Source organism: Dendropsophus ebraccatus, chromosome 3 (genome assembly GCF_027789765.1).
Source record: "Dendropsophus ebraccatus isolate aDenEbr1 chromosome 3, aDenEbr1.pat, whole genome shotgun sequence".
Lineage (NCBI taxonomy): Eukaryota > Metazoa > Chordata > Amphibia > Anura > Hylidae > Dendropsophus > Dendropsophus ebraccatus.
In genome coordinates, this window is record NC_091456.1 from 166227275 (window position 1) to 166282338 (window position 55064).

Here is a 55064-nt window from a genome sequence, read left to right on the forward strand (position 1 = left end):
ACTTGGGGAATATAGATAACATGTCCATGTAACTGCACAATGAATAGCGTAATAATGGCTTTTGTTTTCTCTATATGTTATGGTAATGTGAAGGATGTCATTAGAAAGTTGGGCAGGCATAAAAACAAGCCCTCTTATGGCTCTGTAAAAGAAAATAAATAAAGGGTTATGGCTGTTAAAAGAAGAGGGGAAAAAAAATAAAAACTTATTACAAAAGAGACATTAAGGGGTTAAGCATAGAAAAATCTGAGATTTCAATCAATAAATTACACTTTATATAAGTTTATACAACTTATAAGTTTATACAGTATAACTTTATACAAGTTATACTGAATCTTCCCCCACACAGATATATATCAGCCTACTTAGCTCTTTCTGCTCTATAACATGATGGTGATAGATTAGTATTTTCAAGGTGGCAGGTTCCCTTTAAATGTCATAAAAAAAAAAAGTATGATCAGCTGGAGTCTCACTGCAGAAACCCTGACTGACCAGGTGGGGAGAAGAGCGCGGTAGAGCAGATCACTCCCTTGCTCGCAGCAATCCCCATCCAGGTGGCTCCATTATGAAACTGTTGGGCCGGATCAAGATGATTGACAGCAGGGAAGTGAAGCGTGCTACTGGGCATGTCTTCCTGCTTGTTCCCCCTGATGAGGATGAAATCCCTAGCAATCAAAACTTTTGCTTGTCTCTCAAACACAGGGGTCCCTAAACTGCGGCCCAATGAGGCCACTTATCTCCACACAGCCGAAACCTTCTCTCCACTGCACGGGGCGCACACAGCTAGGGGGCACCTGACAGGGCCCGACCATCCGGATTCACTGTCACATTATTACTATGGGGGCAATGCAAGGGGACATTATTACTATGGGGACACACCACAGAGGGACATTAGGGATACTTTTATCAAGATTTGCCCTGTTGCCAAAAAGACCTAGAAACTGCCCTGTGTGTATGTCTGTGTGTTATTGGAGTGAGTGTGTGTTTGTGTGTGTGCTAATGGAGTGTGTGTGTGTTAGTGCTCATGTGTGGCTGAGGTAGAACTACAACTTTCAGCATGATCCTGTGTGCTTTTGGTAGAACAACTCCCAGCATGATTCTGTGTGGCTGTGGTAGAACTACAGCTCCCAGCATGCTCCTGTGTGGCTGTGAAAAAAACTACAGCTCCGAGCATGCTCCTGTGTGGCTGTGGTAGAACTACAACTCCCAGCATGATCCTGTGTGGTTGTGGTGGAACTACAACTCCCAGCATACTCCTGTGTGGCTGTGGTAAAACTTAAAGTCCACCATCCTAAGCACCCCCCAATGCTCCTCCCCTGGACCAGAGACAGATGAGCAGTATGATCCTCCACCTCCTCCTCATAAGAAGACAGAGTGTCGGCGTGACAGCCATTGGCACCATCCTCCAGCTGCAACAGCCACCCGCCGACCAGATATAGCAGCAGCAGCATATAGTCCGGCCCTCTACCAGTCTAAGGGACAGTGAACTGGAGTTTGGGGACTCCTGCTCTAACATATTAAAAGTTGTTTTTTTAATGAAACATCATAACTGGTGTGAACTTTCCTACCACTGGTGAGAAGAGAACAGCTTACACCCACACAGTTATCAGGTTCACCACAAAAGCTCATCGTGCCATAGAAAATATTCACACCTTGTAAACCTGCTACTGGCATTTTGGTACAGAGGCCCACACTACATCTACATTAGACTGTATAATAACTTCAATGAGATGGGTGAACCAGAAGTAAACCTATCTGTGCATATTAGGGGATAGAGGGATCTGCATATACAGCAATTATCAGTTATATTTCTATGGTCATGTTCATCAAGCTCATAAGTTCACATGTCGGCATTAGGCCACAACGCAAAATCTGTAACAATACCCCCATCTGCTATTTATTTAAAGGGGAACTATCAGCAGGTTACACCTAAAGTGCATGGGGCACTGAGGAGGAATGTCTCTTACCTTCCTCCTCTGCGCCGTTCCCCTGTAGTTAGTAGTTGAATCCACAGCCCGGAGCGCCATTAGGAGCACTGATCCACCCCCATCGTGCCGTTCCTGCCCATCCGCTCCATGGATTATTATTAGAAAGAGCAGGCCGGTTCAGCACAATGGGGCAGTGCTTCTAACGGTGCTCCTGGCCGTGGATTCAACTACTAACTGCACAGAAACAGCACCAAGGAGGAAGGTAAAAGACATACCTTCCTCCTCTGCGCCCCATGCGCATTTGGGGGATATCAGCAGGTTAGATTAGTCTAACCTGCTGATGGTTCCCTCTTAAAATATTGGTGTCTTCTTATGTCTTTGCTACACCTCTTTCTTCTTCTACACACATCAAGGAGATTGTCTCGTGCTTTAAAGGGGTTATCCTGGATTAGAGGAACATGGCTGATTTCTAGCCATTACAAGTTCACTCTATTCGCGTTAATGAAACTGACTTGCAATGCCACACACAAACAGAGGACAAGAGTGGCGCTGTTTCTGGTATAAATCAGATTTTTTACTAATCCTGGTACCTCTTTTTAAATTTCATGTAAATAATTAGTCTTCTATTCTTAGGAAGTGAAGGAGTACATCTTATTCCCCCAAAGATCAGGATATGGCCCGGGAGATGTATATAGGGCCCTACCTGTATGCTACTACAGGAAATTTCAGCCTTTAGTATACTCAAGTGGTCAGTGTGAAAAAGGCAGACTTTGGTATTCTATGTGGATAGTCACATACAAAAAATACATATGTATATAATAAAACATGCTTTTCATGTACACACAAGTCACATGAAATGACACATACGCCTTAAAATTTACCCTCTTGCTTATTTATGGAATTTATGGAAAAAGTTAATAACATTTCCCCCCTCCCCATCTATGTAGAGACAAGACGACGACTGTTGATCTGGGGGTGCACTCTATCAAGAATACTAAAGACAAGCAAAGGCAGCAATTCAGAGTTACAAAAGCAATCCCTCATGAGAAATTTAATAAGAACCTAAGAATTAATAACCTCCAGCTCTTGAAGGTCAGTGTTCTGTATAACGTCTATAAATTACCATATACCTTCTCAGCAGGATAACCATCTTTGTCTGAATCCAGTTGTCAGGTAAAGTGAATAAAACTAAAGCTGTCGACATTGTTCGCTTTCCTGAGAAATTTGATGTCATGAAGCCTGGCAGCGTCTGTACCGTCACCGGATGGGGCTGGACAGACACCAGAAAACACAACACTGCCGACAAGCTGATGGAAGCGAGAGTGACCGTCATAGACCGGAAGTCATGCGCCTCCCAGTGGAAACCAGCCGTGAAGATCACCAGGGACATGATGTGCACCAGTGAGAAGGATGCTGTCAGGGGCTTCTGTAATGTAAGTTCTCGATTTAAGTCATAGTAAATAAATCTTGTTACCCCTTTAACAGTGACCTGTAATTGATCATATCCAAAGAGCCACCAGAACCTATTCCGAAAAACAGAATACAGAGGTTTGCATACCTAGATAGGTGCGTTTAATACATCTGAATTTTTACATTATAGGGCGATACCGGAGGACCATTAATTTGCGGAGGTTTCTTAAAAGGTGTAATTTCTTTTGGACCCATGTTGTGTGGAACTTCAAGTGGTGCGGATGTCTACACCCGTCTTACCAAAGACTACATGAAATGGATTAGCAAAAAAACCAAAGAAATGCTATAACTGTTGTTTTTTTGTTGTTGTCTTTTGTTATTGGCTACAAACCATATACTAATACTCTTTTTTAGAGATGAATGCAACAGGAGCATGCAGTATGATTGTCTGTTATTTACATACTGGTGGCTGTATCCATGTTTTCCCGGACTCCCTAGGGCAGCATCCAACCTCTTCAGCCACCGGTATTCACAAACCGAGCGATCGGACTCGAGCATGCTCCAGTTCTGCTCATCTCTATTCTTTTTCTAATGTTATTTACCTTAGATTACTCTACTGAGATCTAGCTTTGGGCTATCTTTTTGGACGGCTGATATTTTAATTCCGAATTATGCCTTCCAGCATTAAAATGACGGCCCTCCGAAAAGATGGCCACAAAATAAATATTGTGTAAACATACCCTCAAACTTCTGTGCAATTTTTACACAATGCTAGAAGGATGATGCCTTTGCTTTGTAGTTACAATAAAATAAATGATTAAATGTGTTAAATTCTGAAATAATTTCGAAGGCTGGGTATGATGGGAAACAGACTGACCAGGTACTGGGTATGACTGAAATAGGCCAGTGCCAAAGAGGTAGTGGAAAGTATGTATTTCCATAGATAACACATTTTGAAAGGCTAGAGCATGTTTTCTTCATCAGGTCATGGCCTAACCTGATGAAGAGGGCATTTCCCAACCTTCGAAACACATTGTCTTTGTAAGAGTATGTTCACACTAAGAAAAGCAGTGTGTCCATGAGAAGCCTGTCAATGTCAATTCTTTGAAAGGAGAGCGGCAAAGAGTGGCGGGGAGTGGAGGCATGCAAGGCTTCCCATGGACACACTGGAAACGGAGGGTTGGACTTAGGTTTGCAGAAATTGGTTCTAACCTGGAACGAGGTTAAACTCCTTCCCCAAAGTGCACTGCAGGTCCAAGCCATCTGTGGGAAGGTCATGTGACCAAACTTCTTATATGCTTTGACATAACTACTGGTGTGGCAAACAAACAGCAGTGTTTACCCTTGCACTACCCTGATAATACAGTAAATACATTTCTAGCAAGTTTATCAGTGCGACACCCACAATAGGTGTACATACAAATAAACTTACAATACCCACTTAGCACTTAGCAAGTGATTCCTCAGCCACACAACAACTTTAGACTTTGTAGTTTGGATACAAGTACCAGGACAATGCATTGTAATGTGTAAACACGAGAAATCTCTTGATATAAAAAATTACTTTACATCACTGCCTACCCTTACTATCTGTCCATACATCACAGTAATACTTTAGACTTCCAGGCTTTAAAAAGTATTTGCTTTGACTATATGATCAGAGAGACGCTCATGCTGATTTATTCACTGCAATGCTTTATCTGGCCTACAACAGGATATGCATGTCTGATCGGAGAAATGTTAATACTGTCCAGAGTACATACCCTAATACTATATGGGTCCCTAATACTATAACCGTCCCTGTGTTCAGTAATGTTTATTTTACTACTTCTAACAACTCCTCCTCCTCTTGGACCATTCACCGTGCCGAGGTCTAATGGAATAAGCAACACCCCTACTCCTGGCATCTTGCACCAGAAAAATCTGATATTACTGTGTCCTGCAAAGTGTAGTCACACTTATTATTTTGTTACTTCTGGATTCTAAAGTGTGAAAATATACAGAAAGCAAAAGTAACACTAATACCAACCATCTGCTAGGATTTGTGTACGCCTCGGCCATTACTGAGTAGTAAATGAGCAATATGTTTGCACTATGACACGTGGATTTTTCACAGTAAATCATGTGGTTCACTTCTAAGGAAGGAGTGCAGATCTTTTTTTCATGATCATGATCTTACTGACCACAAAAGCTAATGCCACGCTTTTAGAGTTGATCCCCTGGGGCACACTCTGGTGGGGTACTGTTTGGATGATAATAGTTGGGGTACCCTTAAAGATGTGGGTGCCGTAAAACCTGACAGTGAGTATTGAGAATTGGGATGTTACTAAGCTAATTAATCATCCAAATGCATTGAGGTACAATGTCTTAAAGGGGTACGGAGTAATTCTTCTTTTTTTTTTTAAATAAACTGGTGTCTACTGCCATGCCACCTTGCAAACAAATCCTAGAGACGTCCATCTGACGGACATATGTAAGTCATGAGGTAATGGTATAATGGTATGGGACTAATGGTATGGGTTAAGTAGGTATAAAGCTGCTGACACAGTAGTACCTTTAGTTTTCCAGTCCATGGTTACAATCTGCTAAACATCGCTATTTATGGTTACTGCAAAGTGTCAAAGAGGCGTAGCAAAGGCATATTGCCTTAAAGGAGTACTCCGGCAATTTTTTTTTTAGCTTAATTAACACACATTACAAAGTTATATAACTTTGTAATATGTTTTAAAAAGCTATCTGTCCCCGTTCATGCCTCTGAAGTCCACCCCCGGAAGTTAAATAAAGTATATACCAAATAACTGTCAACCCCGTCCTCTTCTCCCGGGCGCCATCTTGGGTGGATGTCGTCAGAGCAGGGGGCGAGCCTGGTCTCCTTCCTCTGATCCTAACACAGCCATTGGCAGCAGCAGAGGGGCCATGTTGTCGCCCTTTACTGCTGCCATTAAAAAATGTAATCTTTTTATGTATACATGTATCTATCTGTCTATCTATGAGATGATTCGGAGTAGAAGTGAACACCATTGTATTCTTTTTCCAGCATGCAATCTCTTTTTCCATAGAACAGTAACATCATAGAAGCTATACACCCCCTTTAATTTATGACTACTATAATTAAGGCCGAGTTCACATGAGGCAATAGTGATGCAGTTTATGGCGCTGTAAAATATCTTGGTGTTATATAAATAACAGGTAATAAATGATGTATGATGGTTAAAGAAAAGTGAACATAAAAAAGATTACTTTTGGGGAAAGAAACACAGACAATAAAGGAAGAGCCAGACAATAGAGAGAGAGAGACAGTTCCACATAACTAGCGTTATGCAGATACTGAGCCTTCCCTAATGTCTATTGCATATTAGCATTATAAGAGAACTTACAGTCGGGGAAATTGTCTAGTGTCACTAGTGGGGGCAGAGCTATAAACATCACCTATTGTTTCATCTATATACTGGTGTCACCTGTCACTGTATTCCTCCCCTCTGTGATGATAAGGAGGGCAATGCTGACAAGTGATCTGCAACTGCCAGCTTAATATTAGGCTTAGTGGCCAGACTGAAAACTTCAAACTTAATTTTGTAATATTGATAGAAAAATAGAAGGGGGAAAAACAAAACAAAACAAAACACACACACACACACACACACACACACACAGTGGTCCTAAAGTAGTTGCACAGTATGTGTAATAGGATTATGAAGGGGGAGATTTATCAAACATGGTGTAAAGTGAAGCTGGCTCAGTTGCCCCTAGCAACCAATCAGATTCCACTTTTCATTTTCCAAAGAGTCTTTGAGGAATGAAAGGTGGAATCTGATTGGTTGCTAGGGGCAACTGAGCCAGTTTCACTTTATACCATGCTTGATAAATCTCCCCCTTTATAACCCTATCACACATACTGTCCACCTACTTTTGGACCAACCTGTATATATAATTTTAGTAACATTACATGACATCTTCCATCTGTTTATCTCCCTTGAGAATAGATAACATGTGGCTGACGTGATCTGTGGGCAACATTGCTGTGATGTTTATGGGACAATACTGTTTCAGCTAAAACCAAAGAGAAGTATTGCGTGTTGTCTATTTCCTTCTTTATAAATCTAGAGATAGGTTGATCTGTCTGTTTGAACTTATTTAACACACTAAAATAGATGAAACCTTGAAACAGATTATTTGTGCCCATTAGCCAATGTTGTAGCTATAGTAGTCGCAAAGGTCCCAGCTGCAACCAGGCCCATAAATCAGGGGGCACATAAAATCTGAGGCCTCGAGGCTTCTCACCATGTTCCCCAAATCAGTGGCAATTTCCAATTAATCAGGAAGTTTGAGTCTCCATGGATATGATCGCACAATGAGGCTATGTTCAAACTACGTAAGTTCTGTACTAATTGCAACAACGGCCGTGATTGGTACGGAACTTACGTTGTGCTGCAGGCTGAAGGAATCCTGGCTGGAGTGTATATACATAGTATACACTCTGGCCAGGATCCCTAGCGGCGCCGTAGAAAACTGACATGTTTTCTACGGCGTAGAAAACCCTGTCAGTTCACACAATGGAGCGTGCAGCTCTGGCCGCACGCTCCATTGTGTGCAGTAGGGTGTTCTGATGCAGGCGTGCACGGATGCGCCTGCATCAGAACTCAGCGCCGCCAAAGATCATCCGGCCGGTAATGCAATACCGGCCAGGATGATCTTTTCTGAGACCGGCCGTTCCGTGACGATCCTATACTAAGTGTGCAAATAGCCTGAGACTGTAAAGCACGAGCCCCACTGGATAAGAATGCCCCAATTTTGTAATCTCTGTATCTGCCCAAAAAGAAACAAAAAGTGCCTGAAAAAACACCCCATAAAACTAAAAATGATGGTAATTTAAAAGGGGCAAGTCAAAGAAGGGCTAATTTGGGAGCAGTTCTTGCAAGCTTCTTTTACTATTTATGTGTAAATGTTTCATTAACCCCTTAAGGACCGGGATAATTTTCATTTTTGCGTTTTCGTTTTTTCCTCCTTGGGCATATAAGGCCATAGCAGTTGCATTTTTACACCTACGGGCCCACATGAGCCCTTATTTTTTGCGTCACTAATTGTACTTTCCAATGACAGGCTGAATTTTTGCATAAAATATGCTGGGAAACCAGAAAAAAATTATATGCGCAGTGAAATTGAAAAAAAAAACGCAATTCTTTTTCTTTGGGAGGGGCTTTGTTTTTACGCCGTGTGTCCTATGGAAAAAATGACATGTTATATATGTTCCTCAAGTCGGTACAATTAAAACGATATGTAACATGTATAACTTTTATATTAATTGATGGCTCTAAAAAAAAAAAAAAAACCTTTTACAGAAAATAAACGTTCCTTAAAATCGCTCTATTCCCATGCTTATAGAGCTTTTATCCTTTAATCTATGGGCCTGAGTGAGGTGTAATTTTTTGCGCCATGATTGCGCATATGCGACTTTTTGATTGTTTTTTATTACAATTTTTCTGTATTTGATGCGACCAAAAATGCGCAATTTTGCACTTTGGGATTTTTTTGTGCTTACGCCGTTTACCGTGAGGGATCATGAATTAAATAAGTTAATATTCCGGTCGATTACGCGCGCAGCGATACCAAACATGTTTGTTTATTTATTTATTTTTATTAAAAAATAAAATGGGAAAAGGGGGATGATTTGGACTTTTATTAGGGGAGGGGGTTATTTATTAATAAAAACACATTATTCTTTTTTCACATACAGTAATATGAAGCCCCCTGGGGGACTTCTATATACACAGCACTGATCCCCCTGGGGGACTTCTATATACACAGCACTGATCTCCCATTGAGATCAATGCTGTGTATGTAACAGAGCATCGATCCATCAGATCGGTGCTCTATTATAATGGTCTGCTGCAGACCATCTAAATGGATTGCCGAGCCGGGATCAGCGTCATTCCGACGCTGAGCCCCGGCCAGCTCATTACAACGGATCTCCCCTCCGCGATCGCATGGCGGGGGGGAGATCCCCCACTAGACACCAGGGAGAGGGGCCACATACACTATTCAAATGCAGCTGTCAGCTTGCAGCCTTTTAATTTGCTGGACCACAATCAGCCAATCAGAGCTGAGCAAGCTGGAAGCCATGTGATGCACTCCAGCCAATGAAAAGGCTGCTGGTATGCAAGTGTACCAGTAGCCTTTTCCTATCCCATTCACTTTAATAGAAGATGCCGAGGAGGAAGAAGACCAGGCCCGCACCCAGCTCTGACAACATCAACACAAGATGGCCCCCGGGAGAAGAGGATGTGGTCGACAGTTATTGGGTATGTATACTTTATTTCACTTCCGGAGGGGGGAACGGGGCCAGATAGCTTATTAACACACATTACAAAGTTATATGACTTCAGAATGTGTATTAAATTAGCTATAAAAGAAAATCACCAGAGTACTCCTTTAAGATTTTCCCCTAAGAAGAAGCTTAAAAAAAAAAAATATCCAGAAGAAGAGCGGTTTCCAGTTCCTATTGACTTCAATGAGTAGTGTTTAAAAACTGTGCTGAAATGCAGCACTAAAGAAGCTTCAAAGAAGCCCTGTCCCCTCCCCCACTTTGTTATTGGGGAGGAGCCATCATCGAGGTTGTGGCCAGAGCTTGTCAAGGCTGGGCACCCCAAAAGGCAGGGTGAGAAAAAGAGTACATTTAGGGGACAGTGGGCAATACTCCCATACCCACCTCTCTGAGCTTTGATCCTACTACTGATTATTTGCGATGCAATTGTCTTTTGATCATTTTTTAAATATCTTTAATAAACGTTAAGCTTTATTGTACTGCATACAGTTAACACAGGTATTTTTTTCAATTGATTCAAGGGCGGTGAAAGTGTGAGGGTCATATGGTGTGACAACCTTTGCTTTGTAAGGACCCACTTTTGACATGTGTTATTATCTAAGGGTCCTCTAACATGTACAGATAAATCACTTAAAGGGGTTATCCAGCTCTACAAAAACATGGCCACTTTTTTTCAGAGACAGCACCACTCTTGTCTCCAGTTCAGGTGTGGTTTGCAATTAAAGCGACTCTGAACTCACAATCTACCCCCCAAAACCACTTGTACCTTCGGATAGCTGCTTTTTTATCCAAGCTTTCTCCTGGGGTCCGTTCGGCAGGTGATGCAGTTATTGCCCTAAAAAACAACTTTTAAACTTGCAGCCCTGTGTCAAATTGCCATGTCCTAAAGGGTCTGTGTCCTAGGCCTGCAACACCTCTCCATCCCTCCTCCCCGCCCTCTTCATCTTTAGGAATGCCCCTGGCAGGATTTCTCCAGATCATGAATAGGAGAAATCCTGCCTCAAAATCATTGTTTAATCGTTCTTTCTCCATACTGGATACGAACAAATTTTCATTCATCGTGAGATTGTTGCTGTGTTTACACCAGAAGAATATCGCTTAAGGCTAGGTTCACACTGAGTTTTTGTAATTCGTTTTTTTCATCCGTTTTTTTTTTACAAAAAAAACGATGGAATGCATTTGTGTGCATCCGTTTTTTCATTGACTTTATAAAAGACGGATTAAAACGGATCAATTTTTTTTGACGGACACAAAAGTAGTGTAGACACTACTTTTGTGTCCAATGCAGGTAGAATCCGACAGCATCCAGAGTAGAGTTTCAAGGCTTTATTAGCATAACAGGTACATGTAGCGACGTTTCGACCTTGCGGTCTTTATCAAGCATACATACTGTACAAATGACACAACCATGGGGGAATATGTGTGCAAACACAAAAGCAATTAACCAATCAGTGCATTGTACTGCCCTGGGGGGGAGGTGTGTGTGAAACAAATGATGCCCGGGTATTATGCAAAAGATGGATTGTACTAATACTCATATAGAAGCAGAAAGTGTCCAAAAACATGCAAGATCCAGTTACAGTATCTAACCTGTCATAATAACATAGTAGGGGGAACAATGATCCGCTGATCGGATCAGTCATATAATGTAAATATGTAACCCTGTTACCTGGTGGGAGCTGGATCCTCGTCTACAGTTTGGGGCCAGCCAGGGATCATCTAAGAGACAAGCAACCTGGTTTGTGCGCTGGCAATGATCCCGGGAGAGCGCTCACGCTGCGTCACACCGGAAGTGACGTATCGCAGTCAGCCGTGTCGGGCCACAAGTTGGCTCAGCGTGTGTTGTCTGGGTAACCAGTAAACAATAACACTGTGTCGTCATCGTAGTCTGACAGCACAGTGTTATTGTAGAGGAGGCGTAGGAAATCAAAGGCGTAAGGAGAGAGTAGAGTGGACCACACTGTTATGCAATGTTGTACTTAGAGACTATTGCACTGGGGGCACATAGAGTATAGGGAAAGGATCTACCAAACAAGTGTTATGTGACTGGATTGTCACAGGTAGTAGTATGCTTAGACTCATGCCAACAGGGGTTAAGTAATCAAAAGTGTGTCACTGCGGACAACTGGTCGTATCGACCAATGGAGTGTACCATCCATACCATACACCCGGCGATCCACCCAGCCCCACACGTCAGGTAACCCAATCAGAAGCCACCCCCTGTGTGGTTGCCGGGGGCGTAGTGGAGCATCCACTCCAACCAGTTAGGGTAGAGTGTGACCACACGCACGTCGTCAGGTATCAGAACACACACGCCACTCCAAGTGGGTTAGTAGGCACAAAGTTGCCATACATTGCTATGCACAATAGCCCACTACTAACAGGAGTTTTGATCCGTTTTTTTTTTATAATGAAAGTCAATGACAAAACGGATCAAAGCGGATGCACACAAATGCATCCATTATTTTAATCCGTTTTTGCAAAAAACGGATAAAAAAACGGATTGCAAAAACACATTATGAACCTAGCCTAACTTCTAACAATTTAAAGGACAAGTGCCATTAAAAACTTTTTCTTAGTAATTGAAGCACATTACAAAGTTATATAACTCTTTAATGTGCTTCAATCACCTATCTGCCTCCCTTCCTTATCTTTCCCCCCGTCAACCCCAAAGCAGGAAGTGTAAGAAACTCACAGATACCTAATTACTGTCGTCACCAAGCTCTTCTGTCAGCTTCTTCTTGTGACGATGAGTCATCAGCAGGAGGGCTGCTCTAGCTCCTGTTACACCAGCCTCCCCCTCCCCTGGCTTGTCAGGTGACTCTGCTTGCTCAGCTCCGATTGGCTGAACAACTGCAAGCCATCTGAGTCATGTCACTTGCTTATCTTCTCTCCAACTGACTCCCAGCACATAGGCAGCCTCCCCCCTCCCCTCATACTCTCTCCTGCTGCTAAGTGGACTCAGTGAGTGAAGGAGTCATGTCACTAGGGAGGATAAGCAAGTGACATGGACTCAGATGGCTTGCAGTTCAGCCAATCGGAGCTCAGCAAGCTGAGTCACCTGACAAGCCAGGGGAGGGGGAGGCTGGTGTAACAGGAGCTAGAGCAGCCCTCCTGCTGATGACTCATCGTCACAAGAAGAAGCTGAGAGAAGAGCCTGGTGATGACAGTAATTAGGTCTGTGTGAGTTTCTTACACTTCCTGCTGGGGGGTGGAGGGGGGAAAAGACAGGGAAGGGAGGCAGATAGGTGATTGAAGCACATTACAGAGTTATATAACTTTGTAATGTGCTTCACTTACTGGGAAAAAAAATTTCATGGCACTTGTCCTTTAACAATTTTTTGCACAGTAATCGGCCTGTGTAAAAAGTCCTTTAGGATAGATATATGTTTATCCCAGGCAGGTTTACATTTAGTTACTGTAGATTTATCTACTACATCTGCTGGAAGTTTGTTCCAAGCATCTACTACTCTTTCAGTAAAGTAAGATTTTCTTGTGTTGCTTCCCCCCAATAACCTCAGATTGTGCCTCCTTGTTTTTGTTTCCCGGTTCAGTTTCTTTCCTCCTTATATACAGATTTAGATCCTTAAAGGGGTTATTCAGGCAAGTTATTTACAAGAGAGGAGAGATTGGCTTCTGCCATGCATCCATAGTACTATTATTTCTCAGGAAAAATAACAGGATTGCATGGGCTGAAATACACCCTGTCCAGTCTGATATGTGTTTGCCCCTTGATGGACATGTCAGGGTTTATCTGGGTTCTTTTATAAGACTGCCTCATGTCACAGCTCCTCTTTACAGTAGTTCTCACTATTTATCATTTATGGAACAAGAAATTAATTTTAAGGAATAATCTCTATCTGCTCCCTTGCCGCGTGTAGGTTTTTATTTAAGAAAAGCATGTGTCATAGTACTTAAGAAAGAGATAGCCATCTTTGTGGATAAGATGATGTGCAGCATGTTGTGCAGTTTTGCATCTTGCGGTTAGTTTATCTTCCCACAATAAACACATTTACTTATATAGAAATCTAAACATAGAAGATTGTGATCAGAAAAAGGCCACCTGGTTAAATATAGTCTGGCCTCATAATATTTCATTTTCATTTTAGAATATTTATATATGTTTAACCCATTAGTGACACATGCTGTACATGTGCACATGGCTGCCTGGGCTTTGTGGACAGGTGGCAATAATGGGAAACATCCTTTTACTTTACAGGAGCTGAGCTTGCTTCGTTGACGGTGGGTACCAGCTGCTAGTAACACTCACAGTAACTGACCGACATCAGCGATCACACTTATGTCCACAATCACATACGCTCTGCTGCGGATCCTGTATTGTGAAGTCGAATGGATCCCATACACGCAGCGGATCCGCTGCGTATGGGACCCAGTCCCCTTAACCCCGCCGCCGGCCTCCTACAGCCCGGCTCCTTAACGCAGGCCCTTTAACCCCCTGCCAGCCTGCAGCCCCTTTAACCCCTCGGCCACTTGCCCGAGCATACATTACCTGCTCGGCGCCGTGGCTGTGCACGATGTTCCTGGCGAGGGGAGCCGGGAGCGTTGCACACAGCCCGGAGCCGAGCAGGTAATGCATGCTCGGGGCCGGGGCTGCGGGCAGGTGGGCGGCCGGGGAGTTAAAGGGGCTGCGGGCGGCCGGGGGGGGGGGTTAAGGGGGCTGTGGCCAGGCGGCCGGGGGTTAAAGGAGCCGGGGCTGTAGGCTGCAGGCGATCGGCAGTGGGGGGGGGTTAAAGAGGCCGTGTCCCATACACGCAGCGGATTCGACCCATTAAGCTTCACAGTTCAGGATCTGCAGCGGGTCTCGCTGCGAATTTGCAGCGAGAAATCCGCTGCGGATCCAGTACGTGTGAACGTACCCTTGATGAAGCAAACAGCGAAAGGACTCTGCAGATCATAGTCACTTTTGTAATAACTGCCTTCCGAGCTGTACCTCACCAACAACTAGGGGGCGCCTTTAAGAAGAATTAAATGTTTTAAAAAAACAAACAAAAAAACCCTTCCACTAAAAAAAAGTTCAAATCATGCCCCAAAATTTTTCTAAAAAAAAAAAAATATTTGGTTCCTTAGCGTATGGAATTGTCAAACAATTTTTTGTCCCACATACACCAATATGGTATCAATAAAAACTACAGATATAGATGGAAAATTGAAAATGTTATAGGGGTCAGAATATGGCAATTTTAAGAATGTTTATTCTGTAAAATAAACAAAAAAGACTGACCTAGAGAAAAGGTAACATGTAGAGATGAGCGAACCAAGTTCGGGTTCAAGTTGATCCGAACCCAAACGTTTGGTATTTGATTAGCTGGGGCTGCTGAACTTGGATAAAGCTCTAAGGTTGTCTGGAAAACATGGATACAGCCAATGACTATATCCATGATTTCCACATAGCCTTAGGGCTTTATCCAAGTTCAGCAGCCACCGCTAATCAAATGCCGAAAGTTCGGGGTTCAGATCGACTCGAGCATGCTCCAGGTTCGCTCATCTCTAGTAACATGTAATTTCTACCCTAAGGTGCACTGTGCACAAAATAGATTGTGTATCTTTTTTCTTTCTTTCTTTCTTTTTTTTTTTGCTTTTACCCCCAAAATTATATTTTTATGTTTATCTTTTATATTTTTATATATTATAGGTTAAAATTAAAATCATAATTAGGCTATGTTCACACAACATAACTTTTCTATTAATCACGGCCGTTGTTGCCGATTGCAGTAAGAGGGACAGCTAACATAATGGAAAGTGCAGCCCCGGCTTCACTTTGCATTGTGTGCTTTGGTGAGTGAGATGCGGGGTGCATCTGTGTGCACCTGCATCCCAATTCAGCAAAAATGAAGTTTATCCATCCGGTACTACAGTACCGGCCTGGATGAACTTCACTGACAACAGCCGTTCTTTGACACAGCCGGGTCACAGAACAGCTGGTGTCTCACGTAGTATAAACCCGGCCTTACTGAGTATAATTGGTCCTACAAAAAAAAAAAAAAAAACAGCCTCATATGGCTCTAAGAAGACAAGAAGGAAGAAATTAAATTGCAAAAATTAAAATTGGTTGCGTTCACAAAGCCAAAATCCACTGTATCCTTAAGAGGTCTACCTGCCAGAACTGACCCCAGTATTCCAGATCTCTATTGCTGCAGTCTCCTGGTACCCATGTCCAGTGGCGTAGCTATCATGAAGGCAGACCAAGCATCTGCTATGGGGCCCGTGTGGCCAGGGGGGCCCAGGCAAAGTGTGGTCTGCCCCTTTTCCCTCAGGACCACAAAGCCAACAAAGAAATTGAAGTATCTGGCCAGGACACATGAGTATGCTGTGGAAGGTGGGGGTGCCCACACAGGATTCATGGGGCCCATACAGTTTTTTGCTATGGGGCCCCATAAGTTCTAGCTACACCCCTGCCCATATCCCAGTACTATCACTATTAAGTTGTTGTGTGTCTCAAAGTGTCTAACTCAGTGTCTTGGTATCATGAGTTAACTTGTATATTATATATGTGATTGAGTTAATATTGGTTTGTGTTACCTAGTTGGTCCAGGATGTAGGGAACTTGGTCACATGACCATCTGTTGAAGGAGTCTCCAGGATTAACCCTTCCCCATGTTTAAACCAATTACTGCAAACTGTCTAACCCTCCTTCTGGCTGGACCTTTCTAGTCAGTCTGGCCCTGGCCAGAGAGGTGTGCACACCTAGACTAGTAAGTTCTGGCTCCACCAGAGGAGTGAGAACATGTACTCCAGTTTGCTCGGCTCTGTAGGCCTATTTAGACTCAGAAATATTAGATGAAGTTGCACATTTCCTGCCTCTGTTTTAGACTTAATAATATATATATAAAGGGGTTGGCCACTTTATAGTAAAATTGCTATATCTGTACTTTATCCAGTACTCGCAACAGATCACATATTGTCAGATAGTGTCAACTCCACTGCAGAGGCACTGTATAAAGGTTCCATCCAGAAATTTTGAAGTAAGTGGTGGTGTAATAATAATATATTTGGCTGGGCCAACAGTAGGATATAGAAAGCATGTGCAATAAAGGAGAAAATGGCTGGTAACATGAGAGACAAGAGAGGAGCTATACCATCCCTGCTCAGGTATAGGAAGACAGCAGGGTCAAACCAACAAAAGACAAATAAAAATAACATAGATATATATAGCAGTGACTGAAACCAAGTCTACATTCTAGCTATATATATACACCAGCCAGACCACTGCTTTTAGAGCAGAGTGGTGGTCGGTAGCCCAGACAAGAACCTGTCAACAATAGTAGGGAAGGAGCAGCAAATCAGGAGAAGGAGACGTTTGCTAAATTATTGTATTTGCAAAAAAACTTGACGAGACCTACAAATATAACTATATTTGCTGAGATGGGATTAACCCTTTAAATATAACAGTTTCTTCTTCTTTTCACTTTTTCTAATTTGTTTTATACATATGTCCAGATCTATGGAGACCACACAATGCGTTTGCTGGGTCTGTGCTTCACCTAGTAAACAGCCAGGAGGTGTGACATGATGCAAGGGGGCACACCCTCCTCTTGTGTATAATTCTATGGTTTCTTTTCTCATCATTTCTGTTAAATCAGTCAATTTGTGGTAGATTGTCTAGATAAATCCTGTACAGTATTTAAACACCAACAGCCAGAGACATCTACAGAGACTCACCTAAGATTCCTACTGTACCTATCCTTCAGTCATGAAGCTTTTCCATGTTATATTTCTCTCCGCAGCGTGTCTGCTGATCTCTGAAGGTAAGAACTATGCATCCATTGTACCTGACTCCTGTATCCGACAGAAATAACATAACGGCTCTATGCATTGTTTCTAGTGTTACCATTTGGGGACAATACCTCTATAGCACATGCTGTACAAGGGCTATGGCTTCACCATCATGGGGCCAAAATCTGATGTTTGGGATTAAGATTAGAGATGAGAGAAGCCGGCAAAGCAAAATTCAATTAAAATCAGGCTCTTAATCTGCTTTGTTCTGAGAAGCGAGATTCCGCCCACTTGTTAAGGAAATTTGCAAAAAACAAAAACAAAATGGTGTCCGCACATGTTGTCTGGAGCATCATAGAGTGGGAGAAAGGGATTAACCATAATCTCTAGCGCCTGTCCAATCAGCTGCAGCACCTCCCCCTCTATATAAGGCGGTTCCTTTACGGAGGTGGCCGGTCAGCTGTGTGTGGAGGAGAGAGCAGGATGGCAGCAGACAGTTGGAGCAGAGCAGGGAGAGACTAAGGGTGTCTTTACTTAGAGAGATTTATCTGACAGATCTTTTAAACCAAAGCCAGGAAGGGATTTGAAAAGAGGGGAAATCTCAGTCTTTCCTTTATGACCTATTAGTAGGGAGGGTCCGAACCTGCCGAGGTTCGGGTTCGTATGAACCCGAACGCTCGGCAGCAGATTCCCGCTGTCTGCCCGCTCCGTGGAGCGGGCGGATACAGCGGGAGTAACGCCCTTAAAACTGGGATACAGCCTATGGCTATGGCTGTATCCCAGTTTTCCAGGCGGTCCTCCCGCTGGATCCGCCTGCTCCACGGAGCGGGCAGACAGCGGGAATCATTACCGAGGGTTTGGGTTCGTACAAACCCGAACCAAACTCGGTTCGGATCATCCCTACCTATTATATAAATCTCTCTGTGTAAAGGCATCATTACAGAGTGATATAGGAATAGAGAGGAGAGGATAGGAGGGCTGATTATGGGGAATTGTTTTTTGTAACTGTCAACCAAGTGTGCAGTTTACCAGGTAACTGGGTGCCAATAGGAATTCACTGGGACCAGTGAAGACACAGTCCATATTATTCACTCACTGGGCACTGAGCACTGTAAACTCCTATTGAGTTATACCAAGTTACTGGGATCAGTAAATGGAGCGTGCGCCTTACATGATCAGTGCTCGCAGTCCACTCCTACTGTGTTCCAAAAATTGGTTTCATTACTGAACTGAGTGTGCGCCTTACATAATCTGTGCTTTTACCCTACTCCTACTGTGTTCTACAGGTTTGGTTTCATTAGTGAACTGAGCTTGCGCCTTACTCTGCTGTTCCACTGATGTCCACTGCTCTCCTGGGAGAAAGTGTCACTTTACGCTGCTCATTTAGCAATATCCACTGCTTTTCTAGGAGAAAATTGATGTTACACTGCTAGTCCATTGATATCTACTGCTGTCCATGGCGGAAATTGAATAATTAACTGGCTGATTGACATTTTTTTTTTATTGTGATCTTCCAATTTTTGACACTTGTACAAGAACATGCATTAACAAATCCATCCTTCTGTAATAGTCCCAATACTGTAGCTACTATAGTTTGCCTGTTTTATTGAAATTCGTTAAAATTCAATAAGTGAATATTAACAAATTTGGCCCTAAATTCGCAAACGAATTTGCCGGCTGCTTCACTCATCTCTAATAAAGATTATAGGACAAAAGTATTGTTCACTCGCCTTTTTTGGGTGAGAAGTCCACTCTGGAGGAGAAAGGGAGGGGGGTTTTGTGGGTGGTCGTCAGGTTCCTCACCTCCCTGCAGCCCCCACTCTCTGTAATGGGGTGCCCTCTGTACAGTTTGTGCATTTAGTAGCAGAGTGGTCACAAACTGATCGACTTCTCATCTTATATTCTGATTGGACATTATGGAGGTTGTCCACTTTGGACATCCTGTTCTCTGGTCTCTGATGGACCTGCTGGGACCTGACATTAGTGTTCATTTTATTCCCCTTGTCTGTACAATAGTATTGAGGGGGGAAGAGCTGTACAGTATTACGTTGTAGGAGAATTTTAGCATTTTTACAGGACTTTTATAACATACACAACACATCTACCTTAATGCAAACAGGATCAGATTTGAGGATCATAAATGGACATGAAGCCGAAGCTAACTCCAGACCCTACATGGCTTACATAAAAATTCAAAATAGGACTCATGAGACGATATGTGGAGGAACCCTGATCACTGAAGACTGGGTGCTGACTGCAGCTCATTGTACAATGTAAGTACATGGAGATCTCACCATACCTGGCACAAATAGGGACATGCCCAACTTTCTGATATTTGATATCTTACAAAAAGTAGATTTCACTATACATAGGGTCTAATGCACATGGCTGTATTGTATTCTGTGTACAGAGACTAACACAGTCATATGGAATCAGTGACAAAACTTCATGGTTTGTGCATGTAGGACAGTGTGACTGTATGGACAGTGTCACTTTTCTTTATACTTACTCCTTTACAACCTGATCACAACTTTGGTAAAAAAAAAAAAAAAAATCCTTACAGACAAATCATTTAGTGAAATTGAAGGGTTTAAGCTTTATGTTTTTTCTTTTTCTAAAGAAAATTTGATTTGTCTTTATTTTTTTTCTAGGCTAAAGGGAAGAGCAACGGTTATTCTTGGAGCTCATTTAAGTGGTCTATATGCTCGTGAACGTGGAAGACAGATTCTCTCTGTTATGCAATATGTCACCTATCCGAAGTATAACAACAAGACATACAACAATGACATCCAACTCATGAAAGTAATGACCTATCATTGCATCTTTCTCTGAACAATAGATGATATTGTAGATAGATAGATAGATAGATAGATAGATAGATAGGAGATAGATAGATAGATAGATAGATAGATAGATAGATAGGAGATAGATAGATAGATAGATAGATAGATAGATAGGAGATAGATAGATAGATAGGAGATAGATAGATAGATAGATAGATAGATAGATAGATAGATAGATAGATAGGAGATAGATAGATAGATAGATAGATAGGAGATAGATAGATAGATAGATAGATAGATAGATAGATAGATAGAAGATAGATAGATAGATAGATAGATAGATAGATAGGAGATAGATAGATAGATAGATAGATAGGAGATAGATAGATAGATAGATAGATAGATAGATAGATAGATAGGAGATAGATAGATAGATAGATAGATAGATAGATAGGAGATAGATAGAAGATAGATAGATAGATAGATAGATAGATAGATAGATAGATAGGAGATAGATAGGAGATAGATAGATAGTTCAGGCAACATACATAGGCTATGTTCACTTTGTCATCGTTGCTTTGTTATTTATGACCATTGTTAATGACCAGTTTAAAGGGGTTATCCAGCGCTACAAAAACATGGCCACTTTCCCCCTCTCTTGTCTCCAGATTGGGTGAGGTTTGGAACTTAGTTCCATTGAAGTAAATGGAGCTTAATTGCAAACTACACCTGAAGGGGAGACAAGAGAGGGGGGAAAGTGGCCATGTTTTTGTAGCGCTCGATAACCCCTTTAATACCTGCAAGGAACCCAATGGAGTAAAATACAAAAAGATTCACACCTTATTCAGGTTTTCAATCACCCATACACACCCTGTATAAAATTCCAGGTGCTTCCCTGGTAAGGAATCATTCCCAGTTTGTTTTGTTGTTTGCCCCATTACTATCACTTTCTGCTGTGTAGTTTCCTTCCTCCCAGCTCTGCAACTGTATCTGGGTCATGTGACCTCTGATCAGCCACCATCTTGACTTTCTGATTTCAAACCGCATCATCTCCCTTTCAAATCTGCTATCAATTCCATGTACCTCAGCACAGCAATGCATGGGCAGCTAGAGTCAGTACCGTCCCTGTCTTTGGTCTAATAATGGTCATCTGTATATATTGTATATATTCTGTATATGTTAAGAGACTGTTGGTTTACAGTCAGGGAGGCTAACTGCCATAAAATCCATTAGAACTGTGTGACAGGAGCCGTATACACATCATCAGTAACACTAATGGGAGTTTCTGTCTCCCCCTGTGGAGAGCTTGTGTGGAGCAGTCCATGCAGCTTTATTATATAGAAAGTTCTGCTAGTTTAGATGGTAAGCACAGAAGCACATGTAATTTCCAGGGTGTTGGTCATAAGTTCACATGACCCAACTGAAGGAAACAATTTCATATGTTTTCAGATAAAAATGATTACTAAATTAAGTAATAGTAGCTGAATTATATATACTGGCTGACTAACTAAGAAATAGGGCTTCTTTAATTGTATGGCAAAAGACCCTCTTTTATTAGGCATATATACTATATTTATCTAGTATCCTATGATAAGACGAATCAGAGGGATTGGTTGTGTTAAATTGCAATATTCCCAATCCTTTTTCCCCACAAGAGATAAGATACTGCTGGAGGGCTTGGGAAGCAGCTTATGTCCTTAGGGTCTGTTCACACTACGGAATTTGCATGGAATTTCAAGTGGAGTCAGCACCACCCCGCTTGAAGTTCCACCTGTCCCAATGATTGAATCGGATGTCTCACGCGCACTCTGTCATCCTCCCAAATAATTGACATTCTTCAAATTCCGCGCAAATTCCGTAGTGTAAACTGACCCTAAGTGCGATAAACACGCACATTTGTCATTTCTACCTTGTTTATAGGGCAGTTAGGTTAGTGATCCAAGTCATCTGTACAGAACAGGAAGTCTCAGCCTCTTGTTGGGCTTTGTGGCTAGAATTTCTTTATCATATAATGGTAAAATATTCTATTTAAGACATTTATGGCTTCAGTCACCCCCACATCATAACATCCTACAAGTTGAAATGGTTCCTACATAGTTTTACCAACCTCTATTACAGTTGTCACGTACAGCAAAACTAGGACAGAAAGTCAAACGTTTTCCAATACCGACCACATTTGAAGATGTGGATGAAGGAACAGTCTGTGAAACAGCGGGATGGGGAGAGACAGAGAAGAAGGAAGATGCTAAACGGCTTATGGAAATCTATGTCTCCACTATAACCAGAAAAGAATGTCAGATACGTTTCAAAAATGAGCAGACACCAGATTTGGAGATCACAGAAAACCAGATTTGCACTAGTGTGGGACCTGGGGGAGAGGACACCTGTGTAGTAAGTTTGGAGAAATGGTTTATTCAGATATTTAATAGATCAGAAGCTACACCGAGGCAGATTTACTAATGCAAATGTGACAGAATACTGGCGTAATTTGTGCCAAAAAAAGGTGTGGTTTTGAGTGAAGGCGCATGGCTTGTATGAGATATAATTCTGAGGTAACATTTTGGAGTAAAGTAAGCAAAATAACTGGTCAAAACTTAGGGCCCTATTACACAAATCAGGCTGATTCAGCATAATAAAGACAATGCGGCCGACGGCTGATGACTGTGTAAAGTAAATAATTAACTTTATTCTTACCTCTCCCCGCTCCCTGGTATCCTTTTAGCTTCTTACTGCTCATCACAGCCGCCACTGGCATATCTGAAGTCATCTGTGCAGTGATAGGCCGCTCAGCTCATCACTGGCCGCGGCACTGTCCCGTCTAGGCCAGTGAGTGGCTGAGCCGTCCTTCACTTTAGATATAACTTCAGCAGTACCAGAAATGGCAGCTGTGAGAGGGGAGAAGCTACTTTATTAGTTACTATATACAGCAAGGGCTGCACGGACATTGCTAATGATGTCCATTCAGCCCTTTGAGTCTGAATTGAGCCATTGAGCCATCTAATAAGCTCAAAAAGCGAACGCAGAACTAGCAGATTGGCGCTCGCTTACAATAAATGTCGGGCCATGTAATAGGACCCTTATGCTAGACAGTCTGTAGATGCGCCAAATTCAAATTGCGTGGTAAAATTGCAAATTTTTGAATTTTTGCACGGGCTGCACCTGAAACAGCCATGATAAATCTCCCCCAAAGTGTTTGTTTGACCGGCTCATGGACATTTATTGGCACAACTGGTGTGGAGGTCGCATTTTGCTGACAAGTGGGTTGATAAATGTGCTGGGGTAGAGTTGTGCCAAGATGCATAAACACTCTAAGGGTCCTATTACACAGAGCAATTTTTAATGATTAACGACTAATGATAAACGATTGCAAACGAGATTGTTTAACGTTAACCTGAAATCGCTCACCATATAATTGTTTAGAGTTCTGAGTAATTTTGGAAGGTCAGGTAAATATAAATGTTGTTTTAATGCACAGACCCTGTATGGCGGCATCCCTATATGTCCCTATGTATCCATATTACAGATCAGTAGGTACTCTGTGTGCTACCATATGGTCTTCGTGTCTTAATAAAGACTGTGCACACACCCTTATAAGGGACATATATAGTAGAATGTGTGGAAACTAAATTTCTTTTTGTTTAGTTATTTCACTTTCTTAAAGGGTCTTGATAACTTCATCAGCTCTAGAGTTTTTACTGTTCTCAGGCTCTCTTGGCATCCTGAACATCACTTTAGGCTTTGGGTGGGAGATTTAGTTGAAACAATAATAACCCTAAAAATCTGCTCTACAGTATTAAGCAAAGTGATTTATTTTTGTAGAATTTTTTTGAAAATTTAGAAGACATCTAATTATTACAAGCTAGTAAAAAGTGATTATCATTCACATTAATCCCAAGTACAAGCAGTGATAATAGACTTTGTTTTAGATGCTGTACTGTTTCATTCCAGAGTTGGATTCACAGCAACTCTGCTTAATGATGCTCTATAATGTCCTCCATGCTACTTCTACTTCTGAGGATGTACTATAGAGATGTTGAGGAGCAGAATCTCCTCTTCTGTCTGTGTAGTATATGGGCTAGCCCACTCCCGAGCTGAGCTCAGGGAAAACTAAAAACTAGAGATGGAGCCTTCAGAACGGAAACAGAGATAGTATCATTACTAATGTATATGTACTGTATTATGTACATAATGGGATATTCTGAAACTTAATCTGAAACAATAGCAACACTTTAATGCTAAAGCAGAAATAGCAGTGGATATTGTCATTAATAAATTATCTTTCTTTAAACAGGGTGATTCAGGCGGACCCTTAATATGTGATGGCGTCTTCAGAGGAATCCTTTCTTTTGGAATGAATCCTTGTGGGCAGCATAATAGAGCAGCTGCGTATACTCGTCTGACTGAGGAATACGTAGACTGGATCCAAGAAATCATAGCATAATAGCCATTAGGCATCTTATACTTTGCTTTTTCTTATATAGTTTTTTTTATACTCATAGGCCTCTATGCTGTCCATAGACACCTCAGGGCCAATATCTGTGTCTCACTGTGTTGCCCTAATAAGGTGTCTCATAGTTTCGAAACCTGAATGATCTGGAGAAGATGTGTATGTAGGAGCGGGACACAACCCCGCTGCAGTGTCTGCAAACCTGGTCAAGAACTACAGGAAACATCCGACCTCTGTAACCGCAAACAACGTTTTCTGGATCAAATATTTACTTCTGTTTTTCTATTGTATCAAATCCTTATTTCATATAATAAAATGGTAAATAATTATTTATAAATCATACCATGGGGATTTTCTTTTTCTTTTTTTTCACAGGTGAAGTGCACCTACAATAAAAATTACACACCTCTCCATTCTTTACAGGTGGGAAAACGCACAAAATCAGCAGTGTACAAACATAATTTGTTCTGGGACTGTGCTTGTAATCCAAATCCACTCCTACACCAAAGCAAATGTTCCCATAAGAAATCACTGAAATGCAATTGGTTCCACACCCCAAATATCGTGATTTTTTTATTCTGAATAACATGTAGAACAGATGAAACAATCAATGAGAAACAGCTGAATATGTCATATTATCAGTTACTGTACAGTATAGCAATCAGCGTGTGGTGTATAATGTATAGTAAGGGCATAAACCTGAAAAAACAGCAGCAGTTTGTAGATACAGGAAGGAGCTGCAGATCCCCATAATGCAGTAGCGTAGTACAACAGGCTAGAATAGAGAAGCAGGGCTGCTGTCAAAGGTCTGTGTGGACAGTATGACAGGTGTTCAGCATGGACCAATCAGGAAGTGAGAATCACAGAGCTGTGCAGGAGGACAGTGACAAAAACTTTTATATACAGCAGTGTGAATGGCTAAGTGTAAGTGCAGGCACATTATAGCAGGAATGGAGAGGATGGGAAACACAAGGGCTGGCATAGACTGCAGGGAGCATGAAGTAGGAAGGAAGTGGATCTGCCATGATTTGGAGGGCGAGGGAGACTTCCCGGGTCAGAGTACAGAGCTGTAGACAAACTATGCAGACCATGTCGTCCCCCCCCCCCCCCCCCCAGCAAAGGGAGCTCTTAAACCAAAGCCATGCTCTTAAACCAAGTTACAATTTTGAAAAAATGTGAGCTCTTGCAAAATGCTCTTAATCCAAGTTCCTCTTAAACCAAGGCACCACTGTACTTATTTTCCCCATTATATAAGGAAGACATTTATAGACTGGTGTAATTGCTCATAGCAACCAATTACAGCTCAGCTTTTAGCTCTGGTAAAATGAAAGCTAAGCTGTGATTGGTTGCTGTGGGCAGTTTACACCAGTCTATATTTTACACCTTTTTATATATCCGGGCCTAGGTGTTCAGCTTTTTATGAAAAAGAAACTTTTTTATATTTATCTCTTTATTGAGAAAAGCCTTTTCCAATACAAAATTTCAAAATACATATACAATAAATGATTTGCCCAGTACAGTCAATTTAGCATCCAAAAAGATTATTTGCTGACAGCCCTTCAAATGTTATTACACTTATACTCCTTTTTTCATTATGCACAGCATTCTAGATAGTCAGATTGCATCCTAAATGTGGGGACCTTAATTAATTATACCACTAGGAAACACAATTTTAACCCTGGTGAGCCACCCCATCCCCACCCCTCTAACCCAATACACCCCCATATGAAGAAAGGAGCAAGAGAAAGAAAAAAGGTATGGAGAAAGCTGCTGCTGTCTATGGCTGACAGAGTAGCGATTATTAAAATGATATTATCACAGTTGCTTTTCTTCTTTAGCTTTTCTTCTTTCTGTTTGGGTCAGTAATGTATGGATAAGAAAAATTGAAGTCTTGTTAGGGGGCTTAGTTTGGGGAAGAAAACGAGTAAGGTAGAAATACAGAATCTTTTGTGGACCTAAAGGCCCTATTCCACGGAACGATTATCGTCCGTATTCGGCCAATATCGGCTGCTACGAACGATAATCATCCCATGGAATAGAGTGCAACGATCAGCCGACATCGTTCATGTCGGCTGATAGTTACAGTCGCTTGTTTTTCAACATGTTGAAAAACAAGCGACTGATATAGCAGCGATCTGCTGCCGTCGATCCGTTGAATAGGAGCGTTGGCAGCAGACGCTGCTATATCCTATGGGCTGCCCGGACGATCAGCGATCACCGGGGCAGCCCCCCCGCAGCTCCCCGCCGCCCCCTCCCGCACTCACCCACTCGCTGCAGCCGCGTTGAATAGCGGCGGCAGCGAGCGGGGAACGAGGAGCAAACGAGCGCTGAGAGTGCTCGTTTGCTCCTCTGACGATCATGTGCTGTAATGTATTATTAACGCACCTGCAAAAGTTAAAACACACACACACAAATACATACATACTGTACAGAAATAAATGAATACACAAATAAATAATTAAATAAAATAAATAAATTAATTAATAAATTAAATAAATAAATAAATAAATAAATATGCATATCCCCATCCCCCCTTTATAAATGATCCCCTACAAATGAGATACATATATTTGGTATTGCTGCGTCCATAATGACCCCGTCTATTAAACCGTTACATTAATTATACCGCCTGATTAACGCTGCAAAAAAAATTAATAAAAAAATAACCAAAAATTAATTTTTTTTGTTAATCCCACCCCCTTAAAAATATAGATAAAAGCTATCAAAACGTCACATGTACCCAAAAGGTGTACCACTAAAAACGACAGCTTATGCCGCAAATTAGCGGGAAAAAAAAATTACTGCTCTTACAGATTTAGTAGATTTCCCCAATTAAGTTCAGGTCATATTGTTACTGGTATCCACATAGAGTACCGATATATAGTTGACTGTCAAGCAGGCCGATGCTGACAGTCAGGGTGCTCAGTTGAGTAGCTGAGTTGCTGCTGATGAAGAGACCAAGAGGGTCTTGAAAGGTGTCCAGGAATTTATCAGGTTCCTGTGGGCACTTTGTGGACAAACATGGCGGTAACACAGATTTCTTACATGTATGTGCCTAAGAGAGAGTAGGTGTACCCCTTAGAGGTGGGGACAGAAGATGCAGGCTACAAGATAGAGAGGCGTTTTGGGGATTTTCCAAGAGGCAACAGACAAGACCGATAAAAAAAAAATGTTAAAATGTTTTATTGAATTTTCCGGTAGCATACAAACATATTTATCCATGAATGCATAATACAGAAGCAGGCGGTAAATATCCAGTAGATAGCATATCAGATATTGTATTGGTCATTCGCAAATACAGTAAGCAACAAAAATATATCAGCCGTCCGTACCAAAGGGAAAGGAAGGGAAAAAGGGAGGGAAGGTAGGACAAGGGGGAAGGGGAAGGAGGTGGAAGGTAAAGCATGAAAAATTAAGGATGGGGGGAGGGGAGAGGGAGGGAAAAGGATAAAGGGGAAGGTAGGAGAAGATAAGGAAAAGGGATGGAAAAGGAAAAAGGGGGGGGGGGGGGAGTAACAACTCAAGCCGGTAAAGCGGTAGAACATCCTAATAACAATTATAGAATATAGAGTATGAAATATAGAGTGAAAACAATAGAACATAACATATCACTGTCAGTTCAGCGAGAAGTGGCGTAGCTACCATAGAGGCAGGGTAGGCAGTTGTTATGGGGCCTGTGCAGGAGGGGGGGCCCGGGGGAGAAGGTAAGAGCATGTGTCCTTCTGCTTAACCCCTTATGTACTGCAGTGTATAAGTGACCCAATGTTTACTTACATGCTGCAACACAAAAAAAGGGTTAAAAAGCAGAAGACAGAGATCTCTGCTTCACTGCACTGATAACCTCTGACCTCTGTTCTCCAGCTGCACAATCAAGTAGGAAAGGAAAATGTGCAGAGGTCAGGGGTTATCAGTGCACCAGCAGTAAAGCATATATATATATATATATATATATATATATATATATATGCAGTGCTTTGTGTTGTGCTTAGGAGAGGGGGGCCCTTAAATATTTTTGCTATGGGGCCCCGTGAATCCTAGCTACGTCCCTGTCAGCAAGGAAGTATGAGCAAAGATATAGTCCTGCATATCACATGTATTATCTCATGTATTATCACACAAATATGCAAACCTGTGTATATGTATTGTGTTGCGGTACAGGGCTAGTCACATATCTTAGCCTTAAGTAAAGGCAACTATTGGAAAGCAGTGGGGAAGAGAGAGAGATAAAGAGGAATAGTGGAATAGTATCTACTTTCCTTAACCCGGTCCATACTTAATGTTTCAGTCTTTGTTGGTTGTGTACATTTCCTGACTCCCCAAATCCTCTATAGGTCCAATCTAAACTTTTGACACGTCTCTGACATAACCAGAAGAGTTCAACAGCAACCTGAAAAAAATATATAATAAAGATATTTAGAATGGTAAAACTACCATAGAAAATTGTGGAAAGAATTAGTTTCTTAGCAAACCATTTGATCAAATAGTATGTACTATCACATTAAGGTGACCCCAGAGAGATGGTTCCTATACTAGCAATAGCCTTTCCTGGGCTAAAACTAAGCCTACCCACTGGGCATGCAGGAACCATCTAGTCTTTGTTTAAAAAACCCCAAGGAGATGGGTGAAGTACCTGACCAAATGGAGATAACCACTGGAGGTAGCCACATTATTACAGATTATCCCTTCGACCTGCACTTTTGATGTGATGTAAAATGTGCTACCACCATCTTAACAAACTCGTTACAAACTTTTCTAAATGAATCTCTGTTCAGGAAGTTCCGTTCACCCATCTCTACATATTATACATATACTGTATCTCTGACATGTGAACACTGCCTATATCTACTTAGACGATATACATCTCTACTAGCAACACTAAAGTGCTTAAAGTGTCCAAAAGCTTATATAGATACTTTTACTTTTATTAGTAATTAATAAACAACAGGTAAATTATTTTTATACTACAGAACAAATCTTGCCTACCAAACCTCGCTTACAAAGATGTAAAAAAAGATGTAATTGGGCCAATGATCAGCCGACAAACAAGCAGACAATGTGTAATAGGAGATGTGCAGCCGATGGCTGTTGAAACAAGAGGCCACATGAACAATGTAAGGTTGCAGCCCTGGCCACACAATCTTGGAGAGGTGTAGTTGGCTCTGTAAATGAGAAGATTGACACACCTTTAGGCTATGTTCACACTACGTAAAACTACAGCCATAGTTCTCGCCGCAGAACTACGGCCGTAGTTTTGCGGGGTGGAACATAACCTTACTTGCAATGGGATCCCGGCCGGAGCGTACACACATCATATACGCTCCGGCCGGGATCTATGTGGCGGCGCAAATAACTGACAGATCAGTTTTCTGCGGCCGGAATTCAGTGAATTCCAGCCGCAGAAAGGCCTGTCAGTTCACACAGTGAAGCGAGTGGCTCCGGCCGCTTGCTTCACTGTGTGCTATGGGAAGCTCTGATGTGGGCGCGCGCTGAAGCGCCCGCATCAGAGCTCCGCGGCCGGAAAGATCACACGGCCGGTACTTAAGTACCGTCCGGGATGATCCGGGCTAAGACCGGCCGTTCAGTGACCCGGCCGGGGTCAAGGAACTGCAGGATGTTCACGTAATGTGAACATAGCCTTATAGTGAGGATCGGGCTGTGTAATAAGACATTCACCTGTGTCTATCCAGAATACACGCCATGCCACTATTTGGTTCCGTCAAGTTGTTGGTTTTTAGATGGTTATCCTTTTTGTTTGTGTACAAGTTTCCAACATTTTTATTATTGTACTATGGAGGTCAAGGTTGTCTTCTCCTTGTTACTTTCAAAATTCATAACTTTTATAGTTTTTTATGTACAGAATCATATAATGGCTTTTTGTTTTTGTGGGATTGTACTTTGTAATTATACCCTTAATTTTTCCATAAAACATGCAGCAAAACAAAAAATTATTTGTGAGGTAAAATTGAGGTAAAAAAAAAAAGTATTTGGGGAGGTTTCTGTATGGGATTCTTCATGTTTATACAATATTTTATATAACACATTTACATTACAGCTATATACACCTGCCAGATCATCACTTTAAAAAAAAAAAAAAGGGTGGTGGTCGATAACCTAGACAAGCTGTCGACAATAGGAGGAAAAGAGCAGCATATGAGGAGAAGGAGGCAAGTTTGCTAATTGAATTTATTAGCAAAAATATTTCACTTGATGACTCCTACAAGTTTATCGATGTTAGTCAAGATGGGAATACCCCTTATATATGTTCTTTGCACTTTTGCTAAATTGTTTTAGACATATGTCTACATTTGTGAAGGTCAAACAATGGTCTGCGCTGCTCTTGCCAAACAGACGTTAGGTGTCACATGGTGCAAAGAGGGCATGGACTTCCCTTGTGCTGAACTGACTAAAATTTATGATTACTCACCTCTGGTGAATTACTCATTTCTGGTAAATTAATTTGTGGTAGATTGTGTAGATACATCCTGTACAGTATATTAACACCTACAGCCAGAGACATCTACATAGACTCACCTAAGATCCCTACTGAGCATATCGTACAGTCATGAAGCTTCTCCACATTCTGATCCTCTCTGCCGTGTGTCTGCTGATCTCTGAAGGTAAGAACTAGGGATGGTCCGAACTTGCCGAGGTTCGGGTTCGTTCGAACCTGGACTCTCGGCAATGATTCCCACTGTCTTAAACCTCCGTGGAGAAGGTGGATACAGCGGGAGGACCGCCTGGAAAACCGGGATACAGCTACAGCCAGTTCGCTAACAAAATATATATACACAGTGGTACCTTGGTTTAAGAGTAACTTGGTTTAAGAGCGTTTTGGTTTAACCCTTAGGGGACACAGCCAGTTTTCATTTTTGCGCTTTCGTTTTTTCCTCCTCGTGTATATAAGGCCATAGCGCCTGCATTTTTCCACCTAGAGACCCAAGTGAGCCCTTATTTTTTGCGCAACTAATTGTACTTTGCTATGGCAGATGTAATTTTTGCCTAAAATGTGCCAGGAAACCAGAAAAAAATTATATGTGTGGTGACATTGAAAAAAAAATGTTTTTTTTTATTTGGGGGGGTTTGTTTTTACTCCGTTCGCCGTAGGGTAAAACTGACTTGTTATATATGTTCCTTAAGTTGTTACGATTACAACGATGTGATCTTTCTATCGGTACCTTGATTGCGCATATACGACTTTTTGATCGCTTTTTATAACAATTATTCTGGATCTGATGCGACCAAAAATGCGCAATTTAGCACTTTGGGATTTTTTTGCGCTTACGCCGTTTACCGTGTGAGATCAGGAATGTGATTAATTAATAGTTCGGGCGATTACGCACGCGGCAATAGCAAACATGTTTGTATATTTATTTATTTATTTATTTTTATTTATAAAATGGGGAAAGGGGGGTGATTCAGACTTTTATTAGGGGAGGGGATTTTGTGTTCTTAAAAATACATTTTTCTTTTACTTTACACATATACTAGAAGCCCCCCTGGGGTTAGGGTTTTTCCCCCTGGGGTTAGGGTTATTCCCCCTGGGGGACTTCTAGTATATGCACTCTGATCTCTTATAGAGATCCATGCAGTACAGTTATACTGCATGAATCCATGAGATCGGTGTTCTATTGCTTTTGGCTGCTGCAGCCGAAAGCAATAGAATGCCGAGTCGGGAACAGCGCCATTACGGTGCAGACCCCGGCCCGGGATGGATGCGGGGATCGCCTCCCCGCAATCACGCCACGGGGGGCGATCCCCCCACTAGACCACCAGGTATTAAGATGAGCATGTATTTAGAAGCAGCTGTCAACTTTGACAGCTGCTTCTAAGTACTTAATTAGCGGGCACGGCGATCGGACCGTGCCCGCTAATAGACGCGATCCCGGGCTACATGCGGCACCCGGGATCGCGGCAGTTCAGAGGGGGGTCGCCGCGCAACCCCCCTCTGAACTCCCATAGCGGCACGAGGACGTTCAGTAACGTCCTGGTGCAGCTATGGGTTAAGAGCTCACAGTTTTTCAAAATTGTAACTTGGTTTAAGAGCATTGCTTTGGTTTAAGACAGGCATGTCCAAACTTTTTTCGAAGAGTGCCAAATTTGATGAAGTGAACATGTGCGGGGGCCGACCATTTTGCTTGACATTCTTTGGACCATTAAAATGAATGCAAATAAACTTTTTTTTTTACAAAGTTTATTGAAAACGGCACACTTTTTATACTTAAAAAATCCCGGGGCACACCACCAACCAAAATGGCACAAAATGACACTAAAACAGGACATATTATACATATAGTTAATAATATAGATTCTAAATGTATTTATACTCACTCAGTGTGAAACCTGGGCCTGTTTCGATAAACACAAAAGGGATATCCCTGTTTCTCTCCCCCATCCTCATATTTTTCTCCCCCCTGCTTCTCTTCCCTGTTTCTCCCCCATCCCCATGTTTCTCTCCCCCCTGCTTCTCCCCCATCCCCATGTTTCTCTCCCCCCTGCTTCTCCCTCATCCCCATGTTTCTCTCCCCCTGCTTCTCCCCCATCCCCATGTTTCTCTCCCCCCTGCTTCTCCCCCATCCCCATGTTTCTCTCCCCCCTGCTTCTCCCCCATCCCCATGTTTCTCTCCCCCCTGCTTCTCCCCCATCCCCATGTTTCTCTCTCCCCTGCTTCTCCCCCATCCCCATGTTTCTCTCCCCCCTGCTTCTCCCCCATCCCCATGTTTCTCTACCCCCTGCTTCTCTCCCCTGCTTCTCCCCCATCCCCATGTTTCTCTACCCCCTGCTTCTCTCCCCTGCTTCTCCCCCATCCCCATGTTTCTCTACCCCCTGCTTCTCCCCCATCCTCAAGTTTCTCTATCCCCTGCTTCTCTCCCCTGCTTCTCCCCCATCCCCATGTTTCTCTACCCCCTGCTTCTCCCCCATCCCCATGTTTCTCTCCCCCCTGCTTCTCTCCTCTGCTTCTCGCCCATTCCCATGTTTCTCTCCCCCCTGTTTCTCCCCCATCCCCATGTTTCTCTCCCCCCTGCTTCTCCCCCATCCCCATGTTTCTCTCCCCCCTGCTTCTCTCCCCTGTTTCTCCCCCATCCCCATGTTTCTCTCCCCCCCTGCTTCTCCCCCATCCCCATGTTTCTCTCCCCCCTGCTTCTCCCCCATCCCCATGTTTCTCTCCCCCCTGCTTCTCTCCTGTTTCTCCCCCATCCCTGCTCACCTTCCTTGAGATGCTCGCCGCGGGCGCCGTCCCCCTCACCTACTGGCCCGGACTTGCTCCTCCAATCAGGGGAGACCGGGAGCATGGTGCGTGGCGCACCACGCTCCTGGTCTCCCCTGATTGGAGGAGCACGTCCAGGCCAGTAGGTGAGGGGGACGGCACCCGCGGCACACTGGTTGGAAAACACTGCTCTAGTGCACGGGAAAGGAAAGCCGAAATCTCGGACATCGCAAGATTTCGGCTTTCCTTTTCTGTGCACTAGAGTGGCGTGTTGCTGCCGGATACCTGGGGGGCCGTAAAAGTTCGGAACGCGGGCCGCAAATGGCCCGCGGGCCGGACTTTGGACATGCCTGGTTTAAGAGATCGCTGTACTGGGTGGGAGGGGGAGTGGGGGAGGGGCATGGTCTGCATAGCGGGGTCTACAGCCCTGTACTCTGACCCAGGAAGTCTCCCTCATCTTCCAAATCATAGCAGATCTACTTCAGGACAGGGTGGTGGAGGTAATCTCTTCATAGCTGTAACCCCTCTCTAACCGGACTGAGAGTGCTGCTATACTGTGTCCACATCTGCCTTGCTCATTCCTTCATGCTCCCTGCAGTCTCTGTCAGCCCTTGTGTTTCTCATCCTCTCCATTCCTGATATAATGTTCCTGCACTCACACTCAGCTATGCACACTGCTGCTATAATGTGCCTGCACTCACACTGCTGTATAGAAAAGTTTCTGTCACTGTCCTCCTGCACAGCTCTGTGATTCTCACTTCCTGATTGGTCAATACTGAACAGACCCCCCCTTCCCCATTGCTGTCATGTGACCACACAGACCTCTGACAGCAGCCCTGCTTCTCTATTCTAGCCTGTTGTACTATGCTACTGCATTATGGGGATCTCCAGTTCCATTTTGTATCTACAAACTGCTGCTGTTTTTCAGGTTTATGCAGTTACTATACATTATACTCCACATGCTGATTGCTATACTGTACAGTAACTGATAATATGACATTCAGCTGTTTTTAAATGTTTGTTTCTTCCGTTCTACATGTTATTCAGAATTAAAAAAAAATCATTATTTTTGGAATGTGAAAACGAATGTCTGCATATCAGTGATTTCTAATGGGAAAATTTGCTTTGATTTAAAAGTGGATTTGGATTACAAGCACGGTCCCGGAATGAATTACAGATTCCAAGGCACCATTGTATATCCCTTGCTGCACAAACATCAAGCCTTTTAATAGACTCAATTAGCAAGATCTGCTTGATCGGCACCCGCTTACATAGAATATCGGACCATTTAATACAGGGATGGTCATAAGGTTTCCTACAGCCCCCACTCTCTGTAATGGGGCGCCCTCTGTAAGCTTTGTGCATTCACTAGCAGAGTGGTCACAGAGTGATCGACTCCTGATCTTATTATATTATAATTGGACATTATGGAGGTTGTCCACTTTGGACATCCTGTTCTTAGTTTACTGGTCCCTGTTGGGCCTGCTGGGACCTGACATTACTGTCCATTCTCCTTGTCTAAGTTAGACATAGATGTAGTATGTTACGTTCTAAAGTGTATTGGGAGAAAAATGTGACAGTATTTAATAATGCGAGAATTTTTGAATTCTAGCAATATATCCTTTTACCATATACAACACATGTCTACAGGATCAGATTTGAGCATCGTAAATGGACATGAAGCTAAGCCTAACTCCAGACCCTACATGGCTTCTATACGAAATGAAAAGCATCATTCATGTGGAGGAATCCTGATCGCTAAAGACTGGGTGCTGACTGCAGCTCATTGCACAATGTAAGTACATCTCCCCATACCTGGCACAGATAGGGACATGCACAACAAAAGTAAAGAACCTAACACACAGGAACATGGGCAAAATGGGCAATATTATTAAAACAAAAAAAACTTTATTGTCAGAGAGACATATCCAAAGTTTTCCTCAGGGGTCAGGGTCTAAGCATTCAGACTGTGGCGAATCAGGACAATGAGCCGAGAGACGTACATGTGCAGTGCATTCTCTCCCGACTCTGTGTCACGTGACCTAGATAGACTTTCAATGCAAGTCTATGGGGTTGTCTAGGTCTCCTGATTGGTTGCAGTTTGAGCACTCAGACCAAGACCAGATAAAACTTTTGATATGTCTCTCTTTAACCCTTTAAGGACAGAGCCCAAAATGGCCTTAAAGGGGTAGTGCAGCGCTAAACATTTATTCACAAAATAACACACATTACAAGTTATACAATTTTGTAATGTGTGTTATGTAAATGGCCCCCTTCCCCGTGTTCCCCCCCACCCCGGAAATGTGGTCCATTATACCCACCGCATTCGTGCCGACCCCGGCCACTATCTTGGGACAATGACGACATCTTCGGGAGGCCGGCCAAACCGCTCCAGCCGTCCCTCATGCCGGCCACCCTCTGCCGCGTCATCAGATGCTCAGCCGCGATTGGCTGAGCACAGTTATGCTACCCCTTTAAGGACTGGGACAATTTTCAATTTGGCCGTTTCATTTTTTCCTCCTCGCCTTCTAAATGCTATAACTCTTTTATTTTTCCATCTACAGGGCCAAGTGAGGGCTTGTTTTTTTTGGGAACAGGTGTGCTTTGTAATGGCGCCTTTTGATCTACCATACCATATATGGTGGAACCCCCAAAATATTATTTATGGGGTGAAATTGAGAAAGAAATACAATTCTGCTAATTGTTTGTATGTGTGTGTGTGTGTGTGGGGGGGGGTCCGTGTTTACATGTTTTACGTACGGGGTGTATCGGATGTAATTTTTTTGTACCATAATCTCTAGTTTTTATTAATACCATATTTGTGTTGATGAGACATAAATGATCAATTTTTATTCATTTTATTTTAAATAAAATGTAATAAAAACAATCAATCCTGGCCATTCACCGTGCAGGAACAATATTGATTTATTTTATTAGATTGGATGATTACGCACGCTACGGTATATGATATGCTTATTTATTTATTTTTATGTGTTTTATTTAAAAAATGAAAAAGGGGGGATTAAATTTTTTATTGGGGAGGGGCTATGTAATGTTTTTTAAAACTTTTTTATTTTTATTTTTTTTTTTTACACTTTTTATGACCCCTTAGGGGACTTTAACTTTTTTACATTACATTACATACACTGATCAGTGCTATGGGTTTTTCTTTGCAAAATCTTTTTGTATTATTTGTACTTTTCACAAAACTCAAGGTATAACAAAAAAGTATTCAACCGTATTACGTGCTCAAATAGTCCGGATGCTGACGACAAGAGAAGGGAAGTTGGTTTTGCTCAATATTGCGCTGCAGTCATCTCCATTAAGGTGAACGGCATCACGGCTGCAAACGCTGATGATAGCGACTTTTTGAGGAATAATCCTTATTCTCAAGCATCCCTCATTCACGCCGCCACACAAAAGTGCAGCAAATTTGTATTTTATTGGACTTCCTTATGTAGCCGCATTCACCATGCTGAAAGCTTAAAAAATCCACATCAGACTCCATCAGAATTGATGGGAACTTTACCTGCAGATTCACAGCCACTGTTGCAAATCCTGACACCTGTGGAATCGCCCTAATGGGGTGTATTCTAGAGATGAGTTTCGCTGGATTCACAGCAAATTAAGCAAAAGTTTGATTCCTTGATGAAGCTAAATTTTGAAGATTTTTAAATTAGGCTGGGTTCACACTATGTTTTTCCTATCTGTGCAACGTATGTGTTTTTATTTGGTTACTTTTAATGGACAGAAAGTAGTCAACGCTATTTTTGTGTACGTTAAAAAAAAACACATCCATTTCGATCAGTTTTTTTAATAATAGAAGTCAATGGAAAAACAAATCCAAACGGATGGCACACAATTGCATCTTTTTTTTTGCATCTGTTTTTACCATAAAACATATATGTTAATGGATAGGAAAAACACAGTGTGAACCTAGCCTTAGTTGACAAAACAATTATTTGCTAAATTCGTTAACAAAATCCCCCCCCCCCCCCCCCCAAAAAAAAAAAAAAAAAAAAGATTTATTCACCTGTCTGCACTGTTCCCCTATGTCCTCTTCCATGTCTTCAACCTGCTCAGGTTATAACTGAGGGCAAGCACCGCAGCCAGTAATTGGCTGAACGGGCTGTGGCTCCTGTAAGTCAAGAGTGACAGCCTGCTCAGCCAATTGCTGGCCACGGTTCTGTCCCTTAGTCAGTCATTGCCTGAGCAGGCTGAAAACATGGAACACCAGGAGAGTGCACACAGGCAGTAGAAAACCATGAATGTCACAAACCAAATTTTTAAATGATTGGGTCATCTCTAGTGTATTCAATCTGATATTTGGGCAGCACTAGCTGTAAATACAACCCTGCTCATCAGGTAAAATGCACATGGCTGTATTATAATCAGTGTACAGAGACCCAGAGAGTCATAAAGAATCAGTGAGAAAACAATGATGGTGTGTGCATGTAGGATTGTCTCACTTTGAGTTACCGTGGATGGACAGTTTTACACATTTTTCTTTATACTTCCTCTTTTCCAGTCTGATCACAAATTTGGTTAAAGGGGTACTCCGGCCCTGCAGTATAATCTGTGTATGGCCAGGGAGGGGTTGAAATAGAAGGTGGTGACTTACCTTCTCGGTTCCAGTGGCGGCTCCCAGATCAAGCCGTCCCATATCCTCGTCCCGTGGCTGCTTCCTGGTTAGAGCTGCGGCATGAGACGTGACAAGGCAAGGCAGCTCAGCCATTCAGCGGCTGAGGCCGGACTCCGCTACAACCACTGAATGGCAGAGCTGCCTTGAAACGTCACGTCTCAAGCAGCAGCTCTAACCAGGAAGCAGCCACGAGAAGGGGTACGGGGCGGTGTGATCCCAGAGCCGTCGCTGGAACCTGGGAGGTAAGTTCTATTTCAACCCCTCCCCGGAGTACCCCTTTAAAGCAACTCTGTACCCACAATCTGTCCCTCCCAAACCACTTGTACCTTCAGATAGCTGCTTTTATTCCAAGATTTGTCCCGGGGTCCGTTCGGCAGGTGATGCAGTTATTGTCATAAAAACAACTTTTAATCCTGCAGCGCTGTGTCTGATGGCCGGGACTTAGATTTGTATATGCATTAGGCTGGCACCACCTCTCCGTCCTTCCTTCCCACCCTTTCTATCATTAGGAATGATCCAGGAACATTTACTGCTGTTTGAGCTTTGCACAGGTGTATTAACTATCCAGCCCATATGCTGAGCTGCCACAGGTGGGGAATAGGAAGCAATCTGCCTGGAGCATTCCTAATGATGAGGAGGGTGGGGAGGAAGGACAGAGAGGTGGTGCCAGCCTAATGCATATACAAATGTAAGCCCCAGCCGTTAGACACAGCGCTGCCGGATTAAAAGTTGTTTTTATGACAATAACTGCATCCCCTGCCAAACGGACCCCAGGACAGATCTTGGATTAAAAGCAGCTATCTGAAGGTACAAGTGGTTTGGGGGGTCAGATTGTGGGTACAGAGTCGCTTTAAAGCAAGCACACACTGAAAACTAATATTGTAAATTTTGACTTTAAGTGTTATGGTTTTCTTTCTTTCTTTTATTTCTTAAATATGAATTTCTTTTTATATTTTTTGCTTCTAGGCACAAGGGTAAAACAAAGGTTATTCTTGGAGCTCATTCAATTAGTGCAAGTACCAAAGAAAGTGGAAGACAGATTCTCTCTGTTAAGAAAGGCATCCCCCATCCGAATTATAGGACACATGGCAATGACATTCAACTCATGAAAGTAATGACCTACCATTTCATCTTCTTTCCGAACAATAGATAATACTGTAGATAGATAGATAGATAGATAGATAGATAGATAGATAGATAGATAGATGACCATTAATACTGCCAGTTTAATACCCACTACTATTAGGAACCCTGTGGAATAAAATCCAGTGGCAGTGTGAACAGATCCTTAGCATATTTTGAGGTCTGCAAATAATACAAACAGATACCCACCTTCATCAGCTTTTCCAATCCTTCACTCATAGTAGCCTATATTATTCTACATACCATGGAAACAGAATTCAAGATAACTCTCTGGTAAGGAAGCTTTCCCAGTTGGTTATTTGCTTTTTGTCCATACCATGCCCCCTCACCATCACTTGCTGCAGTGTAGTCTTTTTCTTCCCTGCTCTGCAACTGTATCTGGGTCATGTGACCTCTGATCAGCCACCATCTTGACTTTCTGATTTCAAACTGCATCCTCTCTCTTTCAAAGCTGCTATTAATGCCATGATGCCTCAGCACAACAATGCATGGGCAGCTAGAGCCAGTACCATCTCTGTCTCCGTTGTAAAAATGGTCATCTCTATATATCTCTAAATAAGTTTAGAGTCTGTAAGTATACAGTCAGGGAGGATAACTTGCGGGGGGCTAGTGTGGAGCAATCCATGCAGCTTGGTCATATAGACATTTAATAGTTTAGATGTAATTTCCAGGGGGTGGTCATGAGATCACATGCCCAACTGAAGGAAACAATTCCATATGTTCTCATATAGAAATTAACAACTAAATGAGGTAATAGTAGCTGAATTATCTATACTGGTAACTTACTAAGGTAAAAAAAGAGCTTTTAATTGTATGGCAATTTTCCCTCATTCAGGCACTGTGGTCCTCATATTGCAACCAAAACCAGGAGTGGATTAAAAACACAGAAAGGCTCTGTTCACACAATGTTTCAATTGAGTGGATGGCCGCCATATAATGGCAAATATTTGCTGTTATTTTAAAACAACGGCTGTTATATTGAAATAATGGCAGTTATTTACTGTTATATTGTGTGAACAGAGCCTTTCTGTGTATTTAATCCACTCCGGGTTTTGGTTGCAATATGAGGACCGCAATACTGACTGAAATATACGTAGTGTGAACCCAGCCTTATACAGCATGTATAAATATTATACTGTACATAGCTTGTTTATGAGGCAGTTGGGAAAAATAGCTAATGGCTAACAGAACCTTAAAGGGAATGTGTCATCCGAAAATCACTTCTTGTTAACCCTTTATGGATCAAGCCAATTTTTATTTTATTTGACAGAAATGTTCTTAAAATTGTTCTAATTCCATCCCTTTTTTGGCACTTACGCTGTTTACCATGCAAGATCAGAAATGTGATAATTTAAGAGTTCAGGTGATTCTACATGCAGCGATACCAAATATGTTTATTTATTTATTTTTATTTATAAATGGGAAAAGGGGGGTGATTTAAACTTTTACTGGGGGGATTTTTTATTAATGAAAAAACTTTTTTTACACAGTAATTTAAAGTGCTTCTGAAGACTTCTATGACAACTGTACTGATCTCTCATAGAGATCAATGCAGTGTATACATACTGCATTGATCTATAAGATCAGTGCTCCAATACGATGAGCTGGAGCCAAAAAAAAAAAAATCGAGCCCCGAGTCAGGATCAGCGCCATTGCTGTGCTGAGGCCTAGCACAAGCAGAAGCAAACATTGCCCATCTGCAATCGCATTGTGGATTTGGAGGTGATCTGTCAACTAGACCACCAGGGATCAGCTTTTAATAGCATTTGATTGCAGCCGATCGCAGCACCCGCTAATAGCCACGTGCTTCACAATGGAGTCAAGGCATGACCCCTCTCTGACTTCCCCTAAGGGCACAAAGACATGCAGGTACATCATCGGTCCTCACGGGTAGGGATGGTCCGAACCTGCCGATGTTCGGGTTCGTACGAACCCGGACTCTCGTCAATGTTTCCCGCTGTCTTAAACCTCCGTGGAGCGGGTGGATAAAGCGGGAGGACCGCCTGGAAAACTGGGATACAGCCTATGGCTGTGGCTGTATCCCGGTTTTCCAGGCAGTCTTGCCGCTGTATCCACCCTCTCCACGGAGGTTTAAGACAGCGGGAATCATTGCCGAGAGTCCGGGTTCGTACGAACCCGAACCTTGGCAGGTTCGGATCATCCATACTCACAGGGTTAAATAATTTTGTTAAAGAAATTTTTTAAGAATTTTGGTGACTTTTTCTCTATTTTTCCGTTTTTCTATCTATCTTGTAAAATAATCCTGAAACCTTGCATTTTACATTCTCACCACTGGGGTTAAAACTATGCTGGTTCTTCCTGTAAAGTGCTGTAAAGTGATCTGTACAGCATAGCAGCAACATGTGACACCAGTAGATAGAATAGACAATAGCAGCTCCCTGTGGAAAGACCTCCTCACAGGTCACAGCAGAGCCGTCTTTCCCATTAAAAAGGGTTCGCAGCGGCCAAGGGGCCCATGACCCATAGGGGACCCTCTGCACTCTAAACAGGGAGATGCTATGTGCTGCAGGACAAGAACCAAGAGAGCATACAGCGCAGGAAGAAGCTTGCCCTGCCGGGAGGCCGCACCGTGCTAAGGGTGCTACAGGAGAACCAGGGCCTGAAAGCTCTGGGTGGAGGAGGTAAGCAGCAGGCACTGGTATGTGGGGGCTGATGGCGGAGATGGCGGGGCCCGGACAAGTAGTAGTCATATCCCAGGGTCTTTTCTGCGCCCTGATCAATACCTTCCTGCTCCGCTTATAATTGCCCCTCACATGTCATTGCAGGGCATTGTGTCCTCTGCAGATCATTGCCCCTATTAGCTATTCCTTATCTGCCTTGTTGGAGGTTGTGTGGATCGCGTAGTTCGTATGTAGTGCGCCATTTCATAAAACTGAGGAGGAGCTGTGCCTACTCCTGTATCCCATGAACGCTTTAGAACAATGTCGAGCATAAGCCTAGGCTAGTATAGGGTTCTGTGGCTAATAAGGAGACGAGTCACTACAACTCCCAGCATGCACTGACAGCCACATGGCTGCTGGGCCAAAAATTGCAGTAGGGCCCTGGCCTTTCCTGTATGTAGACCACTACACTGTATGGTATACAGATCAGTGAGTGGCTCCTAGTTCAGAGCAGGGTGGTGGGTGTTAGGAGAAGTTTCTGTCCATCAAAGTGAACATCTTACTTCACTGTGCTTCACTAAAAAAATGTTAAGCATCTATAGTGCAGAAAAGAGGGAAATTTCTCCCTCTGCTCACATTAATAATTATAATAATAATTTTTATTTATATAGTGCCAACAGATTCCGCAGCACTTTTCTGCACAATTCTGGGGGGACATACATAGACAGAAAATAGACATTACAGAGATCTATATCATAAAAATAAAAGTCTGTCTGTCTGTCTGTCCCGTATAGACTTCCAAACGCCTGAACCGTTTGACCCCAAATTTGGCTCACAGATACATTGGGTGCCCGGGAAGGTTAGAGCGAAGGTCCCGTCCCCGCCAGATGTACAGGAGGGGAGGGGGAGGGGTAAGAGCATAGAGATGAATGGGAAAATCTCACTGCAAACACAGGTGATATAATTAGTGCTGAAGCTGACCAGCAGAAACAGCAGTTGAAAGCCTTAGCAACCAAAAAGATTACTACTTTCATTTTCAAAGGGAGCTGGAATCTGATTGGTTGCTAGGACAGCTGCCTCACAACAGATCCACAGAAATAAATATAGTAAGGGTGTCTGCACACCTACCGGATCCGCAGCGGATTTAACGCTGCGAATTCACAGTGAAATCCACTGCGGATCCAGTGTCATTCAACCCTATGACACTACATACTCGCAGGGGGGATTGACATCCCACTGCGAGTATGTAAAATAACCCCCTCGTGTCCGGAGCGTAACTTACACTCACAGGGGCACCCATTATCCCGCCCGCACAGACCGCTGTTAGATCGTGCAGCCTCCCCTCCAGTGAGTTCAGCTTTCTCCTCACGGCTCTGGACGCTGCACACACCGCTCCAGCTTGCTTCGGGGGGGACGTCCAGAGCCGTGAGGAGAGAGCCGTGCCCGGCAGCGGCAGCACAGCGCTGAACACAGGCTGCACGATCTAACAGCAGCCTGTGCGGGCGGGATGATGGATGCCTTTGTCAGTGTAAGTTACGCTCCGGGTGCCGAGGGGGTTATTTTACATACTCACAGCGGGATGTCAATCGCACTCCGAGTATGTAGTGTCATAGGGTTGAATGACACTGGATCCGCAGTGGATTTAGCTACGAATTCGCAGCGTGAAATCCGCTCCGAAACCGGTAAGTGTGAAGGCACCTTAACAGTGTACAGTGTATATACAGTGTATACAGTAATGGGCTTACCTGCTGGGTGGTGGTGTTGGGGAATGTATACAGTAAGGGGGTGTTAGGGAATGTATACAGCATGGGGGATACCTGGGGGGGGGGTATACAGCATGGGGGCTACTTGAAGGGGGGAGTGTATACAGCATGGGTGGCTACCTGAAGAGGGGAGTGTATACAGTATGGCTGCTATCTGCAAGTAGGGCAGTGTATACAGTATGGGGAATACCTGCAGGGGGGAGTGTATACAGTACGGGAGCTACCTGCAGGGGGGGAGTGTATACAGTATGGGGGCTACCTGCAGGGAGGGGAGTGTATACAGTATTAGAAACTTTGAAACCTCTTCTGTGTTTTCCTCACCAAGGATGAAAGGTAGTGCCTAAGAGGGCCAGATTATGATGATGCAGGATTGTGTATGCACTTATTATTATAAGCTGCAGGTTTTCTGCACACACACTTTACTTATGGTCTGCAGTCGGTGTGTGTGGGGGGGGGGCGAAACTACACACTACAAGTATGCAGGACCTCCACCAACTATACACTACAGATATACAGGACCTCCACCAACTACATACTACAGGTATACAGGACCTCTACGAACACTGTCAATGTTGTCTATAACCAGGCTCAGCATAACACTACCAATGTTGTATATAACACTGCTGATGTTGTACATAACCAGGCTGTATATAACACTGCCAATGTTGTTTATAACCAGGCCGTATATAACACTGCCAATGTTGCATATTACCAGGCTCAGCATAACACTACCAATGTTGTACATAACCAGGCTGTATATAACATTGCCAATATTGTATATAACCAGGCTGTATATAACACTGCCAATGGTGTATATAACCAGGCTCCAGGCTCAGTATAACACTGTTTATGTTGTATATTAGGCTGTATACTGTATAACACTGCCAATGTTGCATATAACCAGGCTGTCTATTACATGGACAATGTTGCATATAACCAGGCTATATATAACACTGACAATGTTGTATATAACCAGGCTCTGTATATAAAACTGACAATGTTGTATATAACCAGGCTCTGTATACAGTCTGATCACATGATGACATCTCAGTTTGGCTATTAGGTATTTAGGACGTTTAAAGTCTTTAGTTTATTTCTAACCTACAATTTACATAAACAGTGCAGAACTGTCGGGGTATATAGGGCATGTAGGGGTATATAGGGCTCCTGGCGATTTCCCCTTAAACAAAAAAAAACAAGGGCATAGATTTGCCTCCTTGGAACAAATCTAATTAACACACTGACACTTTATACCCGGGCAGCACCGGGTACATTTTCTAGTATACATATAATTATCCATACATGAGGAGTGAGGGCCCTGCTCACATGCATGAGCTTACTTACTATCAGGAGGGGGTTTGAGACAAAATAGCGGAGGGGCAAAGTGAGGCTGTGCAAAGCCCCAATGGTTGCTATGACAATAGGAGGCTTCCTTGAGGCCTCCTGTGTCATAGCTACGGAAGCTGATCCGCCTCAGCCTTAGACTATGTTCACACTTGGTAAGAGACCGGCCGTCCCGTGACCCATGGCTGGATGATCTTTAGCGCTGCTGAGTTCTGATGCGGGCGCGTCCGTGGGCGCCCGCATCAGAACTCCTGCTGCACGCTCCATTGTGTGAACTGACAGGGTTTTCTGCGGACGCTATTCATTGAATAGCTGCCGCAGAAAACTGACATGTCAGTTTCTCGTGGCACTGCTAGGGATCCCGGCCGGAGTGTATACTATGTGTATACATTCCGGCCGGAGTTCCTCTGAAGGCAACACTGCGTGAGTGCCGTGGAAATCACGTAGTGTGAACATAGCCTTAATGGGAATCTGTCAGGTCTGTACCAGGTACAGAGCTGCAGAAATAGGCAGGTAGATGGTAGGGAGATAAAACAAGTGGTGCTTTTGTCTTTGCAAATGGCCATTTGCAAAGTTATAAAACTACATTTTTCCTCATAAGCTGAGGTGCCACATTTATCAGCTTGTAGTATTTTCCTTGGAAGCTAAAGTGCCGCACCTGTCTGCAGCTCCACCTGGTAGGGACCTGAAAGATTCCCTTTAAAGCTATGTTCACACTGCGTATGATTCCGTCCTTAGTTCGTACGCCGCCGTACATGTGCGGCTGAAACTACGGGCATGGGAAAAATCGACATGCGGCCGGATGCGTACGAACCGCGAACATACGCCCGCAGTACAGTTATGCTTCCCTAGCTTGATTTGAAGCGATCTGAAACAGGTCATTTACTTGGAAATCTTCGCCCTGCCCAATAAAACTCACAGAACCTTTTGGATCGAAAAATCAAGTTTAATTTGGCTGAAATAAGTACTTCGTACGGGACCGCATGGAAATCCACGGCCGTGAGTTCGAACATTTCCGTCCTCAAACAATGGTCTTGTTCATTTTTCACGGCGCCGTATACGATACGGCCATAAGCTCGTACGTAGTTTGCATTGTGCGGGCGTATATCGTATACTTTCAAGCGACCGCATCAACCTCAAAACTACGTGCGTATATTCGCGGTTCGCACTATGGACGGAATCATACGCAGTGTGAACATAGCCTAAGGCTGCGCCTGATTAGCTTTGCCTATGACAGGCAGATGATAATGCACTACAGATCTGCATTGTAATGTAATCAGTTTGTCATCAGTAAATCAGATATTGAAGTCTCCATTGTGGGACAGTAAAATAATGTATAAAAGTAAAAAAAAAAAAAAAAAAAACAGATAAAAATTTTTAAATAAATTACAAAACACATATAATGCCCATATCCCCGATGCAGTGGCGTAGCTACCAGAGTCGCAGCGGAGAGAGGGGACCATCTATAAGGGATGGGGGAGAGAGGGGCAATCCATAAGGGATTGGGGAGAAAGGGGGCCATCTATAAGGAGGGGTGAGAAGAGGGGACCATCTATAAGGGATGGGGGAGAGAGGGGTCAATCTATAAGGGATGGGGGAAGAGGGGGCCATCTCTAAGGGATGGGGGAAGAGGGGGCCATCTATAATGGGGGAGAGAGGGGGCCATCTATAATGCGGGAAGAGAGGGGGCCATCTATAAGGGGTGGGGAGAGGGGGCAATCTATAAGGGGTGAGGGGAGAGGGGGCCACCTATAAGGGAGGGGGGCCATCTATAAGGGGTGGAGGGAGAGGGGGCCATCTATAGGGGGGGCAACATGCAGTGGGGGCCATCTATATACTATAAGGGGGGTCACATAGTGTCAGGGCTACCCACTAAATGAGGGTGTAAAGGGGCCAATATAGATGTGCAGTTAGTAGAGAGATGAGGATGGTGCCAGAGTGAGGAGTCTAATATGTCTGTCTGGCAGATTATGTGGATTTGTGGCTCGGAAAAGTTCTCATAATGGCCCAGGGCAGATGGAGAAAAGAAAATGAAAAGGGAAGAACTCTGAGAAGACGTCCCCTGTGAGTTACCTGATATAACTGCACTGTAATGTATATGGTGTATACAACCTGTGTGGAGCTGCGTCCACCTCTATATGACTGGATGAGGTGAAAGTGATCTTTGTACAGTGGATCTTATTCAGTAGCAGCGGTGGTGTTAGTCAGTATGTGGTGGTGTTAGGCAGTAGCAGCAGTAGTGTTAATATGTGGTGTTATTAGTCAGTAGCAGTGGTGATGTTAGTCAGTATGTGGTGGTATTAGTCAGTAGCAGCGGTGGGGTTAGTCAGTATGTGCTGGTATTAGTCATTATGTGGTGGTGTTAGTCAGTATGTGGTGGTAATATTTGTTGCTTGTTATCCGGTACTGTGTTTTATTGGTCTTAGTATACTGGATTTGGTCAGTAACAGTATGGTGGTAATATGTATGGTGATAATATTTTCTCTTCCTATATGCTGGTATTATTGGTAATATCTGTCTTGAGGTATATATATATACACATACATACACCTACCAGTAGCATCACTTGGTCATGAAAGGGGGGGGGGGGGCAAGTTGACCTCTCGCACCAGGGCCCAGGGGACATTAGCTACGCCCCTACCCCGATGAAATAATAAATGTAGGGGGGAAATAAGTGCGTAATGACTCTGGCAATAAAAATATCACATGATTAAACCTACACAGTGGGTAAGACTGAGAAAAATGCTAATTTTGTCTTTTTTATAAAAAAAAAAATCTAAAAAAAAAATTTACCACTATCCTAAAGTACAATATGTCATGAGAAAATAGTCTCAGAATCGATTAGATCAGTTATAGCATCACAGAGCTATAACAGCATAAATTGAGACAGGTCATATTTAAAATATGGACTCTGGTTCATAAGGCCAAAATCAGCCCATTTCCGAGGGGATAGGTTATTTTCTGATGACACATTCCCTTTAAGACATTTATGGGCAGCTCCAGTCACCGCCACATCTGCCAGTCCACTAAAACCTGACACGTTGAACTGATTCTTACATATTTATACTGATCTGTGTTACAGTTGTCATCTAAAGCAAAGCTTGGACGTAAAGTCAAACTTCTTCCATTACCGGAGACATTTGAAGACGTGGATGCAGGAACAGTCTGTGAAACAGCGGGATGGGGAAGGATTGAGGGGGGGAAATCCCCTAAACATCTGATGGAAGTCAATGTCTCCACTATTAGCAGAAAAGAATGCCAGAAACGTTTCAAAGGTGAAATCACTGAAAACATGATTTGCACCAGTGTGGGACCTAAAGGAGAGGACATTTGTAATGTAAGTTTGGAGAGATGGTTTATTCAGATATTTATGCAATTTTGTAACTTTTGGGGGTTCCTGTGTTGATGTAATGCAATTTAAGGTAAAATTGACTTATCTTTATTCTTATAGAAATATAAAAAGAGAAAAATAGGGGGGACACTCACCCATTAAAGTCTTGTCTTTATATCTTCAAAACATAAAAGCCATCAGCTCGGCTTGTGGATGGTGGAAACGCCAAACACCTAGAAGTCACAGACGTATCTTTATTCTATATGCCAGTCCGAACACAATGTTTCCATGTTTCCATAGCTTTTCCAATGTTTTTCAAATTAAATTTTACAGTAAAATTATGATTTTTTTTTTTGCAAATAATTAAAATTGATTAAAATTGCTCCATTTGCGGCTATTATGACGGTTTTATTTTTTCGCCTATGGGGATGTATGGGATGTAATTTTATGCACCAGGATCTCTAGTTTTTATTAGTATCACATTTGTGTATATGGGACATTTTCTCACATTTATTAATTTTATCTATATAATGTAACAAAAAAAAATCAGCAATCCTGGCCTTTTTTTTCTCTTTGCATTTACGCTGTATTTAAAACTTTTATTATTGGGGGGGGGGGGTTTATAAGGTTTTTTTTAATACTTTAATCTTTTTTTTTAATGACAGGCAGCTGCGGGATCCCAGCTGCCTGTCATTCTCTCCCGCCCCAGCCACACTGATTTGTGCGGGGCCACTCGTACTGCAGCAGTCCCACACACATCTAAAGCCCCTGAAGTCAGGAACGTGGCATTAGCAACAGGAACGTACATAAACGTATTGCTGACGTGAAGGGGTTAAAAAGGTTAAGACTAAAGGTTATCCCCTATCCAAGGGAGCAGCTCTACATATCACTACTTTATGGGCTCTCAAAACCTAAGTTTCAGCGTGCAGCAATATTCGGATGTTCCATAGATAATTAATAGAGCAGCAGTCAAGGACAAGTGACCACAATTCTCATCATCTGAGGGGGTCCTAGGGAATGGCCCAGCAACATATTTAATTGAGAGCTGATAACTTTCACATTTGGGATAAAATCTTGGGATAAATAAAATAAATAAATACGTTTTTTCTTCACTGTTGTAATAAAACTAGTTAGTGGTGTCATCGACAATTTTAAGCACAGTGATTTTTAATAGGAATGTTTAGAATATAAAGAATACATCTAATCATTCCAAGCTAGTAGAATTATCAATGACATTATGTCTATAAGTCAAGTACAAGTAGTGATAAGAAACTTTGCACTATATCTTCCTCTACTTACCCGACTTCAACCCTCCCCTACCTCCTGCAGTGATTCTGGTTCTATAATACTGTAAGATTAAAGTGTTACTATCGTTAACATTTTTCTTTTTTGCAGAAATCAATAGTACAGGCGATTTTAAGAAACTTTGTAATTGGGTTTATTAGCCGAAAAAGGATTTTTATCATGAAAAAGCAGTTTGAAGCTCTCCCCCCTGTCTTCATGGTTTTCCTATGGAGAAAGGGAAATGAGGCACCAAAACAGGACAACAAAAAGTTAATTTACAGCAACATAGTGGCTCTCTCCTCTGACAGTCACCACTGACCTCTCTGACCTCTGAATAGCTCCCCCTTGTGTAATCCTTTGTTCTCTGCTCTCTGCTGCCGACTAATCTCGTTTCTTCCTCCTTCCCCCTCCCCTCTCCATACCACAGACAGGATCCTTATCAGTCGAGATTTCCTGATTCTGAGCAGTGGATGACAGAAAGAAGAGGAGGGGGGGGGGACCTGGGAAAAGGCTTTTTAAATGTAGATAATGACATATTTGCCTAATAAACCCAATTACAAAGTTTCTTAAAATCGCCTGGACTATTTGTGCAAAAAATTTTTTTACGACAGGGACTCTTTAAGCTAAAGGGGAGCAGAATCTCCTCTTCTGGCTGTGCAGTATACAGGAGACCTGATGGCAGCTAGTCTACACCCACTGGAGCTGAGCTCAGGGAAAACTGACCACTAGGGATGGAGCCTGCAAAGGGGAAACAGAGACATTGCTAATGTAAATATGTAATGGTTTATTCTGAAAATTAATCTGAAACAATAGTGACACTTTAATGCTAATGCAGAAATGGCACTGGATTGTTAAAAAGTCATTAATTATCTTTATTTTAACAGGGTGATTCAGGCGGACCCCTGATATGTGATGGCGTCTTCAGAGGAATCCTTTCTTTTGGACATAAACAATGTGGGAAGCCTAATGGAGCAGCTGTGTATACTCGTCTGATTGAGGAATACATAGACTGGATCCAAGAAATCATAGCATAATAGCCGTTAGGCATCTTTCATCTTAACATCAGAACATGCTTAACATTCTTATATTGCTGTTTCATTCTATATTGATAAAGTATATACTGACTCCAAATAGATTTTTGAATGGTCCACAGCAGAACAATTCTTTGAAAAAACTAGACAAATCCCTAAAATGCAGAAAAATAAAAATATTGATCACATTCTGTTAGTTCAACCCCCCCCCCCCCATCCCCAGTCAGGTAGTTGCTGTTTTTGCCACCATCAGCTACTGTGTTCCTAAAACAACTTTGACAGATCAATGTTGGAGAGCTGGCCTCTGGAGAGTTAAAACATACAGGCATCTATGCTTTCCATGAACACCGTGTGTGGGACATTCAAAGATTTATTGTTCTTTCTGCCAAGGTTCCACCACCTGCATCTCTCTGCAGCCACATATGTAATCATTTGCATTACACTGGAACCTTTCTTAGTAACATTTGCTAATACATTGTTAAAAGGGCTTATCCAGCGAAAATCTTTTTCTTTTAAATCAACTGGTTTTAAAGTTATACAGATTTGTAATTTAAAGGGGTATTCCCCCCAAAATTATTTTTGCATTAATACATTGCCCACCCGTAACTTTCCATCTTTCCAATATCAATGTATTACGAATTCTGCACAGTTTTGCTGTTATCCAGATGCACTCACCCCCACCAAACAGATAGAATCATCAAGTCCAACCCGACACGTTCCCTGCTCCTGGCCGGCACTCTCCGAGACGGCATCACGTGTCCTCCCTCTCTTCAATGGGCCGGGTTAGCACTTCTAACCCAGCCAATCTGAAGAGAAGGAGGACACTGACGAGGATGGCTGATGTTAGAGAGGGAGAAAGTGATCAGTGCAGCTGTCACTGTCTCCCTCTCTAACAGCAGCCACCCCCGTCACCCGCACTGTGTGCCCCCCCCCCAGCCCCAGAGCACTCTGTGCCCCCCAGCGCTCACCTGCACTGTTCCCCCTGACTGCGCTCACACTGACAGCGCTCACCCGCGGCACCCCCCCTGCGATCACCCTGCGGCACCCCCCCCTCCTCCTCGGCACTCATTTTCCACAACCCCCCACCCCCTGTGTCACCTGCGGGCATTCCCCGCCACCCGCTCTCATCACGCACCCGCCCCTTGTCTCACCTGTGGCAGCACCCGACCCCCCCCCCCCACACCCCTTCTCACCTGCGGCCATCACCACACCGGCCTCACCGGTGGCAGCATGTTATTCCGCCCGCCCCCCGGTCTCACCCGCGGGACATCCTCCCCCCCGTCTCACCTGCGGCAGCGCCCACCCCGTCTCACGGGCGGCCATCACCACCCCGGCCTCACCCATGGCAGCACAGAAAAAAATTACAAATCTATATAACTTTCTGAAACCAGTTGATTTGAATGAAAAAGATTTTTGCTGGACAACCCCTTTAGGCTGTATGCATATGGTATATTGTCAACTGCATATTATTAAAGGATATGCTAAATATGTGTACAGACATTTCATTATTGTTTAAGAAATATACAAATAACCTTCTGTATAGAAACTAATTTGACATTATACAATGCAACATTTGTTATCATACGTATGCAGTAGATAAGTAAACAGGTCACTCAAACCAATACCATCATGTCATTTAACCTAGTTTACATCTCCATATCCAGTGCTGTGTCCTACAGTACTTATCTCCTCTAGGGCAAGGAAGTTCATCCATATGACCAAATTAGTGATGAGCGAGTACTAAAATGCTCGGGTGCTCGTTACTCGAGACGAGTATTTCCCGAAACTCGAGTGCTCGTTTCTAGTAACGAACCCCATTGAAGTCAATGGGAGACTCAAGCTTTTTTGCAAGAGACTTAAGTTCGGTAGAGGGAAGGTTGTGTGAAAACCTGTCAACCTCAGAAATGGACAGGAAACAGCAGGGGCAGCATGTATGCATGCCTCTAAGGCTGCCTAATGGCATCATTATGCCTAATTCTGTGCAACAGCCTGGTTAAAACAGAGGTAGGCATAGGGACCACCCAAAAACTCAGCCTGACACAGCATGGCAGTCAGAACACAGGGAACCATTAAAACAGGGGGAGCTTATCATGAACCACCCAAAAATTCAGCCTGACACAGCATAGTGGTGAGGACAGAGTGAACAAGGTAGAAGCGGTAGCCATTCAGCCTTCCAAAAATTATACCAGACCTAGCATGGCAGTGAGCTCACAGAGAACCATTAAAGGTGAGTGAGGAAGAAAGTGAGCCTCCCCAAAATTAGGCCAAACACTGCATGGCATTGAGCACACAGAGAACTGCTGGGATCAGCAGTAGCCAACATGGAGGCCAGGCAGGAGCAACATTAACCAACATAGAGGCCAGGTAGGAGCAACAGTAACCAACATGGAGGCCAGGCAGGAGCAACAGTAGTTAACATGGAGGCCAGGCAGGATCAGCAGTAGCCAACATGGAGGCAAGGGCAGGCACACCTGTAGTCAGCAGTAGTCAACATGGATGGCAGTTAGGGCCCAGCAGTAGCCAACATGGATGCCAGTGAAGGCCCAGCAGTAGTCAACCTGGAGGCAAGGGCAGGCACACCAGTAGTCAACATGGATGCCAGTTAGGGCCCAGCAGTAGTCAACATGGATGCCAGTTAAGGCCCAGCAGTAGTCAACATGGATGCCAGTAAAGGCCCAGCAGTAGTCAACATGGATGCCAGTAAAGGCCCAGCAATAGTCAACATGGATGCCAGTTAAGGCCCAGCAAAAAGGAGGCAAGGGCAGGCACACCAGTAGCCAACATGGATGCCAGTTAAGGCCCAGCAAAAAGGAGGCAAGGGCAGGCACACCTAGTGAGGCTCCCCAAAACTAGGCCAGACACTGCAGGGCCTTGAACACACAGAGAGCCATTACAAGTGAGTGAGGAAGCTAGGGAGGCTCCCCAAAAATAGGCCAGACACAGCATGGCATTCAGCACACAGAGAACCATTACAAGTGAATGAGGAAGCTAGTGAGGCTCCCCAAAATAAGGCCAGACACAGCATGGCATTCAGCACACAGAGAACCATTACAAGTGAGTGAGGAAGCTAGTGAGGCTCCCCAAAACTAGGTCAGACAGTGCAGGGCCTTGAACACACAGAGAACCATTACAAGTGAGTGAGGAAGCTAGTGAGCCTCCCAAAAATTAGGCCAGACACTGCATGGCATTCAGCACACAGAGAGCCATTACAAGTGAGTGAGGAATCAAGTGAGCCCACCCAAAAATTGGAGTGAGTCCAGGGGCCGGGATATGTAGTGGACATGAACCCGGGTGCTGACAGCTAACTGGCTAGGCCAGTTGTCAGCCAGCACTCACCATCAAGAGTACACTTGATGCCTCTCGACCGGGGGTGGTGAGGTCCCGGCCACCGCTACAGAAAAAAAAACAAAAAACAGCAGGCTGGTTGGCGGGGGCACGATCGACGGGCCCCCGGCAACCAGTCCCGCTCCTCCGCAGACATAGTGTGACATCAGAGCATGGCAGTGAGGACACAGAGAACCATTAGGAGTGAGGAAGCAATTGAGCCTCCCAATAATTAGGCCAGACCCTGCATGACGGAAGAAGACTTGGCAGTTGGCTGAGAATTGTAGGAAGAGGAGGAGGAGGAGAGGAGATACCAAGAATCTTCATGTTCAGCAGCTTTCCCCGGGTGGACAGTTGAATTCAGGTGAAATCCAGGCTTTGTTCCTTTTTATAAACATCAGCCTGTCAGCGCTGTCAGTGGACAGGCGGGTGCACTTATCAGTGATGATGGCACCAGCTGCACTGAAGACCCGCTCTGAAAACACGCTAGCGGCAAAGCAGGCCAGCACCTCCAAGGCGTAAAGCGCCAGTTGGGGCCACGTATCCAGCTTCGAAACCCAGTAGTTGTAGGTAGCAGAGTGATCGGGAAGGACGGTGGTATGGTCAGCAAGGTACTCCCTCACCATCTTCCTGAAGGCTTCCCCCTACTCTGTCTAGACTGGGGACATAGTCATGCTGGGGTGCCATGAAACTGTCAAAGGCCTTGGAGAGTATTCCCCTGCCCCTTTACAAGCTGCCTGCTCCACCGCCCC

The 55064-nt window shown here is 43.3% G+C and overlaps 3 protein-coding genes across 3 annotated transcripts in view; all 3 read left to right on the plus strand.

Annotated features, from left to right (window-relative positions):
- The window catches only part of LOC138787442 (granzyme A-like), an 8075-nt gene extending 3917 nt beyond the window's left edge, over positions 1-4158 (plus strand). Inside the window, exons 3-5 of the mRNA XM_069964741.1 lie at positions 2876-3020; positions 3095-3361; positions 3529-4158. Coding sequence (XP_069820842.1) covers positions 2876-3020; positions 3095-3361; positions 3529-3687 — 571 coding nt within the window. The 3' untranslated portion in view covers positions 3688-4158. The remainder of the gene's footprint in view (positions 1-2875; positions 3021-3094; positions 3362-3528) is intronic.
- A 13186-nt stretch (positions 4159-17344) lies between these two features.
- Positions 17345-24964, plus strand: LOC138787443 (mast cell protease 1A-like). The gene is made up of 5 exons (XM_069964742.1): positions 17345-17426; positions 19514-19667; positions 20046-20196; positions 22296-22568; positions 24469-24964. The coding sequence occupies exons 1-5, from the start codon at positions 17372-17374 to the stop codon at positions 24616-24618; spliced, it is 783 nt and encodes a 260-aa protein (XP_069820843.1). The 5' UTR covers positions 17345-17371; the 3' UTR covers positions 24619-24964.
- A 6189-nt stretch (positions 24965-31153) lies between these two features.
- On the plus strand, positions 31154-51331 carry LOC138787445 (granzyme A-like). The gene is made up of 5 exons (XM_069964743.1): positions 31154-31241; positions 35480-35624; positions 39438-39582; positions 48425-48679; positions 50842-51331. The coding sequence occupies exons 1-5, from the start codon at positions 31187-31189 to the stop codon at positions 50989-50991; spliced, it is 750 nt and encodes a 249-aa protein (XP_069820844.1). The 5' UTR covers positions 31154-31186; the 3' UTR covers positions 50992-51331.
- The last annotated feature ends 3733 nt before the right edge of the window (positions 51332-55064 follow it).

Coding starts and splice junctions, on each gene's coding strand:
- LOC138787443 (XM_069964742.1), top strand. CDS start 17,372: ATGAAGCTTTTCCATGTTATATTTCTCTCCGCAGCGTGTCTGCTGATC. Junction 17,427..19,513: donor GTGTCTGCTGATCTCTGAAG/GTAAGAACTATG, acceptor TAATGCAAACAG/GATCAGATTTGAGGATCATA. Junction 22,569..24,468: donor GGGGAGAGGACACCTGTGTA/GTAAGTTTGGAG, acceptor TTCTTTAAACAG/GGTGATTCAGGCGGACCCTT.
- LOC138787445 (XM_069964743.1), top strand. CDS start 31,187: ATGAAGCTTCTCCACATTCTGATCCTCTCTGCCGTGTGTCTGCTGATC. Junction 31,242..35,479: donor GTGTCTGCTGATCTCTGAAG/GTAAGAACTAGG, acceptor ACATGTCTACAG/GATCAGATTTGAGCATCGTA. Junction 35,625..39,437: donor ACTGCAGCTCATTGCACAAT/GTAAGTACATCT, acceptor TTTTGCTTCTAG/GCACAAGGGTAAAACAAAGG.